Raw genomic sequence first — 58,708 nt, forward strand, 5'->3', positions numbered from 1 at the left:
GGGTGTGTGTGTGTGTGCGCGCGTTGTGTTTGGAGTGTGTGTGTGTGTGTCACGGTCGAACATATTTTACGTCCATTTTGAACATAAAAGAACTGAAGTGTTGCTTTTATCTTCTACTCTACCGAATGTCATGTGCGTCTTTTTACATTTGCCATTATTCTTCAATTTCTAAGGCTTTATTTCTATCTACACAACCCTTTTTCTCGTGCAGGTTGACACATTTTATGCTTATTTACAGGTGTGTGTGATTGTGTGTGTGTGTGTGCGTGTGTGTTTGGGGGGGGGTGTGTGTCACGGTCGAACATGTTTTACGTATATTTTGAACATAGAAGAAGTGAAGTTTTGCTTTTATCTTCTACTCCAACGAATGTCATTTGCGTCTTTTTACATTTGACATTAATCTTCAATTTCTAAGTCTTTACTTCTATCTACACTATCCTTTTTCTCGTGCAGGTTGCCACTTTAGTTTCGCCATATTTTATGCTTATTTACGGGTGTGTGTGTGTGTATTTGTGTGCGGGTGTGTGGGTGTGATTGTGTGTGTGTGTGTGTGCGTGTGTGTCACGGTAGAACATGTTTTACTTCCATTTTGTGTGGGTGTGTGTGTGTTTGTGTGCGTGTGTGTGGGGGTGTGTGTGTGTGTGTGTATATGTGTGTGTCACAGTAGAACATGTTTTACTTCCATTTTGAACATAGAAGAAGCGAGGTGTTGCTTTTATCTTCTGATCCAAGGAATGCCATCTGCGTCTTTTTGGATTTGCCATTATTCTTCAATTTCTAAGTCTTTATTTCTATCTACACAATCCTTTTTCTCGTGCAGGTTGTGACCTTAGTTTCGCCACATTTTATGCTTATTTACGAGTGTGTGTGTGTGTATGTGTATGTGCGTGTGTGCGTGTATGTGTGGCGTGTGTGTGTGTGTGTGTTTGGAGTGTGTGTGTGTCACGATCGAACATATTTTACGTCCATTTTGAACATAGAAGTAGTGAGGTGTTGCTTTTATCTTCTTCTCCAACGAATGTCATCTGCGTCTTTTTACATTTGCCATTATTCTTCAATTTCTAAGGCTTTATTTCTATCTACACAACCCTTTTTCTCATGCAGGTTGACATCTTAGTTTCGCCACATTTTATGCTTATTTATAGGTGTGTGTGATTGTGTGTGAGGGTGTTTGTGTGTGTGTGTATATGTGTGTGTCATAGTAGAACATGTTTTACTTCCATTTTGAACATAGAAGTAGTGAGGTGTTGCTTTTATCTTCTGATCCAAGGAATTCCATTTGCGTCTTTTTATATTTGCCATTATTCTTCAATTTCTAAGTCTTTATTTCTATTCACACAACCCTTTTTCTCATGCAGGTTGACATCTTAGTTTCGCCACATTTTATGCTTATTTACAGGTGTGTGTGTGTGTGTGTGTGTTTGTGTGCGTGTGCAGTGTGTGTGTGTGTGGGTGTATGTGTGTTTGTGTGCGTGTGTGTGGGTGTGTGTGTGTGTGTATTTTTGCATTTTACATTATTCTTCAATTTCTAAGTTTATATTTCTACCTACACAACCATTTTTCTCGTGCAAGTTGCCACTTTAGTTTCGCCATATTTTATGCATATTTACGGGTGTGTGTGTGTGTGTGTGTGTGTTTGTGTGCGTGAGTGGGGTGTGTGTGTGTGTGTGTGTGTTTGGAGTGTGTGTGTGTCACGGTCGAACATATTTAACGTCAATTTTGAACATAGAAGTAGTGAGGTGTTGCTTTTATCTTCTGCTCCAACGAATGTCATCTTCGTCTTTTTACATTTGCCATTATTCTTCAATTTCTGAGGCTTTATTTCTATCTACACAATTCTTTTTCTCGTGCTTGTTGACATCTTAGTTTCGCCACATTTTATGCTTATTTACTGGTGTGTGTGTGTGTGTGTTTGTGTGCGTGTGCAGTGTGTGTGTGTGTGGGTGTATGTGTGTTTGTGTGCGTGTGTGTGGGTGTGTGTGTGTGTGTATTTTTGCATTTGACATTATTCTTCAATTTCTAACTCTTTATTTCTATTTACACAACCATTTTTCTCGTGCAGGTTGCCACTTTAGTTTCGCCATATTTTATGCATATTTACGGGTGTGTGTGTGTGTGTGTGTGTTTGGAGTGTGTGTGTGTCACGGTCGAACATATTTTACGTCCATTTTGAACATAGAAGTAGTGAGGTGTTGCTTTTATCTTCTGCTCCAACGAATGTCGTCTGCGTCTTTTTATATTTGCCATTATTCTTCAATTTCTAAGGCTTTATTTCTATCTACACAACCCTTTTTCTCATGCAGGTTGACATCTTAGTTTCGCCACATTTTATGCTTATTTACAGGTGTGGGATGGTGTGTGTGTGCGCGTGCAGTGTGTGTGTGTGTGGGTGTGTGTGTGTATTTGTGTTTGTGTGCGTGTGTGTGGGTGTATGTGTGTGTATATTTTTGCATTTGACATTATTCTTCAATTTCTAAGTCTTTATTTCTATCTACACAACTCTTTTTCTCGTGCGGGTTGCCACTTTAGTTTTGCCATATTTTATTCTTATTTACGGGTGTGTGTGTGTGTGGGTGTGTGTGTGTGTGGGTGTGTGTGTGTTGGGTGTGTGTGTATGTGTATGTGTGTGTGTGTGTTCGGGATGTGTGTGTGTATGTGTATGTGTGTGTGTGTGTACGTGTATGTGTGGGGTGTGTGTGTGTGTGCGTGTGTGTTTGGTGTGTGTGTGTGTCACGGTCGAACAGATTTTACGTCCATTTTGAACATAGAAGAAGTGAGTTATTGCTTTTATCTTATGCTCCAACGACTGTCATCTGCGTCTTTTTACATTTGCCATTATTCTTCAATTTCGAAGGCTTTATTTCTATCTACACAACCCTTTTTCTCGTGCGTCTTTTTACATTTGACATCTAAGTTTCGCCACATTTTATGCTTATTTACAAGTGTGTGTGATTATGTGTGTGTGTGTTTTTTGTGCGTGTGCAGTGTGTGTGTGTGTGTGTGTGTTTGTGTGCGTGTGTGTGGGGGGGTGTGGGTGTGTGTCTGGGGTGTGTGTGTGTGTGTGTATGTGTGTGTCACGGTATAACATTTTTACTTCCATTTTGTGTGTGTGTGTGTGGGGGTGTGTGTGTGTGTGTGTGTGTGTGTATGTGTGTATGTCACGGTAGAACATGTTTTATTTTCATTTTGTGTGGGGGTGTGCGTGTGTATGTGTATGTGTATGTGTGGGGTGTGTGTGTTTGTGTGTGTGTGTGCGTGTGTGTTTAGAGTGTGTGTGTGTCACAGTCGAACATATTTTACGTCCATTTTGAACATAGAAATAGTGTGGTATTGCTTTTATCTTCTGCTCCAACGAATGTCATCTGCGTCTTTTTACATTTGCCATTATTCTTCAATTTCTAAGGCTTTATTTCTATCTACACAACCCTTTTTCTCGTGCAGGTTGACATCTTAGTTTTGCCACATTTTATGCTTATTTACAGGTGTGTGTGATTGTATGTGTGTGTGTTTGTGTGCGTGTGCAGTGTGTGTGTGTGTGTGTGCGTGTGTGTTTGGGGGGTGTGTGTGTTATGGTCGAACATGTTTTACCACTATTTTGAACATAGAAGAAGTGAAGTTTTGCTTTTATCTTCTGCTCCAACGAATGTCATCTGCGTCTTTTTACATTTGACATTATTCTTCAATTTCAAAGTCTTTATTTCTATTTACACAACCCTTTTTCTCATGCAGGTTGCCACTTTAGTTTCGCCATATTTTATGCTTATTTACGGGTGTGTGTGTGTGTGTTTGTGTGCGTGTGTGTGGGTGTGATTGTGTGTGTGTGTGTGTGTTTGTGTGTGATTGTGTGCGTGTGTGGGGGTGTGTGTGTGTGTGTGTGTGTGTGTGCGTGTGTGTCACGGTAGAACATGTTTTACTTCCGTTTTGTGTGGGTGTGTGTGTGTGTGTGTGTGTGTTTGTATGCGTGTGTGTGGGTGTGTGTGTGTGTGTGTATATGTGTGTGTCACAGTAGAACATGTTTTACTTCCATTTTGAACATAGAAGAAGTGAGGTGTTTTGCTTTTATCTTCTGATCCAAGGAATGCCATCTGCGTCTTTTTACATTTGCCATTATTCTTCAATTTCTAAGTCTTTATTTCTATTTACACAACCCTTTTTCTCATGCAGGTTGACATCTTAGTTTCGCCATATTTTATGCTTATTTACAGGTGTGTGTGTGTGTGTGTTTGTGTGCGTGTGCAGTGTGTGTGTATGGGTGTGTGGGTGTATGTGTGTTTGTGTGCGTGTGTGTGGGTGTGTGTGTGTGTGTGTATTTTTGCATTTGACATTATTCTTCAATTTCTAAGTCTTTATTTCTATCTACACAACCCTTTTTCTCGTGCAGGTTGTCACCTTAGTTTCGCCACATTTTATGCTTATTTACGGGTGTGTGTGTGTGTGTATGCGGTGTGTGTGTGTTGTGGTGTGTGTGTGTGCGCATGTTTGTGTGGGGGGGTGTGTGTGTGCGTTTGTGTTTGGGGTGTGTGTGTGTCACGGTCGAACATATTTTACGTCTATTTTGAACATAGAAGAAGTGAAGTGTTGCTTTTATCTTCTGCTCCAACGAATGTCATCTGCGTCTTTTTACATTTGACATTATTGTTCAATTTCTAAGTCTTTATTTCTATCTACACAACCCCTTTTTCTCGTGCAGGTTGCCACTTTAGTTTCGCCACATTTTATGCTTATTTATGGGTGTGTGTGTGTATGTAGGTTTGTGTGCGTGTGTGTGGGGTGTGTGTGTGTGTGTATGTGTGTGTGTCACGGTAGAACATGTTTTACTTCCATTTTGTGTGTGTGTGTGGGGTGTGTGTATGTGTACGTGTGTGTGTGCGTGTATGTGGGGTGTGTGTGCGTGTGTGCTTGGGGTGTGCGTGTGTCACGGTCGAACATATTTTACGTTCATTTTGAACATAGAAGAAGTGAGGTGTTGCTTTTATCTTCTGCTCCAATTAATGTCATCTGCGTCTTTTTACATTTGCTATTATTCTTCAATTTCTAAGGCTTTATTTCTATCTACACAACCCTTTTTCTCGTGCAGGTTGACACCTTAGTTTTGCCATATTTTATGCTTATTTACGGGTGTGTGTGATTGTGTGTGTGTGTGTGTGTTTGTGTGCGTGTGCGGTGTGTGTGTGTGGGTGTGTGTGTGTGTCACGGTAGAACATATTTTACTTCCATTTTGAACATAGAAGAAAGTGAGGTGTTGCTTTTATTTTTCCGCGCCAACGATTGACATCTGCGTCTTTTTACATTTGTCATTATCCTTTAATTTCTAAGTCTTCATTTCTGTCTACACAACCCTTTTTCTCGTACAGGATGTCACCTTAGTTTCGCAATATTTTATGCTCATTACGGGTATTGTGCGTCTTTATGGTATATTTATGTCCTTTATAATATTTTTGTGTACTTGAATAGATGTGTATTCTCATTTTTGTTTGGCTGATATGAAAGACTATTTATTGAAACGAAGAGCAATAACAGCATAGAAGAGAGTGCATTGCCCATCTTCTTTTTTCCTTACAATATATCTCGTTAGCAAGAGTCGTCTTGGATTCATTTAATTTACTAGAGGGGATATAGTGAGAGAAAATGAGTGGAGGATTGATAAAATCCGATAAATGACTTGGGTGATTATGATCTGCTAACCAATTCTTGAATTGGTTGCCAGCAACCACTACAAAATGTTGTAGTTTTGAACCCTGACTTTGGTGTGTTTAGCCATTTTGATTTCCTTCTTGCTAATAGTAGTTTTTATAATTTTCACCCTTGAATGACATGGTAGTTTCTGTACCAATACCTTGATTTTTGGGTACTCGCATGGAAGAGGGAGAATGACCCTTTTGCTCAGGAACAATTAATCAGTTATATATGTTGTAGTTGATGCTTGACTAATGCTTGTGCTTACATGAGGCTTACTGTTTATCAGGTAAAGAACTAATCATTCCGTTATTTTTCTGCCTTCAGGTACTTATGGGCAGTTTCATACATATTTGAGTTGTAACAGTTTCCTAGTAATGTGGTTTTGGTATTGCAGAAACCAGGATATTAGGCCTATAAGTTGTTGAATCTACGGTGTTGCTTGATACATGGCACAGCTGTTTCTGTGGCTCTTCTTTAGAAAGTGAATGATTCCTTTACTGGAAGGAGACACTAGCTTTAACTTTTTGGAAAAGAGGAAAGTTTCATGAAGCAATCAAAACCCATTACAAGTTTTTATGCTAACTTTGTTAAAGGTTGAGACGTCTTGTGTGATTTATGTTTCTTGTCGCTTGGGCTTTTGCTTAAATGCCTTAGTAAATACAAAGCCAAATCAATGCTAATTGCTTTCTGTTAATCATCCCATGTATTCATAGCATTTTGAATTTTGCTTTACTTTCTGATCTCATGTTGCTTTTGAGCAGTATGGGTAGTTGGATTATCTTGAAGGTACTTTTCTATTTCTCTTTTGTTTTTTTTTTTAAGAAATTGAAGGCACTTATCTGAATTAGGTAAATTGCAGGAATTGAAACGCAGGCGAAGAAAGAGGAAGTGTAGGAAGGAGAAGAGGAGGAGGAGGAGTCACCATCATTCAGATGATGATTCTTCTGATGATTCTGCTGATCGGCAGCATAAAAGGAGGAGCAGAAAAGCATATTCACACTCTGATTACGAGGTTAGTGCTTCAGATGATTCGCGAGTAATGGTTGGGTGTATGCTCATTGCTTCTCACTTTCTCATATCAAGTCAAAAAACTTTGGCTTTCTTTCTTTTGTTTTCTCTAAATATTAAATTATTCCATCAATTTATTAAGAAAATATATTTTTATTTTCGCACAATATTTTAGTATGAAAATAATTAATATTCAGGATTTTCTTTCAGAACGGATCGTACATACATAAAACAATTATAATTAATCTCTGGACTTATTAAAAAATTGAAAAAACATATCATCGATCGATGTTCCATTTTAATAATTTTTTTTGATGAATTTAATTTGTAACTAATTGTTGAGTGTGCGTGTTATTTATTTTGGCTTATAATAAATATAATATTTGATGTATAAATTGTAACATATTATTATATAGCATCAGACGATTTATAGACTCAAGTGGCCATTTTTATTTTTCTTTAAATAAAATGAAATATTTATGTTAAATTGTTCATTCAGTAACTCATAAACGTCCAATTAGTGAGATGTCTGAATTGAAATAATAATCTCATGAAGTTTAAAAGTAGCAAAAGGATGAAAATGGAAAGTATATGGAAAAAGTATTAAAAGGGAAAATAAGGCGAAAAAATTGAGAATGCAATTTAATATTTCTTATTTTTTAAATTAAACTTGAAAAAAAGCATTCGTCGATATCTTTATTTTTTACTTTATTTAAAATGTAAATAATACAGAACAATCACAAAAATCATGATCTGGTGTAGCAGGTTTCTGTTGTGATCATGATGTCAAGAAATATATTTTTATATGTTCTAATCAGCTACTTGTAATGATGTTAACCTCATTCCGTATATATATATATATATGTATATATTATATCTCTTTATAAGTACATATATATATATATGGGAATGTTAACTGAGGACAAAATCAAAATTTTGTGTAATTTTTCTTGCTCACATCAATTTTTTCCATCCAAACCCCAACGAAAAGAGGTTAGGTTTAAGGTGAGAATTTTCGGAGGGGATGTGAGCGTAATTTCAAATTTTTTTGGGAAAAAAGTGTAATTCAACATTTTCAGAAGGAGTCTAACTGTAACCAACCCTAATTCTAATTTTATAATGAAATCTTGAGCTTGTATTCTATAATATCAGTAAATCATTCTAACTTACTTTTAGATCATATTTGGATTAATAAATTTAGAATTATGAATTTCAAATCCCAAGCTATAAATTTTTTGAATTTGTGTGGATAATTTTAAATTCAAAGTGTTTTGCATTATTCACCTCTAAATTTGAATTATATTTATCGAATAATAATGAATTTCAAATTCTTCTTATATAGAGTTATTTTGAAATCCTTTTTCAAATCCTCCCCTAAAATTCAAATCCGTCAATCTAAATATAGCCACCGACACCTTTTAAAATTAAGTTTAATTATACAAACACTACTAATCATTTACAAAATTACAAGCACAACCTTTAAAATTGAGTTGCTATTACAAATACACCTCCCATGTCAAAATTTCCTCTCTTCAAGTTTTACATAGATTACAAGAACCTCTCCTAAGTTTTGAAATCAAGATTACATCCATGAATGCTTTCATTTAATTAGACCCCTTTTGGGTAATGTTTATCGCAATAAAATTGATACAAACTAAACATTTGAAGGTACTTTAGCAACAAATAAAGCTAAAAATCCAAGTCAAATTTAAGTTGTTAGAACTATTTTTAGACATAACTGTGAATTTGTGGCATGAGCTCCATGCGTACTCCCATCACATGTATGTTAGTCAACATCTCAAAATTGGTGCGACAATGTGCTCGGATCAAATCCTATTAATGACATGAAGAAATACAGTTTACAAGGTTTCCTTAGATCACAATTGCTGAAAAATGCACAAACCCGATAAATAGCAAGGAAAAGAGCACCCTGCTCGTGTAAGAATCTATCAATAACAATGTCATCGACCAGCTAGTCTACGTTTGTTAGTCGTTTTTCTGTTTCCAACCAAATCAAGAAAATCCTAATCTAGCCAAAAAGGAGCTTCAAACCCGAGAAAGTTGACCGAGAGAATGCTTGATGCAGACCCGAGTTCCCTCCTTGCAAAGAGAGCCTGATTCATGAGGAACACAGGAACTCGAGTGTACATTATTTCCCTCAGTGCATGGCTGAGGAACTGATGGGAACAACACAAACATTCACCTGAAATTGGACATCCTTCCAATGGCTAATCTCTGTAAGTGGTAACAGTTGACCTTCAGCTAAAATTGTGTGTGTGTAACCGTCCTTGCAATGTCCTTGAAGGTACTGTAGCCTGTTTAAACATAGTTAAAAATTCCAAGTGAAGAAAAGGAAAAGACATGTAATTGAGAAGTATTCAAGCAATACACGTGGATAAGTAAAAAGTTCATGTGAAGACCTCAAAGACAAGCTGAGATTACAGTAGTGCTGCACCATGCTTGAAAATAAAAGATGTAAAAGCTCACCAGAAAAAACTTCTGAGTTTCCAAATTTCTTTTTGTGCAACACAAAACAGAGTAATCAAATAGACAGCAAGAACCCAGTCACCGTACTATAAGGCTTTGATTTTCAGGGCAAGGAGAGAATTGTCATCTATCCTATGGCTTTTATGTGGTAATAGCATGTCATATTGTTGAAAACATGCAGAGACGCAATCAAATGTAACTTGGCATACCCAACTCCAGGTTTCCAAACAAGCTGTCGAAATGACTTCTAACCATTGACTGCACTGTTCCTTTTATAGGAAAAGTAGCTCACCCTCTCTAAATTGATATGCTGATGTGCTAGCATCAGGCCCAGTATTTGATGGGCCACCGCAAGGATGGAGTTGTTGATGACCTAAACCCCCACTAATCCCTGCATTGATCCCAGCAAACTGATTTTGTGACAGTCCAGCAAAAGAGTGATCACTGGACGTAGAAGCTTGATTCCGAAGTGCATCGCCCCTCAAACTGCTTAATCTGGGAGAAAAGACTTCCCTATTATACAATGATGGCATGTTATAGTCAGGTAATCTTTGCTGGAGATGGATATTATCTGGTGCAGTCCTTGCTGGCATAACTGTGGTTTGAGTTGCTGCCACCATATCCCTACCAATCAGTGAACCAAAAAGATTGATACCTGATGCTGGGGCCATACCATCACTCCTGTCAGATTGTCGACTCCTATTATTAAGAAGCTGATGTATCTGACGCTGTATGCGTCGTCTTTCAAAAAGAGTAAATGCCCCAGACCCTGAAGCAGGTGAAGTAGCTTGAACCCCAAGAGAAGGTCTAGGTGATTGAGAGTGCCCAGTCACTTGAGTTAATGGGGTGTCAGGTACATATACCTCATTGAGATCAAAAGTTTCGCGAACAGCAGCAACAGGTGATGAACCGACAGACGAATTATTAATTCCTCCATGATCAGAGGTAGCGTTTAGAGCTTGAGCATTTGAGGAAGCAAGAGCTGTTGGCCTGCAGCCATCACAGTACCAATTTCCCTCTGGTACTTCTCGTCCTAGACCAACACAATAAGTATGTGCAGGTGAATCACAGAGATCACACAGAAGCATAAATGCATCATCCCCACCTTGCTGACACTCAGTACAAAGAACATTCTCATATGGATCAAGGTAGCCCCTGAGCTCTTCCTCAGATGGCTGATAAACCTGCCAATATTAAGTAATAATGAGATAAGTTGAGGTTAACAGACAACTGAACAAGTAACAGTTTTTTCTTGCTTGCATAGACTTAAAAGATGGTTTTGTCCCATTACCTGATCACGTTCGGGAACTGGAAAAACAGCATCCTTTAGATCCTGCCCATCATCTGCTCGGGCAGTTCTACTTATGGTTGCAAACCTTTGCTTGCAGAGCGGGCAGCGAGATTCCACCTTTGACCACTCCATGATGCAAGCAAAACAAAAGTAATGACTGCAACAATTCAAAACTCCTCTGACTGTTCTCTTCCCTTCTTCGGATAGACAAATTCCACAAACCTGCTTCCCTACCTCAATCTTCATGTCTATCATCTTTTGCTTGCCCTTTTTTCCTGGGCGTTTTGTTTTTGAAGGCAATGTTTCTTCCTCTTTGATCATCTTCAAAGAACTTGAACTCCTCAAACTGGGGTTCAACCTGCTGCAAAATTCAGTAGCCTCTCTAATCTGTTCTCTCTCTTCTTCAGATATGGTGTATTCATAATCAGATGATCCCGAGCTTACAAAATCTGAATCAGAATTCACATTTGGCTTCCTCCTCCTCCCCCAACCCCATCCCGTGGTCATTTTCTTTTTCCGTGGATTATGGTTCTCATCTCTGAACTCCTTAAAAAGATTAGATCTATTTTTTTTCTTCAAAACTCGTCTCTTACCCAGCTTCCTTCTGGTTCTCTTCAAAACCTCACCTGGACTAAACTCCTCATCATCTTCGTCATCAGAATCATCAAACTCACTCTCTTCCCTTTCCTCTCGATATGAAACTTTATCTTTATCTCTAGGATTCTCTTTACAAGAATCCCCACATATCCCTGTTTTCGAAACCCGGGATTTCTTTCTCTGCTTTTCATTAACAAATTCATCTTCTTCTTGTCTGGAGAAAATCTCAATATAATCATCTTCCTCTTCTTTGTATGATACCTTATTTTTCTTTCGCCGCTTAGCACCAGAAAGATAGTCATCGTCGTAATCCTCTTCTTCTTCTTCACTGTAAGCTACCTTTTTACTTTTTGGCTTCACAAGCCCATTTTTCTTTCTCCCTTGAAAACCTTTTCCCCTTCGAGACTTTCCAACCTTCTTAGCCTTCTTTTCTACCCACTCCTCTTCCTCTTCTTCTTCCTCCTCTAATTCCCCTAGACTCTCCTCTGATTCATCCTCAGCAAGAGAAGAACAATAGTCATCCTCCGACTCATCAAATTCCTCATCTTCATCCACCTTATAATCTTCATCTGACTCATCTGAACCTTTTTTCTCCAATCGGACCTTGTTCCTGGTCTTGCGTTTATTTCCAATTTTGCCTCCCCTTGCCATCTGCTGATGCACCAAACAGTTAGAAGAAATGATTTGAAATTAAACCATATAACAGAAGATCCGTGGCAATATACAGGATGCTACAGAAATGAACTAAAATCAAGCTAATAAAGATCCAGAATCCAGTTCATTTATTTCTATAATAAGATCCCACATTTATATCCAGATTACTAAAAAGTATACTTGTTCTTATTTCACCTTCCTCGTGGCAAAACAAGCAATACCAACGAGACATCTTGACAGCTGATTTCTGTTTTCAACTACTAGAACAGTTATCTATACACCATGAGCTGGAAAGAAGGTAATCCACCACAAACGGAAACATCAGTATTTCCGTCAATAACTAGTGTCTGAATTCATGTCAAACCAGTAAATCAAATAATCAAGATTCTGAAATTAAGCTCAAATCAGATACGCAATTCAGAATAAAAACACAAACTAAGCCCCCGAAACGTCCATCCCCAAGCTCCTTCTCTGCCAAAAAGAAAATTTTCCCAAACTTACCAAATCGATCTGATTTATCCCCGAACGACAATCCCCAAAGAAACCCTAGATCGAAATCAACTCAGAGTACTACAATTCTCACCCTTCAGTGATTTATTCAAATTCCAACCAAAATACAACCAATACTCAAATAGCATAACCATTTCCTTTCCTAAAGAAACGTGAGTGATAACGCAATCCCATCTTCTGATATCGATTTCATCTTAACAGACAGAGAGGAGAATAATTACCACCAAATTCGCAAAAATTGGTAGATATATCTTTGACAAAGACACAAAAAATCACACAAATTAAACAAATCAAAAAATTAAAAAAAAAAAAAAAGAGGGAGAGAGAGAGAGAAAGAGAGAGAAGACCGAGAGGAAAATTCCGAGTTGTAGAGAGAGAAAGAGAAGGTACCAGCGTGGGGAGAGAATGCTGAATTAAGCAAACAACGAATTTCTACAGAGTTACTGTGTTTGTATCTCTGTCTCTCTCTCTATATATATATATAAAAAGACGTTAAAACTAAATGGAGGTAAAAGTTAAATTTTGGAAGCAAAGAATTTATTAGTTTTGTTCCATACTGCAAAACCACTTCTTGGTTTTCTGCTATAATAATGCACACACTTAAAAGCATGGGGCCCTCTACTGTATTTGTCTTTGTATTCGTATTCGTATTCGTATACCTACTTAATTATTAGAAACAAGAACAATTTTCATTTGTATTTGATACTTAAATATTTTTCTCTTCAAAACCCAACCCTCCATACTTTCAATTGCATGTTTGTAGGAGATTTCGCTATAAATAGTGTAAAATTATAATTATTTATTTTAAAATTTGATATAATTATAAATATTTTTTTAAATGAAAAATAATTGTGTAGTTCATAGTTAGTCAAAAGAAAATTACTACTTTATGTTTGCTTAAATTTTTTGCAAAAAAATATTTGAAAAATATATAAAGATTGAGAGTGGAAAAAGTGAATAATCTATAAAGCATATTAATTCATAAAAAATATTTTTAAAATATATAAAATTATAATTTATAATAAAAAAACATTATAATAAAAAAACATTTTAGACTACTTTAATTTTTTAAATAACAAAATTTTAAAAAAGATAGCAGTAATTTATCCTTATAAACATATCAAAATTTAAATTTTTAGCAATGTGGGACAAAAGTCAACTACTAATCATTCCCAACACCTCATATACGAGTTGTGCTTTTTTCCATATGAGAGGGTTTTTGTTTTTATGATTTCTGAGTATGAATTTCATTATCTTTCACATGGAAGATTTGGTTAAAGATGTTGAAAATTAATTTGGTAAACGTAGGTTTTTATGAATTTTGATAAATGTTTTAAATGGATTTTATTTTTATTTTTTTAAAAAACTTGAAAAATTGACGCAATTGTGTGAGACATTCATTGAGTTTACATACTGTGTTTAAATTTTATCGTGTGTAAAAATCTCTTGAACCAATGCAACCATAAACTAAGTCGGGATTATGTCGAACTTAATAAGTTTGGAGACATCTTGTGAGGCGGGGAAAAAAAAGAAAAGAAAAGTATATACAGTATTTTTATAAAAAATGATGAATATTTGAAGTAGGTTCCCTTGAAGAAGTATGAAGCTACTTCCGGGGAATATATTTTACACCAAAGTAAATGATATATAGTATATTTGATTTCTCAAAATGAATGGAATCAAAATTTCAATATACCACTTGTGGCTTAAGGCTCTAGCTGGGACTTTATTAAAGACTACATATATATTATTAGGGGAAATATCAATTAATACATTAATTTTTATTTTTGTACAAATCGAATCTTGAAAAATAGCATGTTTCAGTATGTAATATGTGGTATAAAGAGTGATGAGGCGCAATCATAATTCGATTGTGTCCATTTTTATCTTTATACAATCAAAATCTTAAAAAATTATAAATTTAAATTTGCGATACTTTATATAATAATTGATAATGCGCGATGATGATCGAATTATGTGCAGCCAATCAAATAAGTGTCCAAACACCAAAATGAGGTACCCATTTGAATGAAAAGGTGATTGTTAAGTCGGTGACAAGTTTTTAACTTTTATAAAAGATACCCTTATTCTCCATGTTATTCTTTCATGTCATATTCTTTAGAAAAATCCCATCGTTGTTCTTGAACGACACATTGCTAAAGTCCCAGAGCTGGACGATTCTGTTTTAGAGATAAAAGAGTTATTAAACTTTTGTGTCGATATATTCCCTGCAATTTTAAAGCAAACATATCGAGTTGTGTAATTGGAAATGGGAACGCCACCCATACCCACCTATCCCTATTACCAATACAAGGAGAGAAACCGGAGAAGCTCCCGGTACCAATTTCAGAATACACTATTAAAAGATGTTATGTTACTTTAGAATACTGAATTCCCATCAGATTCTCCGTTGCAAATCTTATTCTATCTCCTACTCTAAATAAAACTGATTTTCATATATTTTATTTTAAAAAAAATTATACATGAAACGTATATATATTGAATTGAGTAAAAGATGAGATACCAATATAAAATTAATTCTGGATATAAGTTGGAAATTCTTGTAAAAGTACACGGAACATAGTTTGAAGAATCCTATACAGAATATGGCATAATTCATCGAACCAAAATACATTATTTTCCTCAATTAAACAATTATGAAGGAAAACTCATACTCTTTAAAAGATGTTTACTGTAACTTTTGATCTTTGTTACTATGTCGAGCATTAAAACAGCAAAGTTATGAATGAACCATTTTCCAGCGAGCAAAGATGGTTCCATAACTAAGAGAAGGTCAGACGGAGTAAATAATATAACTATTTCAGTATATTATTTCAGACTGGAAAACGTAAATAATCCTCGGAAGCAGTTTGTAAATGGATTTCTCAAGACAGGAATGAAACAGAAAGGAGATTGCTCAAATAACCATAAATCTAATCCTACAGCAACTCTCAACATTTTCTTTGGTCATTTGATAAAAAGAAGTTATCATACTGAGATCCGTAAGTCTAATAATGCTATTACATTATTGCCGCTACTGAAAACAAAGACTTGTTATGTGGTAACACGGAACAATTAACTTACCCTCGCTCTTCTGATTGAACTTCAGATGGTACGACAACGTGAAACAGAAGTGAACTGGGAGCAAGAACCTCACAACAAGGGGTAAACGCCAGGAATAAGGATCCCTAGAATGGCACAGATGTGCTACGTGTTACCACAAGCATTAATAGCTGCACTTCCTCACTGATCCGCAGCAAAGGTAGATAGGATATTCTTCTTCAGTGTGAACTCATCAGCCTTTGCCGTGCTAATTGACTGCATCAATGAAAATAGCAAAATATGTTACAGTTTTTCTTGTAGACTTTAGTTCTTCGAGAACAACAATCATCTAGGTTCATATCTCGATCAAAAGACGTGGTTTTAGATACTAATCAGAAAACCATTGAGTACATCGAAAACGTTGATAAATTAATACTGATACTTGAAAGACATAGATCCATGTAGAAACGAATTGATATAACTCTCATATGACATGCTCGCGTTCTGCAGGGGAGTATATTAGCCAAATAATCTAAGAAATATATTGAAGCTAAAGGTTTCAATAAAGTACAAAGACTACAGGAAAATGTTTCTGTAGTTCACTTTTATTTACCAAGATTATTAACGACATATTAAGGGAGAGTGAACTAAATAAATGAAAATTTATCAGTTGTAGATGAGGGAGAAAATTGTATTTTGATTTCCGGAAGTAGCAAAAATTCAGAAGAGCCATTAAGTATTTACCTTGGCAAGAATGCGTTCCAACCGCAGAACTTCGTTCTTAGCATAATCAGAACCTTTATCCAAGCAGCTCTTAGCAGCTTTTACATAGATTTTCCCGTATCTAAAGCAAATGAAAATAAGAATCATGAGGAAGGCTGACTTAATGATTTTTACAATTTAATCAAGAGGGAAGTAATACTATAACATGATAATGAACATGGAAGTATGATAAGCCTTTTTACCTTGCAGCAGAACCCTCCAGCTTATTAGCTTCCTCCTCCAACTTCTTGAAAACAGCTTTTTTCTCCTCATTTGTTGCACTTAAAAATTCCTTAACTACGGTATCGAGGGCCTCAACAATACCAGCCTAGGGGAAGAAAAGGCATGAATTACAAACAAGTACTAGAGAAGAGGAACTCAGTTATTTGCTACAAACCTTGGAAGTCAATTGTCCCTTTGCATCCCTGCTAGTTCCACACTTCTCATTGATGAAGGTAACAAAGTCATCTAAATCTCTGCCGCCATCATAATCTTCACCAGCCTTATTGTTCTTTGGGAAGAATTTCAGTGTAGGAAAACCACTCACACCATACCTGCTCAGGAGAGACACTCATCAGGTAACCATGCCTTAATTTTCCTTTTCTAGTTTATAAAAAAGAATCGAAACCAATCTAGATTTGAACTGCTCAGTTAAAAGGACCAAACCAGGAGAATAGAATCAAAAGCTAATCCAGCATGAAATCTAGAGTCAGAATAAACTATTAAAGCACTTACTTCTCCCCAAGATCTCTGTACTTGTCAGCATCAACATTTGCAATGACCACATCTTCCTCCTGCTTGAATGCTGTGGCAACTTTTTCATAAGTCTACAAGTAGAAAGGAGATGAAGTTAGGTATTTTAAATCATTTCCCCAATAGTCATGATGAGCCAATAATGCAAACTTACAGGAGCAAGATTCTTGCAGTGACCACACCTGGATCAAATAAAGCATCAACACAAGACGCAAATAATATTTAGTGACACACTCCACAAAATAGCTACCATAGTAGACTGCATGAAGCTACTGTGAAAATCTAAAGTTTCATGATTACTTCATTCAAACTTGAATTATAGGAAGACTGAAATTTCTACATGTGCTCTTACCAGGGTGCGTAAAACTCAACCAGGACATCTTTTTTCTCATCAAGTGCAATCTCATCAAAGTTTTCGGGAGTCAGAACCACCACATTTGAAGGGATTGCAGCTATCTTCACATTTGTCCCTAAATAGAAAATAGCATTTGAGAGGGGTACAGCGTGAAAGCACCATTCAGATAGGGTTCTAAACAAAATCAAGAATTGAGACTAGAGAACACAGCAACAATAGACCAATGGCCATAGGCATGAAAGTTGCATTTCCCTTCACTAGCCAAGTGAACGTTTTTTTTTTTTTTTACTGAAAAAGAAAAGGGATCCAAATATGATAGGCATGCAGCTTCAACCATTTGACAAGTATCTCACTTAACTTCAACTGCATATTTGTAAAAGAATGTAAATTTTCTTTGCAGGTGAAAGAAAAAAAAATTGCAATAGTCCATGTAAATTCTTTTTCTCTTGATGCAGGAAAGACAACAGTAAACACTACTCAGAACAGTAACATATTCAAATGTCATTTAACAAGCAACCGGTTAACCATGAATGATAGAATATGCTGGAAAACAAAAAAGTTTTACCTCCTTCATTATTTACATATTCAGCAATGGCTTCTGCAGTTCGTGCACCTTCATACCTAATAAATGAATTTATGTGGATTATGCTTTTAGGAAGACTTTGCATGATTTGAATCAGGAAAAAACAATCTATTGGTATCTTAATCTTCAACTATTGATGCAGAAAAAGAGAAAGAAAGGGATGTTAGATGAGAATCATGAGATACAACTTCTATACATTAGTTCAACTTACTTCTTGGGCTCCAGAGACCCCTTGGGAAACCATTGGATGGTAGGATACCCAGAAACCCCATATTTGCTGCAGAGGCTTTTGTGCTCATCACAATCAACCTACAATTACAATAGAAAGGTTTATTAAACATGTGCACCTCTAGTTCATTATTCCGTTACCTAAAGTAAATAAAAAATTGCCTCATCATGCTGTTAGAGCATAAAATAAATCTCACTATTCCGTTACCTAAAGTAAATAAAAAACTGCCTCATCATGCTGTTAGAGCATACAATAAATCCACACGTTCAACATCACTACAAAATCAAAGGCATACGAAAACCTATATGGTGGCCTGTAACCTGATCCTCAAATGAGATTAATTCACAGTTCGAAAACTAAACTAAAATTCTGTGCAGCAACTTCTAAACGCATAACCAAAAGATGGATGGAGCGAAATAACAGGTCTAGATAGACCGGAAGGGAAGAAAGATAGAAAGCTCATCATTCAACTATGTTATATGTGAAGAAAATGATCATTGTGAGCCCACATCATTTTAAGTGGTGCAACAAGCAAAAAAACCATACAGCAATTATTATAACATTTTCACAAATAGGACATAACAAAACAGAGACCCTGTGTGCTTTATTAACACTAGACTTATAACAATGTAAAAACTGGCTTGTATAATAACAAAGCACTTGTTTTCTGAGGCCTCTTTGGTTTTTATTGTGTATTTTGGTTGACTAATTAAAATAGTTAACTAGCTGAATCGGATGAGTTCAAAGAAAATTCATCCACCAAAAAGCTTGTTAATGTAATCACATTTTGAAATTCTGACCTAAAAAATATGCATAGTCCAAATACATTAGCACACATAAAAATATTTGCTTTTCAGATCTGTTTCCACAATAAATTTCAGATGTGCAAGTATGAAAAATTTTCAGAACTACTTCAACCAAATAGCCAAACAGTTCTGAAATTTAAAGTGGAACTGAACAAGCAGGTCCAAAGACCACTATCCACTGACTTTAGAACAGAATCTTTCATTAGTCTGCATCAAGTAAAATATAAATGTTGTGCAATATCAAAATGCAGACAACAATCATATGAATTCATACGAAGTCCCAGTTAAAATTATTATCTTTGAACAGAATGTATCAAAATCTTAAGCAGCACTCAATTAATTTATGTCATTTTACCATGAGATGACCGATATATACATAAATAAGGTTTATACGTTAACAATGAATTCGACTATTTGTATTTAACTAGAGTAACATGTAAGCAATAGAACAGACTATATTTACGTAGAGAATTTTTTTGTCAACACTGTACATACATATAGGTATGCATATGTGATAGAATGCTATTGCAGGGCCAACTCACAGGTACCATGCATTTCCACAAATGAAGTTTACTATTTATTTACTTTCTCAGCAGAGAATACAAATGCTCCATATAGGATATTTAGTTTCAGTCGTTTGTAGAACAAGAAATTTTTTATGGACTGTGAACGTAATCACATATGGGAATTGAGTTTAAGATTGGTAATCAAGTTGCAGTAGCAGGCCCTAATCAAACATGTAAGAACATTCTTGGAATCGAAATAGGGCCAACCTTTCCAATCAAAACTGATTTTGCCTTCTTAAAACTCGCACCAAGCTTTTCATACTCTGGAGCAAGCTTTTTACAGTGCCCACACCTGTAAAACAACACCGCTTCTTAAACTAAAACCCAGAACACTTTCTCAAATCATACTGTATACAGATGACTTACTTCAAAACTCAAATCTCAACTCGCAATGACTTCACATAGTTCAGAAATTGCAGACAAAACCAAAAAGAAAAGTCGTCCACTTCTAATAAAGTAAAATCCAAATTACACTTCTTTAAGTAAGACCATTCCATCAATACTCTCAAAAACAGGTCAAACAAAAACTATAAACATCAAATTAGATCCAGATCAGTAAACTCCAGCTCCAAATTCACAGATCTACCACTATCATACACAAAAATAACCGCAAACATAAAAATAGGGATCGAAATGACTAAAAACTGATAATCGACTCAAAATATCCCATACCACGGAGCATAAAATTCAACGAGAGCTCCTCGATCTTGACCGACTTCTTTCTCGAAGTTGTCTTCGGTCAAAACCACGACGTCATCCGCAAAAGCCGACGCGAACAACAAAACCACCAAAGCGCCGAATACCAACCAGAAACTTTGCAATCTCGACATTTTCGCACTCCTAAAACCTCTGGTAATGAAATGCTATGTTACTACACAAGCTTGATATTTATATTGACAGGTCTTGGACTTCTTTTTTCGCTTTATTTGTTTTATTTTTTTGGTTACATTTTCTATGTCTTTGGTATGTTTTCGTAATCTGAAAGCAAAATGCCGCACCTGCCAAAGTCTCTTTTTGTATCTGCTACCCAACATCTCAAACTTTATGAATGTATCTGTCTATTTATTAAACATGACAATAGAATACTAATTCATTGCTTCTTTTGGTGTGAGGTTTTATTATTTTATAGATTTATTTTGAATTATTATGGACTGTGTTTTATCGATGATTCATTTTCCTACATTAGTAAGATGAAATATTTGATTGTAATTTTTAGGTCTATAAATATGTTACTTTATTTTGTATTGGGCTAAGACGAAATAAAATAAAACAGTTTTCACTCAATTCTAGTTTTTATATTGCTTTTATTTTTATAAGTTTGCAATATGATATAAGCACGAAAACTCTATAATTTCGAGACAAGCAATATCTAATCATAAGCTATTTTTTGTTGTAAAATTGGTTTTTGCAAATTTCATTTTGTGCCTCTCGACATTATGAGAAAGTATTAGATACTAGAGTATTTTGGAGACACAATCAAAGAACAAAACAAATCGTCCAACCAAAATATTGCTAGAATTATGATACTTAATTCATTATTCTACAAATAAATATAATTTAAAAAAATATATTTAAACTAAATAACATTTCAAATTTAGTTAATCATATAAAATTATAACCTATCATCAAATTACAAGCTCATATATATTTTTTTTCTTTTTGTGATAAAGTGTAATAGAGGCCAAAAAAAGGTATTTTTATCATCATATTCGCATAATTGGCGTATGTAATGAGTGTCATTTGTTATTTGCAACAACACAGGAGATTTTTTACCTATTTCAGCATGTAAAGGGAGCTTTGAATTAATTTTGCAGAGCACAAAGGTTTTACATCATTTGAGATTAAGACAGTAAATCCTTATAAATAATCAAATTCACATATTCAAGAAAATTGTAGAATTCCATTCGAGATTATTGCATGCAGTTTAACAAAGGACCAGTTACCAAATGATGTTGGAAATATTGAGTGAGGCTCATATATACATTAATGGGCTCCAAGCCCAATTGAGAGGTTGAGGGACAGTCCAATGGGCATGACCCGTCTGGCCTCATTGCCTGCAGAGAAGGTCGGATTAGAACTTAGAACTCCATCTGGACTATGGAATTAACAAGAATTTCAGAAATTCTTTGTACGCTATAATTATCCAAACAAGGTCCATGATTTTGTAACCAATAATTTTAAATCCATCATTCAAAATAATAATATGAAATTGTTTGGATAACATTATAATGCATATAATTCGTAGTCATACCAATTTCATTTAAATTATATTCTATGAAGTACTGATGAATTTTAAGTTCTCTTCATATAGAGTTATTTAAAATCCTTTTTTTCATACTCTTTGGTACGATTTAATCTATCCGGACATTATAGATTTTTTTTTTCTTTATGAACTAACATGTTATTATTATTATTTATTGGGTATACATTCTACAATTCTTTAGTTTTTTTTTAATGAATTTTGTTGTTATTAATCTATACCTTATTATTAAGGTAGTACCCTTTTGGTATCTTTTTTTAATTTGCTAATTTATATATATTTTAACATTTACTTTAGTTAATTAATTTATTAACTTCCCACTCTTTGAACTCCAATATGCCCACTCTTCTCGACTTCCATTAAATTTAATTTCTGATAATTTTTTTTTCTAATTTCAATATTTTTAACTTATTCAATTAAAATATACTTTAAAAATAAAATTAGTTTATTATAATTTTGATTTAATTATTCAGGCTAGTAAGAATAACTAAAGGGTGCTCCAAAATCAGCAAACATCAAACTTATGTAAGAGTATAATATTCAGATGAGCAATTTGTTAACGAAAATCCCTACTTTTCCATATAAATGTGAGTTAATAATAAAGAAAATATAAAAAATGGGGTGTTGCGAGAATCGAACTCGCGACCTCTCGCACCCGAAGCGAGAATCATACCACTAGACCAAACACCCGAATTGTGAGATGTTGTACTAATAAAAGAAATTAAGTCGGTTAATCACAAATACCTTTTCCCTAATTTTAGTCCTCTTACTAGTTTTTCGCAATAATTACAACCAAAATTGAGTGCGAAATTAACCAAAATGCTGAATCATTCCACCTCTCTCCGATATTCTCCACTAATAAATACACTTAATTAATTAATAATATATTAATCTATTAGTTAAAATTCAAATCCCACGAACGAATTCTAACTTCATGATTTTTTCAGAATTAATTTGTTCAGAAGGAAACAATATTAAGAACCTTGGTCATATGGTAACCCTGCGTACCTTTGCAAGATAACACACTATATGGGTTGCTGTGGTTTGTAAGATTTAATTTTGAGACCATGCTTACTTTGTTTGATTAGCCGCATAAACAAAATAGTATAAGATAATGTGGTATTTATTTGAAGTGATGGAAGCCCGTTCCCATGACACAAGCCCAAATTTATTTACTATAGAAGCTTCATAATTCAATCCTCCAAAGGTGGTGGGTTTGAGTGATCGGGCCCTTTATGTTAATCTCTCACTTGCAAGCAAACGAGGAACATTACTGTCATTTATGATTTAATATAAGTTTATTATATCAAGTAAACATCTTATTAATTTTTAATCGTAAAATATAGATAAATGATAATAATTAATCTCTATTTTTTTATTATTTATTTAATTAAAAATAATTTTATCACCCATCTCATCCAACACTAAAATTGACATGGCCTGAAGTGACTATGTCGGCTGGGCGGTTAAGTGGGGTTGGTCTCCTCAATCATCACTCGCCTTTTTCTTAGGACAACAAAGTCGAAAATCATCACTAACTGCAAACCTTCTCATGAACCCTCCAAAAATTGGATTACGACTCTTCTATGCATCTTTCTCATTCTCTGGCCCTCCACAACCTCATGCGTAATCTTTGCAAACTTGCGTGATCTTTTCAACTGTTCCATGTGTACTTTACTTCAATTAATTGTTCAAAGTTTATTTGAATGTCATTTGTTAAACATAATAAATATGTAAATTATATTTAACTCGTGACCACGTCCGACGAGACTTACGGGATTAAATCCACTTTTTTGTTAAAAATTCTGCACGTGATCTTTTCCATTAACGAAATCTGGTCAAATGACTAAAAGTAAAAATGTACTGACCCTAAATGGAACGGATAATGTAATTTTTTGTAATCTTAAAATTAAATTTTTTCCCAAATTTCTTTCAAACGAGATGTATTAATGTGAACATTTTATTTGATAATTTCATATTTAATTTGAGACCCGTAAATAATATTGATGTTGTTGCACGAGTGCGCAAACAAATAATTAACCTCGATATAAAATTTTTAAAAAGTGGATGCAATTTGATAACGTATAAAATCTAGAAGGATGACGAGTGATCAACTGCTCATAAGCACGCTTTAAGTTGATTTAGGACAAAAAGAGAAGATCTAAAGTGAGGTGATTAGGAGTGATTAAAATGATGGCAACTTGATTATGAGTTTGAATAAACATAGAAACAATTACAAGGTAAAGACAACCTTCATCCCCCCGAAAGTGGATCCTATCTGCAAGAATCTTATTCCTATTAATCCACTCTTTTTTGTATGCCTAAAATACCATATATTTGATGATAAATGAAGAGGCCCACTAAGATTTGATGAATGCATTCTTTCCTTAATCACTTGAAGATTTTTAGTTCTTCTTATCATATAAAATAATAATACATGCATGACCAGTTGCAATTTGATTATATATGTGGTGCTCTTGAAATGAGGGTTCTTTAGGAATGGTCCAGAATTAATAAAGTGATTTATGTGTGTGTTTAGTATTTATATTACTATAACTTCAACTAAATAGGGTAGATTATACCGTATTTCTTTATGTTTACCCTAATAACAAATACATCATTGTTGCAGTGTCTTCCAGAGATGAACATAAATACAAAAATTATCGTCAATTTTCTAACAAGAAAAATTGAATGGCTATCTTTATAAAAGACAAAGAAATTAAATTTTTAGTGAAAAATATCAAGAATTGACACTCTAACATAGACTATCAGGCTATCATTCTTGTTCCTTCATACATACATACTTTCTCTCTGTCTCTCTCTCACACGCACACACATGCACATACACACACGCATGCGCACAAACATTAGTTCACTCAGGTTTAGGCCAATATCATCATCGATCCGCAGTCTTAATGGTCATTTTCAATCTCTGCATCACCTCAATGTCGTCTATTCAGCTCACTTATGTCTCTTTCTTCTCTATTAGTTCAGTCTTATCTCTGCCGCTTTTTTATTAGACTATCATCGTCAAAGATCGTGTTAAACATGTATCTGATCACCAGTCAAAATCTAATTGAATAAAGTTACATGTGAGACATAATGAACCTCAAGTTAGGATAATTACAATTTTTACAACGATCAGAGTAAATTAACCACATTCGTTCATACCCAACTTAAAAATTATAACAAATGCATTTATTTAATATAAAAAATAATTTATTTTCTTGCAATAAAAGTGTAAACTATATATAGTTTCACAATGTAATGGTGTTTGTTTAATTAAAGAAAAAAGACATGTGAATCCTTTAATAATAGTATAAATAAAATGGTGGCTTTGATATAGCTAGGAGAGGTTCATGATTGCTTTAATGATGATGTGAGAAAGAATTTTTAGTGGAGGGAATCATCACCATCACCATGATCATCATCATCATCATGATTAAAAGTAAGAGGATCCATGTGAGATCAATTCCAGGTGATGACTAGATTTCCAATTATTACTATTATATTAGATTACAATTTATATATGTAAGGCACTGTGCATTTCTGACTTGCACTGGATAAAACTTGGGACTAAAACACCAGCCTTTCCGGGCCCCACAAAGATTGTGTGATTTACTATATTTGCTTGATCACAAATGACAATGATTTTTGAGAGATGGGAGCAACCCCACCCCAACTCCCCATTTTAGAGGTGTGAAAAACGCCTTATAGAGTATACACAAAAAGGTATATTTATATTTTAAATGAAACGTGGATATACTATTCACAATTTTTTGATAATTTTATTTTAATTCAAGTTAGTTTTGAATTGTTATAATTCTAGAGGCCGTCTCTAAATGGGAATAAATAACTTTGGTAACTTTATATTAATGTCAATTTCATTTTTTTTTTGGATAAATTTATTTTTTTTTCTTTTAATAAAATTTGAAGGCTCGAAAATAGTAAGAATCGAATTTATTCAAAATAAATTCTGACGTTGATGGTTTTCCCCCCTTAGAAATTAGTATGAGATGAACATACAATTACCGGCTAAATTCCACCGCAAAGTGATTCGAGATGATAATATATAAATCTTGCATATTTTGAGTGGCAAAGGGTAACAAAAAATAGGCTCCCATATATTTTATAAAATATTTTAAGAAGTTTATAGGCTCACCTAAACAATCAACTCGAACGAATCTAAAACCAAAGAATTTGCCCTGCACTTATGGCAACCGCATCGATCAGTTAAGAGGTCCCGATATCCAAACTTAAGTACATAAAAACGAACGGTTTCTAATCTAAATCAGGTCTCGTCGAACTTGAACCAATTACATAGTATGTGTAATATATTTACATTGTGATTGGTTTATAGTTTTAAAAAAAATAACTATTTACATAATATGTATGTTGCACTTGTTCAATAATTAATTTTTTTCGATTAAATTGAATTTGAGTAAAAAAAATTCCATTATGACATGTGTGAATTTTAAGAGTTTTGAAAATACTTGGGCGATAGGTTGGATAAGGTTGTTGATGAGAGGGAAACATGTCTGATGTTGGGTAAATGGATTATAATATATACATATTCTGACGTAATTAGGACATGGAAGGGGGGCCAGCATCCTTGTCACACTCGCACCAACCCGAAGGATGTAAGAATCAAGAACGCCTACCTTCTGAAACAATATATTCATTTCACAACCAATCATATGTATATCCCTATCACAATATTTCATCATTGGTCAAAGAAGATTGTGAGTTTTCATTGTTTGGATAATATGAACTACATCATCCCTATTATTCTATTTTAGAGTACATCATGCATTCCTTTTGCGCATGCAACCGCACACGCCCTTACCTTAGAGCCCAGTCTTTATCCCTTTCCCATTTCAAGATTTGGCATCCAATACCACTTTCTTTGGACATATATGGTCTCACGTGTTGCAATCTTTTTATGGTTTTATATATTTCTAGGTTTAGATATTGGGAAATTTATGTCCATCCCATAAAAATAAGTTTAGTTACATATATATATATATATATATTTTATAAAATTATAAGTATTTGTGTCAACACCCCATTAGAGGAGAGAAGGTACTTAATGTTATAAATACTCAAAATATTATAACATCTTAAGCGAAAATATAAAATCGTAACTTTGTTAATAATTTTTAGAGTAAATTATATTTTACCATTCGAACTGTACTCGTTTTTACACTTTGATATTAACTTTTTTTTATATCAACTTACCATATCAACTTTGTGAAATTTGCACTCTACCATATATGATTGTTATTTAGTTGAAAAAACATCACATGCTGTGCACATGTAAAAAAATATCACATCACATAAACCTTAAATATATATCATATGTGCATTGCATGTGATGTTTTTTCAACCAAAACTTGATTGAAAACAGTTATAAATGAAAAAATTTAATTTTGTAAAGTTGAGATGGTAAATAAATATAAAAAAAAGTTTAAATACCAAAATATAAAAACGACACGACGAATACAATTAAGCCTAATTCTTAAAAATAAAAAAATTAAGTATGAACAAGAAGAAAATTACTTCTTTCTTTTATAAAGTTGGTTAGTAACAACTCCAAGCCGCCTTTTTAAAAAAGAAAAATCAAAAAATTGAAATTCTTAGTAAAACTCAAGACTTGGCACTTGCGTATCTTTGCACAAGTTTCAGAAAAACATTATTTTTATAAATATTTTATAACATAAAAATAATGAAGCCCGTATTCCACAAGTCAAATATTGGTTTTCCTTCGGAATTAATTAATTGACATCATATTAATTATGAAAGTCGCACGCACGAGTGAAAAATAAATCATTAAATCATTGACTGTAATATATATATAATTGAATATACGAATGATATATCAGCAGAAAATGAAGAGGATGCTTGTGCTAATAACACAACCATGCAACAGCCGCCGCCGCCGGCCGCCACCTTAACACCGCTGTATATATATATTTTTAAAAAAAATAGTAATTACAATTTACATCAACATCTCAATAAATTAAATAATATATTAGGTCGATCAATATATGAATGTGGTTGTGAACAATAAATAAATTACAAACGCTCATATTTGGTGGAGATATAACCACACATTCGATAAGTCGAACTTATTCATGAAAACTCAACCTTAATTATTGAATTAAGACATCATTAATAAACTATTGCATATTCATAGATTTATAATTATGAAACATTGACCGTAATGTACTTGTATATATATATATATATGTAGGAATCTCTAATTATAAGACAAGAAATTCTTCAGTGCATATGAAGTTTGTCCAAGTCTAGAATTCTCTATTGTGGTATATATGAGAATAGGATAAATACCTTGATATCATATAAGGTTGAGTTTAATTACATAAATACTCTATATATTTTACAAATTTATTGCAAGTGCATCCCTTAAGGGAGCCGGGTCTACCCGTAAAATGATTTTACTGAGGGTAGGGAGTAGTTGTGTAATTAATTAAATATAACTTTAGGGTGTATTAGTATAATTTACGTTGTTATGACTATTATTGTTATTTTAAAAAGAAACCCCAAAATAATAGTTATATAGTTTAAAATCATGATAAATATTTTGATTATAGTTAAATATTATAATACATATTTTGATCGTTACTAAGACCGTGGTGAAGGAAATAAATAGACAAGAATTAAAGAAAAATACAATTGAAATTGTGGAAGGAAAAATAATAAATCCACGTCAACTAATGACAAAAATTGGAAGATCAGTGGAGATCCACAAAAAGCAACTAGAGATAAAAGTTTTCTTGTCTGTATCTCTGTGTGAATTTAAACTAAAATTTGTGGGGTTTAATTTAAGTTTTGGAATTTCAAATGTTGTGTAATTAATATGCAACAATAACCAGAAATTATCAACTTCAAATAGAAACAAGAAAATTTAAAAATGAAATGGCATCTTCAATAATTACTATAATTTACAACATACTTGAGAATTAATCACTTAAAATACGACATACTATAATATGTAAAATAAATGACATAATTTTAGTACTCGTGTCGACGTGAATATATTAAATAAAGTAAAAGATACAATAAAATTTGAAATAAAAAAATTGAATACAAACATTTCTTGTCATCTCCCTCACTCATTTACTCAAAAATCTCCAACATTTCAACTAAAAAATCCACATAATTTAAGGTGAGTTGTGAAGGAAAAAAACAATAAAAATTGCATTTATGACCACATAAACTCCATTTTGCCCATCTCAGTATTGGTACACAAAACATAAATTCCAGTTGAAGTTACATACACACTTACAACCTAAGTAAACAAAAAGAAATCCACCTTTCAAACATCTAAATCTGCATCTCTCATAGAAAAAAAAAAAAAAAACAAAAAACAAGCAGTTGTTTAAGATTCTTGTGATCGCGTCAGGTCAACCACACGCCCTTTATTCTCTGCTTTCTTGATTTCTCCTTCTCTGTTTTCTGCTTTCTTTCTACGTTTTTAATTTCTGCAAGGCCTCATTCACACCGTATATATATGCGAGGATGTGTTTGTGTTTGTGTATGCATTTGCGATGAGAGAGAGGGATATGTAGAGAGAAGCTGAAGGAAAGAGAGAGAAAGCCTAGAGAGATATCATCATGAGTGAGAGTGATGATGAAAGCGTGTTTTGGGGTGAGACAGAAGCGGCATGTTTCGGGTCTCAGGATTTTCGGAGCAATCACGGTTACGGCTCCAAGAAGATTAGATTTTCTCCCGAGTTTGATGATCACCTGCAGGTTCTTTCTTTCTCCTCATCCCTCCTCCAAAATTCTTGCTCGAATTAAGTTTGGTCGAACCAAATCAATCACAAGACAAATATATTATATTTGTCGCATGATTGATTCAAATTCGACCGAGTCGGGTCCGGGTCATCAGCGATCTTTTTGCATGCTTTGCATGTTGAATCTTTCTCAGAGTTTTGTGTTTGTTTTTTCAGTATTTTGAATTAGTCCTAGCTAGCTTCCATGGATGTTTGCTCATCGTCTCCCTCTTCTGGGAGTTGGCAGGGTTGATAAACCCTGCCATTTTCGTCTGTTAATGCTTATCATCTCATCTCGTCTCACTAGGAAAAAAGGACATGAGATAGGTCTAGATGAGGTGGAAATAATTTAAGAGAACGAGAAGTAATGATTATAGTTGACGAGACATATTTCTCTTTTGCAAAAGTGAAATGTGTTTCAAATATGTTTCGGGAATCTTCTGACAAACAAACATACATCTAGGCAAAAGTAATTTCACGAGACGAGATGAAATGAAAATTTTCTCACAAGCAAGCACGCGCCGTTTTTCTTGTCATAGAATTGTTCCCATGGGGGATGCATTTCATCAAAGTTAACTAAACTTTACTTCTTGATACCCTTTTCTTAATCAGTAGAGCAATTGATATCTTGTATGTGAATCAATTTCATCTGTGTCATTTGGACTTCATTCTCATCCAAGTATTAGAGTTTTGCAGGAAGGAGATGCGGATAGTTCTGCGCAGTCGAGCCCTCTTGGCTTGACACTCAGGAAAACACCATCTTTCCTCAACTTAGTGCAGAGGTGTTTGTCTAAGGGGAAACAGCCGGATTTCTCGTCCCGCAACAATCACGTCTCCCGCCATGATCATAAGCCTAGAAGAAAAACAGATGATTCGGGATCTCAACCTATGTCTGAGAAATTGAAGGCTTCCAATTTTCCTGCTACTTTCATAAAAATCGGAACTTGGCAGGTAAAAGAAAAATGGTTCTTCTCTTGCGACGAAGCTTGACTAGTTAGGATGAATCTGGAGTTAGAGAGAGATGTTGTTCCTAACTACCCTTATACTTGAAATGTGGGCAGAGGATGACAAGGCATGAAGGAGATTTGGTTGCAAAATTGTACTACGCCAAACGCAAACTGGTGTGGGAGGTCTTGGATGGAGCATTGAAGAGCAAGATCGAAATACAATGGTCTGATATTATTGCGATTAGGGCCGTCACACATGAGAATGAGACGGGAACGTTGGAGATTGAGGTTAGTTTCGTGAATTTCTCTTCACTTTCGCTTTAAACTATGGTAATTAGTCGTAACAAAAGATCATGTTTCCTCCAGTTTTTCTCAAAATGGATACCTGATTAGTACAATACATATTGTGCAGCTGAATCAACCACCATTGTTCTACCGAGAAACCAATCCTCAACCAAGAAAGCACACCCTCTGGCAACAGGCATCTGATTTCACAGGAGGCCAAGCTCCCATTTGGAGGTAATATTCTTGATCATTTCTTCTGTTTATTCTATACTTGTGTATGCCCTTGCTCTTTTCATTTGTTGCCATCTTCACCAGGAGACACTATGTGAGCTTCCCACCAGGAATCCTCGATAAACACTACGAGAAGCTTTTGCAATGCGACCAACGACTGTTTGCCTTGAGTCGGAAACCATTCCCAAGCCACGAGTCTCCTTATTTTGACCCAACTATGTTTGCAATTTCAGAACTCTCCCTTAGTTTCAATGGATATGGATCGGGATATCTGCCAGGGATTCAGTATCCCTACCAGACTTATCCCACAACGGCAAGGGGAGCTCCCGTCAGACCAACTCCAAATTCGACAATATCAGGTACTAGACCAATAAGTGTGGCAGTATCATAATTCATAACTTTTCATTCTGTGATTTGGATTAATTACGAAAAGATCCATTGATTGTAAAATATTACATCAGACACCGTCTATGGGGTGAAATGTAATTTTTCAAAATTCAGGGATTCAGTGCAATTATCCAATTTTAATTATTGTTGTGTGCCCGTGTCTTTCTTCAAATATTGTGTTACAGTTATGGACTTGCCTTATAGAAACGAGGGAGGAATCAACAATCAAAATTACCAAGGGCGATTGCATATCACCTCGACAATGCTAGGCAACCAAGTCCTCCGTCCCCACAATTATCCGCCAAGTGTGGGAGTGTTGAACGACATCGAGAACCATTTGTTGGGGGAATCTCAAGTTGTGTCCTCGGATGAGGGTGCATTCCATGCAAACGTGGAGACGATGTCTTCATTGCTGGAATCAACGGGGAATAACCCTATCTACAATGCCGGTCGTGGTGGTGGTGCTGATCCGACGATGCAGCCTGTCAACTGGCCGCCTCCTCAGGGCTCTAGTCACAGCATGCACACAATGGATAACTCAATGCCTCCATTCATGTTTCCCTGTAATCCAACCCATGGAGAATTTTTTAACCTCTGATGTAGACGTAGAAAATTGTGAACCTGAAATCCTGCATTAAGGATGAAACAAATGTGGGATTCGTGGCCGAGTTTTGTTTTTGAGGTAGTTGTGTTTGAAGGCGCGTTTTTTGTTTTAGGACAAAATATGCCTTTGCTTTGAGAAAAAAAAATACATTCTTCAATTAATTCTGTATATATGTCCAGTTATTCTTTTTTCCATTTTATTGCATTATCATCAACATTTCTTCACTGGAAAAATTACAATTTACCCAAACATGATATGAGAAATAAATAAAAAACATCTTGGAAAAATAAAATAGAAAATTATTTCTTGTGTTTTGAAAAATGAAGCAGACCCCTTTCTAAACCATTGATAGGGGGATAATTTGCTTTATTTTTTGAAATATATGGAGTAATTTGCTATGTTTTTTTTCACATGAAGAAATTTGCTCATTTCACGTATCACAAAAAAGTAAATTGCATTTAACCCTTTTTTCAGTGTAAGGGAAGGGGAGGGGAATTTTAATGAGAATTAGAGGGTGGGAGAAGAAAATATGATTTATATTTTCTCTAAAAAATGTTATAAAAAATAATTTATGTTTAAGTAATGTAATCACCCTAATTATTCATATCAGAATAATAAATTTGTATTGCCACACCCCTTTATTGACATAGTTGTTTTCTCAATGTATAAAATATATAATTATTACAAAAAACATATATATAAACTAATTGATTGTTCATATATTTATAAGTATATTGTAATTATTTATCATTACATAACATTATTTAATCAAATCATTGGAACTTAAAATTCAACCGTTAGATATAATCAAACTGACACTTATTTTGAAATTATAGATAAATTTGATTAATAAATTTATAGATAGGCAGCGTATTTGTGAAATTAGACTTGATTTTGCAAAAGAAATTACTAAAGAAATTTTTGAGAGTGTTGAAATTTTCCCTTCAAAATTAGGGTAAGTTTTGGTGGCTATTAGGATTATGCTTTTCTGATATATATATATATATATTTTTTTTTTTTAAATTTATTTCATCAATCTTTTGATATTTGCGGTGGATTTCTGACGGATGATTTAGTCGTAAAATTCATTGCAATGTATTGCTCATAAAAATATTTTAATTTTATTTAATATTTAAATATAATATTACCCAAACAAATATTTAAACAAAATGAATTTCAAATATATATTTCAACAACACATAACATTTAGAAAAGAAAGAAAGAAAGAATCACACAATATTTGAAAATAAATGATAAATTATAATCACACAATATTTGAAAATAAATGATCGATTATAGAGAATTCTTAAGGTAGCATTCACTTTTTGATAGATTATAGATAATATTTTTTTATCTAAATTATTTCTTTTGTCTCTTTTATCTTGAAATTTGATCCTTTTTTTGGCTTTTTTTTTATTATTGGGATAATTAGACTCTCATCTCCTAAGATTTGGTGTAATTATGTACAGACCTCCTGTAATTTAAAAAATTTTACATTTAACACTCTTGAGGTCTGCTCCGTTTAACAAATAAATATTTTGATTAGTCAAGATTAACTAAATTTGCTAATATTAACAAAAAGAACTGAAATTATCCTTAAATATTTGCATTCTTATAATTTTATTTCTTCACGATATTACAATGAAAAAATTATATTTCACTTTATATATATATATATTTTTTTATATACACATCACTAAAGTCAAATACATTCTTATTGCCTTTGCGTTTGGCGTTCATTCAAAATGACAAGAGTGCCCTTCGTTGGTTGTCACCGTCCTCTCCCCTTCAGGATCTCCATACCCGTCGAATTCTTTTCCATGGCTGCCGAAGCCCACATGAAATCTCCCCAAACCCAGTTGGGAAACACCCCCCAAAGCCTCCAAAATTACCCAGTCCCCCCCCCCCCGCCGCCGCCACTGATATCCAAGAATCTCGAGTTGAGTAGAGCATTAACAGCTTCTTCCAAGTCTGCACTGTTTTCTCTCTCCCGGGAAGATGTGCTGTTTGAAGATGAATGGCTGATTGCTGTCAATAAGCCTCAGGGAATTTACTGCGAAAGCATTTTATCTTCTGTGCACAATCTCCTGAATGCTGATCAAGGTATGCTGAATTTCAACATTTTCTCTTCTTTTTTGTGGTTAAATTTGTTTACAGTCACTTGTCTTTGATTGAATTATGGAGGAAACTTAGATGTTAATATGCTCTTATCTTTCATGCTTTTCGTTTGGTTTTGAGTTAATGCTTCTAGGGATTCTCATCAGATTGTATAGTAGTTATCTTAAGAGGGGTGTGATTTTTATCTGTTTTTTTCTATGTGATTGTATAACTGGAAAAAAATGAATTAGTGCAGAGAGGAAGAATCAGACCACTTTTTGTTCCGAGATTGATCTCTAAAAACTTGTTTGAGCTTATTCTTTGAACTTTACAAATCATTATTTGCACCAGCCTTTTTGTCGAATAATATTTGCAAAGTCAAGAAGAGAAAGGATGAATTATGTGAGCCATTCAGAGCTCGCTCAGACTCAACTTGACTAACAGTATGGTCAAGCTCAAATACAATTGTTAACTCGAAAAAAGTTGGCCATGAGCTTGAACTCGTATTCAGCTTGATTCGATTTGTTTATGCCCCAAGAAATGAATGACTTCATACAGTGATCCAGAATTTGATGCTTCCATGGTGTTTCGTAAAGCAGTTTGATGGATAATCAATTCACTTTAGGCAGAAATGAAGTGCTTTCATTTGTTAGTGTTTAGATTAGGGGTTGAAAGAATTCTTTGCTAAATGTTCAAGTTTGATTACTAGATAAAGGTACAGGAAGAACCGATTATCTCTGGGTCTGAGTGGCATCCCCTATAACCCAACTCATCTGCTGATTCTTCAAGATCAGTCAATTCGAACCTCCACTGTGTAGACTTTACAGCATGAGAACCATCTGTTTAGCACCACAGAGTTCAAGTGTTTTATGGATCATTAGTGCATTCGTCTATAAGAAGTAGTGATGAGCATTGCGAAAACTTTGATCTATTTATCACCAAGAGCTTTGTCATTGATATTTACTTGCTTGAGCATAAATAGATGGACATTCAATAACATCTTGAAATTAAAGTAACATATTTGGTGGTTGGGAAAGACATTCTTAATCCTCTAGAGATTTTTCTTTTTCAGAATCCAGTACTGGATTTCACTATCTTACATAGACTAAAATATTATGAAGTTATTGTTGTATTACTTTTCCTCCTTTGTTAAAATGGGCTGATTTCTGACATATCCACATTTAATAGTAAAAGTTTCTATATATCCCAGGGGAGCAAGTGAAATTGCAAGAGCTCCATCTATCCAATAGGCTGGATCGTGATACAAGTGGTGTTACAGTCATAACCAAGTCACACAAAGTAGCAGCTAAGCTTGTGAAAGCATTTACAGATCACATGGTCAAGAAGACTTATCTTGCTTTCTGCATTGGGACAGCACCAAAATGGGAAAATATAATCATACGATCCGGTCATGGTCGATCAAGGCATGGAGCCTGGCGTGTTTATGCTTTTTCAGATGTTGGTCGGACACTACCTGGTGGATCATTTATTCGGGACATGGAAACATTATTTGAAGTTTTGTCAGTAAATGGGAAAGGTTGCTTCCCAGCGTCATCTGGATCTGAAAGACATGGAGAAAAACTCATTGTTGTTGAGGAAAAATCTGAAATTACCTGTGATACAGACAAAACCGAGGTTCTAGTGAGAGCACATCCTAGAAGTGGAAGAACACACCAAATTCGTTTGCATTGCCAGTATCTTGGAATACCTATAAGAGGAGATGTGAAGTATGAAGGTGTCTGTGAGTGGAAGGATACAATATATGAAGGCCATGAACTTCATGCAGAAAGCTTGTCTTTTGAGCATCCTGTTACAGGCCAGTCTGTTTTGATTCAGGCACCTCTGCCTTTGTGGGCTAGCCAAGCACTAGCATAACTATCTTCCTAGGTTGGCTTCCATAAAAAATGAGGACGAAAATGTTATGAGGTATACAAAATGTCTTGAAACCAGATATTTTATCTCATGTTGTTATTATCTATAGAACTTATGGTAATGGATATAGCTTACATTTTCTAAAATTGACAAGATGCTGAAGCCATTCTTTGCCCTCTGAGTTTGTAAACTCATTCTAAGGTTAAGATCAGCTAGATGAATTTGTTCGCTTATAATACTATAAGTCTCTGTAGTACATCAGTTTCTTCCATCTTCATGCTGCATATTTATTATATCAATTCCACGGAATGTTTTATCTGGATCAGCACTCTGTTCTTTACTCAGTAATGTGTCAAATGAACCAAGCATCGGGATGAACTTATCACAAGCCTGCATCTTACAAAGTCGAATACACAAGTACGCTACAATATCCAACTACTCATGCAAGTTTTATTGTAGGTATTACAATTTACTGGTATTGTTCGTCTTGTAGTTCTTACTGTTGTTTTTCCTGTTCATCTGTTGTGTACTTCCAATTCTAAGTGGTAGTCTTTTTTTCTTTTCTTTTAGTTACTAGGACACCACTTGTACCTAGGTCGGGGATTTTGGCTGATTCTACTTGTTTATTAATGTCGGAGAATTTCAGAAGTACAAGTGATGTTAAAGACGCACGTCACGAAAATGAGGAATACTCATTTAAGTGGTCTTAAGTAGCACTTTTGTGATGATATATTCAGACTGTCTGCTTAAGTTGCAAGTTTTGCATGCTCGTAAGTGTTTGCTCAATTGTATCGAAATGTTAATTTGTAATTAAATCCAGGACTAATCCACTATTGTTCAATAAGCTGGTCCATACAAATCAACGGTTGAACCACTGTCAGAGACCTCCATGCAGACAAAAAAAATATGAAGTTTTAAGAAAATATACAAACCATGAAATCCAATTTTATTGACAATATGTTAGCGTAGTCATATACACTTCAGAATCTTATGAAGCCTTGAGGAACTTCCTAAAATCCAAAATAACCTTTGAAGGAACTGGTCAGAAATAAGTCGAACATGTTGCAAGAAATCATATTAATGTTGAAGAAGCTTCAAAACCTTTGTTGCTTGCAATGGTTTTACCAAATGATGATCCATCCTAGCCTCAATCATCCAACCAATTTCTTCTGTCGTTTCACAAGTAGTTAGTGCAATTATAGATGTGTGAATTCCATGTAATTTCTCCTCCTCCCTGATCAATCTTGTTGCTTCAAATCCATCCATTACAGGAATCTGCTTACCAAATTATAAATACTCAACAAATACAAAGATAACTAATGTTTTAGTCTCGTTTGTAGAATCAATAGTTGTTGACATTTTTGACATGACATAGTTAAAAAATGAAAAATTCCAATAGGCAACAACCATTGTATATATTATTATTATTTTATATAAAAAAAATATGAATAACACTTATTAATTTTAAATGATTCCCATGACAAATTATTAATGTATAATGAAATATCAGCTTTGTAATTCAAATTTTGGAATAGCTTATTTATGTTTCATACACGTCTGTAGAGTATATACATTCATATAGTATAATGCACTTAATCACAGGGTGAATAGGAAATAATATTATTTTACTAGTATTTGTTAAAAGCTAAAAATTAATATTCTCTTATTTGTTTCAAAATTATATTGGTCTTATCAATCTAATTTGTACTGTAACTTAAAAAAGATGTTGTCCATACCCAATTAAATATGTTAATCATATAACTTATCAATGATTATTCCATAAGTAATAAAAGAAAAATTATGATACAATAAATTAAATATGGCAATGAGAAATAATTTTGCAAAAACATTTGGAATTGAAGAAGAAAATATGCATGAAAAGCCAAATTCATATTAGAGAAGTAGGACATATTTTCGAAAAATATTTTATGCTCCTTAATCTTTTTATGAAAATTTTTGCAAAAACAATTTTAATTGAACAAAAAAATATGCATGAAAAGCCAAATTCATATTAGAGAAGTAGGACATATTTTCGAAAAATATTTTATGCTCCTTAATCTTTTTATGAAAATCAAAATTTTCTACATAATTATATTATCAAAGTATCAAACAAGTATGGTTAATTACTTTAGCAATCATCTAACACTTGGAAGAATTTGAATTCCACAAAGAATAAATCATTAATGATCTAATTTAAAGAGGTCTATATTGATTTAGAAGTTAATAGTAAAAGCACAATACAAAAAGCACTTAATGCAAGATGAATTTAAAAAAATAAAAAAAAATAGTATATTTTATATAAATATAGAAGTTGTGGATGGATGTTTTTGAAAATATAGAAGTTGAGAAAAATTTTAAGGAAGCTATATATATATATAAGCTTTTATAGTATTTAAAAATATTTGAAATTTTTTTTTGGAGCTTCTCACCGCTCCATTAAAATTAATCTTAACTGTCCATTTGAGGAGGCAAAATGTATAAATACTGGGTAAGAGTTTATTTTTAATAATGAAGTTTCATTATCAATATTTTTAATAAAGAAATTTCTCATTAGCATATTTACTTATTTTTTCCTTTTTAATTTCTTCAAATATATAAACATTAAAGAATTTATTGAATTGTTTTATAAAATTCTTTATAAATACTAGTGTGACACAACCAAATGTGTGTGCAATTAATTTTAAATATAAATAATATAATTCTTATTTTTAAAAAATATATCTTAGTTAAATAAATAAAAAATAAAATAGAAGTTTTCAGTAGTTATTTAGAGAAAGTGGGGGAAGTATGAAATTAGATTAAATTTGCTCAATAGGAGAAAACAAACAATGCGCAGAAGCATCTTCCAGAATGGCTTCATGACTATAAACCACGATTTTCTGTCGGAACGAATTCGTAATGCTGAGAAAAGAGAGAAGTAAGCTTAGAATGGAGCAAGAACGCCTGACGGGAAATTTGACTAAAGTGGAGAAAAGAAGCAGCTTTATAAATCGGTGTTTGGTCGGTTTGTTGAGAGATATGAGGGGAAAAGATACAGAAATCTATATAAAAATTGAATTTACTTGACTATGAAGCCTAGGTCGGGTATTTTGGCTGATTCTACTTGTTTATTAATGTCGGAGAATTTCAGAAGTAAAAGTGATGTTAAAGACACGCATCATGAAAATGAGGAATACTCATTTAAGTGGTCTTAAGTAGCACTTTTGTGATGATATATTCAACTGTCTGCTTAAGTTGCAAGTTTTGCATGCTCGTAAGTGTTTGCTCAGCTGTATCGAAATGTTAATTTGTAATTAAACCTAGGAGTAATCCACTGTTGTTCAATAGGCTGGTCCATACAAATCAATGGTTGAACCACTGTCAGAGACCTCCATGCAGACAAAAAAAATATTAAGTTTTAAGAAAATATACAAATCGTGAAATCCAATTTTATTGACACTATGTTAGCGTAGTCATATACACTACAAAATCTTATGAAGTCTTGAGAAACTTCCCAAAATAAGGAACCGGTAAGAAATAAGTCAGAACATGTTGCAAGAAATCATATTAATGTTGAAGAAGCTTCAAAACCTTTGTTGCTTGCAATGGTTTTACCAAATGATGATCCATCCCAGCCTCAATCGTCCAACCAATTTCTTCTGGCGTTTCACAAGCAGTTAGTGCAATTATAGGTGTGTGAATTCCATGTAGTTTCTCCTCCTCCCTGATCAATCTTGTTGCTTCAAATCCATTCATCACAGGCATCTGCTTATCAAAAAAGACAAATTATAAACACCACACAAATACAAAGATAACTAATATTTTAGTCTCATTTGTAGAATCAATTTGTTGACATTTTTGACATGGCATAGTTAAAAAATGAAAAATTCCAATAGGCAATAACCATTGTATCTATTATTATTATTATTTTATATAAGAAAAATATGAATAACACTTATTAATTTTAAATGATTCCCATGACAAATTATTAATGTATAATGAAATATCAGCTTTGTAATTCAAATTTTGGAATAGCTTATTTATTTTCATACACGTCTGTAGAGTATATACATTCGTATAGTATAATGCACTTAATCACAGGGATGTTTTGCAAGCAAAAGATCTGAATAGGAAATAATATTATTTTACTAGTATTTGTTAAAAGCTAAAAATAATATTCTCTTATTTGTTTCAAAATTATATTGATCTTATCATTTTTAAATTGTATGGTAACTTAAAAAGAGATGTTGTCCATACCCAATTAAATATGTTGATCAAATAACTTATCAATGTGTATTCCATAAGTAATAAAAAAAATTATAATACAATCAATTAAATATGGCAATGAGAAATAATTTTGCATAAAAATTTGGAACTGAACAAAAAAATATGCATGAAAAGCCAAATTCATATTAGAGAACGAGGACATATTTTCGACAAATGTTTTACGCTCCTTAATCTTTTTATGAAAATCAAAATTTTCTACATAAGATATTATCAAAGTATCAAACAAGTATGGTTAATTACTTTAGTAATCATCTAACACTTGGAAGAATTTGATTTCCACAAAGAATAAATCATTAACAAACCATTAATTAAAGTTATAATGATCTATTTTAAAGAGGTCTATATTGATTTAGAAAGTTAATAGTAAAAGCACAATACAAAAAGCACTTAATGCAAGATGAATTTAAAAAAATAAAAAAAAAGTTAGTATATTTTCTATAAAATATAGAAGTTGTGGATGGATGTTTTTGAAAAATATAGAAGTTGAGAAAAACTTTAAGAAAGCTATATATATAAATATAGAAGCTTTTATAGTATTTAAAAATATTTGAAAATTTTTTTTGGAGCTTCTCAACGCTCTATTAAAATTAATCTTAACTGTCCATTTGAGGAGGCAAAATGTATAAATTTAATAATGAAGTTTCATTATCAATATTTTTAATAAAGAAATTTCTCATTAGCATATTTTACTTATTTTTTCCTTTTCAATTTCCTCAAATATATAAACATTAAAGAATTTATTGATTTTTTTTATAGGATTCTTTATAAATACTAGTGTGTGACACAACCAAATGTGTGTGCAATTAATTTTAAATATAAATAATATAATTCTTATTTTTAAAAAATGTATTTCAGTTAAATAAATGAAAAAATAAAATAGAAGTTTTCGGTAGATATTTAGAGAGAGTGGGGGAAGAAAAAAAAAAGTGTAAGTAGTTTGAGTAATTCCAATTTCTTTCTGAAATGCAATAAAATAATTAGTTGCCAGAAATTGTACCTTACAGTCCATGAAGATGTAGTCGAAGCAAAGAGCACCTTCATTCTTATCTTTTAGAGTCTTGCAGACTAGATCATATGCATCTTTCCCATTCTCACAAACATGGGTTGTTGCTCCAAGTTTACAAAGCACTGTTGTTGACAATTTCAACTGAATCGCGTGATCATCGACCACCAAAACATTCTTCCCATTCAAGGGGAGTTGCTCGTTGATGCTTTCTTTATTAGTTTCACGAATCACAACTTGCTCAACTTCATTCTTCTGGATCGGCACGGTTATTATCGGATTCGGAATTCTAATCCCTTGTGAGAAATGGTGAACTTCTTGTATTATTGTAGTTGTACCTTCAGAAATAGTGGGTTGAAATGTGCCTCCAAATTCTGGGAGGAGTCCTAAAACACGATGTAGATGCGACCCATGGAAAGGTTTTGACAGGATATGATCGCAAGGTGGTGGTGTCTTGTCATCTTCAGACTCTGTTGAGTTGTTTCGGCCTAAGGGATTTTCCAGCCACACAAACTTGCAGTTCTGAACCTCTTTCCTAAAGTTGGCTAAGACGGGACGTAGTTCTGAGACCAACGTGGCTTTGGCATCTATCACAGTGAGAATCAAATCTCTCTTTTTCTTTATCCATTCAAGTACATATAGAAGCTCTTGGTTGTTTCTCACAACCAATACTTTGACACCAAAGCCCTGAATCAACCTTTTGGATATTCTTCTGCGCTCTTCGCCAGCAAGAAAGAGAATGACACGCGACCCATCTCGTGTAGGTGGCAACGATCGCCCAAAACGATGATGGATATCAGTTGCATATCCATATCCATCCGTATTCGTCGAAGTTCCTTGTTCCTCTATATCATATGTGATGTGGTGACATGCAGTGAGAAATACATTGAATCTGAAGCAAGTTCCTCTTTTATCGTGCTCTTTATCAAGAATCTTGATTTCGCCTCCCATTAGGCGAACCTGGAATTAGATGTCGATCTCTGAATCAAAAGTTCACAATTATTAAAACAAAAGGAAAACAAGAAAAGGTTAGTCACTTACTAGAGATTGAACAATTCCTAGTCCTAAACCAGTGCCTTCTGCTCCGATGTTTGTTTCCTCAACCTGAACAAAGTTTTCAAAAACCAAATCTCGTCTATCCTTGGGAATTCCTTTTCCTGTATCATCAACATCAAATATATACTCCATGCAGTTTGAATCTTGTTGAATTGTATGAAGGCCTTCCAAAGTGTTGAAACTTCCCTTGTTTTTGAAGCACAAGTTTGACAAACAGTTCAAGACGCTCTTATGATTGGAAGTAATTATCGCATTTTCTGTGATCGGTTTCCTAGCTATAGCTCGAACTGAGATATGCCCTTCCGATGTAAACTTGGTAGCATTGTTCAAGAGATTGCATAAAATCTGTTTGAACTTTGCCCTGTCCCCTCTAACAAGGTTAAACTTGAAGATTGAGCCATCACAGGAATCAAACACCATATCGACACCTTTCTTCATGCCAAGGAGATAGTACATATCGACAACATCCTCAAGAAGCTCAGCGATGTTAAATTCCTCTTCTTGAAGTTGCATTTTTCCAGCTTCAATTTTACTTGTATCAAGAACAGAATTTAATATGCCTGTAAAAGCAATATTGACTTGCAATAACACATATGACTGGTCAAAAATACTTAAGATAGACATTATAAAAATATGTGATATCTGGATAAAAGATAAAAAAAAGACAGACCTACGAGATCGACTGCACAAGTGTTCATCTGGGTTAGGTTGGCTGACAAATCCGAGTGGGGGTTGGCCTTTTCATGACAAAGATCTATTAAACCGGTAATGGCTGCCAAAGAAGAACGTATGTCGTGACTTGCATTGGCAAATGCAAGACTCTTATTCATGCTCTTCCGCTCTGCTTGTTGAGTTGATTTCATTTGCTTGATGAGAGCATCACACAGGAACATCTCTCTTCTGGCTGATTTCAAGATGATGATTATGAAAACATCAACCGAGATTACTATAATTGCAAGCATAAGCACAAGGAGAATCAGCGCTAGAATGCCATTCTTGTGGGCTAAACTCTGTAGGTCTGTTTTTGGGAAAGATAGCACATATACCTGAGAAATAACAAATGGAAGCTAATACAGAAAAAATGAACTCAATAATCACTAATATATTTATCAGTCATTTCTTGATATTTTGTATCATAGTCTTTCATTGCAAAATCTAAAGAAGTTGAAGGAGGAAGCTGCAATCTTATTTTCCCATATTACATGTACATATGATTAGCCTAAGCATTCAGGTGTACAGAATTGAGTTCAATGGATTTAAAACCTTGTTGCAGTATTAAAAGTAAAGAGAACAAAACTGTACCGATTCAAATCCTCCAACTTCAAGAGCTGAGCAATAAAAGATGTGCGTTTTCCCCTTGATCTTCATCTGAAAATGACTCAACTGTCCACCAGCTCCATCACCCATCGTGCAAGAATAGTAATCACTTTTGTCGTGAACATTCATATTTACTGTTTCCACCGAGACTGTGCCATTTCGCACATGTATGCGAGTGTCCCCGAGCTTGCTCTCCACAAGCACTTGCCCACTGCTCATTGCCAAATGAAAATCCCCTCCATAAAATTCAAGTCCATCAAAGTGATCAGAAACTACTTTGGCTGGATAACCAATGGTAATCAACCCTCTTCCATCCATTGCTGCACTGTAGAGAAACATCAGCTTTTTACCTTTACCCCGTTTTCTCCGCACCAAAGAAGAGGAGGACGAAACATTCGCAGATCGGTGAACTGAGGATATGTTCTGTGTAACATGTCCCGTATGCCAGCTAACTACTTGGCCTTCCAGTTTCCCAGTGTCGCGATCAACCGGTTGAGCATAACATCCCGAGGAGGACAAAGAAGAAGAAGAAGAATTTGAATAAAGCGCGTATGTCTCATCCTTGTCGTTCCTATGGTACACGAAGGATAGGCCATCCAATCCAGTGTAAGATACACGTGAAACATGTGGAATCGTCGATAGCGCCATGAATAAGTGCGGTGCAATCTGAGTAAAGCAAGAACTTAGTATCGAAACAAACAGCTCAAACTTTTTTCTTCATCTATTGTACTAGTTTCCGAAACATACCCTTGTCTTGATCGCGTGGAACGTTAACTCCGTCCCGTTCAAGGATAAAATCAGGGTCCTAGCCAAATTTGCCGCAGAGGAATCAAGAGGATCAAAAAGCTTTGCAACGTTTTCAATCTGTGAGAAAGAAGCATTGAGAAGCCGCTCTGATAGCACGACTACATTGCTTTCAGTTTTCTTAGTGATGCAACGTAAATTAAAGATCACGAAACTCGACACTCCCTGATGCCTTCACGTAAAATCTCATCAACACTGCGTAAAATTGTGAACGAAATACAAGTCGTGAAGATTACAAAAACATTGATTACCAGGAGTAGGAGAAAACAAACAATGCGCAGAAGCATCTTCCAGAATGGCTTCATGACTATAAACCACGACTTTCTGTGGGAACGAATTCGTAATGTTGAGAAAGAGAGAATTAAGCTTGAGAATGGAGGAAGAAGGCTGACGGGAATTTGACTAAAGCGGAGAAAAGAAACAGTTTTATAAACGGTATTTGTTCAGTTTGTTGAGAGATATGAGGGGAAAAGATACAGAAATCTCTGACCAATTTTGAAAATTTTCTTTATATAAAAATTGAATTTACTTGACTTCTAATGTATTATGTATATAGCTTTTATAATTATGTGATCAAGTATGATTCAAAAATAAATTTATTTATTTTTTATTAGTTCAAATGACTAACTAACTAATTTGTTTGAACTCGTCTTTTTAAACTTATCGAATCAAGTTGGACTAAATTTTTTAAGGTAAAAATTATATTTTTAATCATGTAATTATAGGTTGTTACTATTTTTTATTTTATAATTTTATATATATATATTTTTTTGTATAAATCTATCCTAAACATCTCACACCCAATCAATTTTTGAACAAATTTAATCTAATTGTTTTGCTATTTTTATTTTTAGTTTCCAACATTTTGAACAGGAAAAAAGGCTTTATTGACTCACATGAGAGAATTGATGGATGGTACCTTTTCAATCATAGGTTAATAGGTGCGGCAAATAGAAAGTGTTTGGATTTGGGCATTCTTTTTTTCCCATTTTTTTCACAAACCTTCTTCTCATTGACTTGGCAATCTGTCCAGAATCGTATCCTTTCCTGACCCATTTTTTTTTATTAGCTCGGATTTTTCTAACGACATATCGTAAATCGTGTTTTCTTACTAACTCGGCGCTCTTAGCCCATATCAGAGGAGTTTGTGTAAATTTTTACTATAAAAAATAAGAGTATATATAATTACAAGGGTTTTAATGTAATTTACCCATTGCAAATGAACAAATTACCCTTTATGAAAAAATAATAGCAATTTATCCCCCTATATCTTTTAAAATGAAGTGATTTACTTCCATATCTACAAAGGTAAATTGCTTAATTTTAAAAAATACAAGAGGATAAATTGCTGCATTTTAAAATATATAGAAAGATAAATTACTAATTTTTTTCGTAGAGGGATTTGCACATTTATAATATTATAGGGACTAAATTGCATTTTTCCCTAATTACAAGTACAATTTCAAAAAATATAATTATAATTTTGTAAAAGCCAATAAGGGTTCTTATGGTTCAAGTTAGAGGAAAAACACAATGGAAGGGGGAGGAAAAGTGAAAAGGGGATGGCGAATGAAAGAATAATACTTTTTCTTCAAGTTGTTTGGTATGATTGGAGTGAGACTAAATCTCAAATACTTCCCTTGTTTGCTATGAGAAAAATAAATTGAGAAAAAAAAACTAATTTTTGAAATTTTACTCAATAACCCTTCTCTTTATTTTATATTAAAAAATAAATAAATTAATATTATACTAATATAATTTTAATATAGAGAAATTTTAAGGTTTAATAGAAATATATTATCAAATATGAATTTATCAAAATGGTGTATTTCATTTATTTTTGGGATAATTATTTACACCATCTCACCTATTGTCTTTTATACAAACCACCTCTGACAGTTTTTAAAATTTAAAAATGTCCCTGTTGACTATGTCAATCTTTAAAATAAATTTTTAAGGAGAAAAATGCACTTAAGGGTGTTTCTATAATTATCAAACGATAGAAGAGATGTCAAAGTAGTTTTTTTTAAATGAGTAATATGATTCTATATATATTTTTTTATTATTTATACCAATTTTTAATTTAAATATAAATTATTATATTAACTTTTTAAATTAAATTTCTGTATAAAATTGCATGTTTTAATAATTCAAATATTAAATTATTTAATCAATATATAAAATTATCCCTTAATAAAATTATTAATCTCACCTCTTAATGTTTGTGTATTTATATAAATCTCACCTCTTAATGTGACTGAAAAAAACATTAAATGCAATGGGCACACCCTCATAAAATGCATAAGTAAAATAGAAATGGAAGCATGTAGAAGAAGTGAGAAATTACAGATTCACCAACCAACGGCCCAAACGGAAACCATGAAAACAGAAAACATAGATCAACCCAGCTATCAATCTGTACATTGTAAAAACTAAATTGAAATTAATGGTGAGCAGCAGCAGCAGCAGGAGGTTTTGGGTTCTTGACTATCAACACCGGACAAGTCACGTTCTGTGCGCAATGACTGCTCACACTCCCCAGAAATGCCCTCTTGATGAGACCATAGCCATGGCTACCCATCACCAGAAACTCAACCTTCAACCTCTCAGCAACCTCACAGATCACATCCCTTGGATCGCCGTTCTCCACCATCGTCTCCACCTTAACCTGCATACATGATCATCATTCACCACTGCATCTTTAGAAGACCATTTTAACCCCCAAATACACTAATTAATTACCTCATCGCTGAACTCTTTGCAGATCCTTGTAGCCTTGTCCATCACTCTCTCAGCCACCTCGTTCCCGTACCTCTCCATGCTCGCAATTATACTGGACGAAAATATGTAGCCTGGCAGATCAACACAAAGAATTAAATAGTTGGATTTTTGTACAGTATTCATAAAGAAGCAGTGAATATAGAGAGAGGGTGAAATTGGGGAAAAGTTACCTGTTGAATCCATAGCTGAGTAGACAGCGAGAGGCTTTTTGGCAAAGAGGAGGATAAGGGTATCTTTGGAATTACGGGGGGAAATGAAGTTGTTGAGACACCATGAGAGTGCGTAGGCGCTCTCCTCGCCTTCATCGACTGCAACCAGAATCTTGCGCCCTTTATTTTCCGCCATATGTTTTGTGTACGTAGCAGGGGAATGGTTTAATGCTATATGATGTTTATAATAGGGAAATCTTGCTCAGATGTGAAGCCCAATCGATGAATATCGGGCGGTGCTGTTGGCGGTTTTAATCCTCCTGGTTTCGTTCGGTGGTTTTGCAAATGGTGGGCTTTCTACGGTATTGTTTAAATTAAGTTTATCCTAAATTTTGGCTCTCTGACGCTGAAAAATTTTAGTACCATCAATTTAATCGAATTAAATCAAATTTCAGAATAAATATAAATATTCTTATTATACGATTATTTACCTTTTTTCTATATATCAATTATATAATAAAATTATAAAAGAAAATATAAATATTTTTTGGATAGGGATTAAACCAATAATAATAATTTAATATAAGCATGCAACTACTATACCCACATCAAACTCCTCAATCCTAATCACAGTAAAAACTCATACCCAAAACTGCAAACAGCCACCTGAATCAACTACTTTATATATGTTATGTATCCGTAGTTTCATATAACAACACGTCATCAGACAAATACAGTATCATCTTCTTGAATATTGAAGCGGTGTTGATTTGACAATTACACCCTTCTGCGGAGAAGAATTGGCACACTTGCACTAACAGTTGCCAAACCTTGGAAAAACAAGCAAACTTTTATGTATAATTTTTGTTATTAATAATTACATTTCGATAAAATCAAAATTATTGTCATAATTCGAAATTTTTATTGGTGACGTTATGTTGTATTGTAGGGGTTATGGTTGGATTATTAAACAATTAATTATTGTTGAAATGACAGGGCATTGATTGCAAGCATTGTGTACAGAATGTGAAGTGTCCAGTTCTGGCAGTGAAGAAGCCAAAATCAAATGATGCCCATCACTAATTAATTTTGTGTTTGATTTGGAATGTTTTTTTTTTTTTAAATAGAATAAGAGCGATCAAGTATTATTAATTGAAATAAATTGATTATAATTATTTATATTGAATAGTAATATCTACCAAAAATCATTAGAACGACACACTCTGATCAATAGTATTGAATAAATTAAATTTAACCAACACCTACTATTATAATAAAAACAACACCAATATAAAAATTTTGATTTTTACCACAATTAATTATTATTTGTCGTAATTTTAGTTTTGGACAAAACATTTACTACGCTCTTTAGTTATGATTAACATTTTGACCTCGTTTATTAAAACAACGATTAATAACTTTTTGTAATATTGATTAATTAGTATTCACTATAATTATACTAATTAACTATAGTAAGTCATATTTTTCTCAAGGAAGGAGTTGCAATAATTTAATTTAAATAATTAATAATTTGTATTAAAAAATTATATTTTTAATTGCAATATTAGCCTTCTGAAATATTTAAATTAAGTTTATGTAAATTAAAGAAAAAAAGGTATAAACAATCCCCAGTAACATTTGCAACTTATTAGTGCACGTATTTAGTTTTTCACCAACATATTAAAACTTCAATTTTTTTTTTCGCTTTTCACTTTAATTTTTAAAAATTCTTAATTTTTGTAGTAGTAAAATTTACAAGGTTACTTTATTTTTTTAATTTATTTCATAATTCATGTGGCAAAAGCTTTGCACTTAGACCGCTTTCCCTAAAAATAGTTTCATATACTTACATTTTCTTCAAAAATTTTCTATTTACAGTTGATTCATTTTGAGCGAAAATATCGATATAAAATTTTAATTTTACCACTCATTCAGCATTCCCTGATATAAGGAGATAAATATAATATATATATATATAATCAATGTTTATAATTTAAAATAGTATTTCATATTATTATATCCTTTTAATTATATATATTATATTTACTCTTTTATAAGTATAAAAATATTATTAGGAAAATATTGAATGATGAATAAATATAAAAAATTATATAATTATTTTGTCGATATTAATATTTTTGAAATATCTATAAATATGAAATTTCAAAATCTTTATAAAAAAAATATAATTTTATAGTTTTAAAGATAATGTAGTTGTAATTAACCCTATGAACAAAATAAAAATTGGTAGACAAAGAAGGGCTCTGGTCAACAGTGAAGAGGGAGCGGGGGCGCACACCAAACAAAGAAAAGGTTGCCCAGGCTGCTGAATCCAAAATGCAGTTGATTGATTGATTCTTGCCATCATGACAAAAAGAGCACTTGTCTACTTCTCTCTCTAGGGTTGTGTATTTATTTATGCCTACCCGCGCATAGACCGTTTTCTCACTCTAAGAAAAGGTGTCAAGGAGCCAAAAGGAGTATCAGCGGATGCGGGGAGGAGCTCGCTCTTGTTAGGGAGCCAATCGAGAGATTACGGAGGACCGTTTTCGTAGGTCGATCGGTTCATTTGGTAAGTTGGTTGGATCGGAGTGGATTAACTGCTCAATCAGTCGATCGGTTTATAGGTAGTTGGTAGAAGTAAACAGAAATGTTCTTGGTGGATTGGTTCTATGGAGTCCTCGCATCGCTGGGCCTGTGGCAGAAGGAGGCAAAAATTCTGTTTTTAGGGCTGGATAACGCTGGCAAGACCACTCTCCTTCATATGCTTAAAGACGAGGTCTCTACCTTTTTTCTGAATATCACTTTATTTGGTTGTTTTGCATTTACGTCTGTGATATCTGTTTATAGGTGTTCATATGTTGAGAATTGTAAATAATCTATGTAGTTCTGTTGGTCTTGTTTGCGTTTGCTGACTGATCAAATATGTGAAGTAATCAGATTAGGATCAAAAGTCTTGGTGATGATAATTTTATGAATAGGAGTATTCCAGAATATATTTAGCTCTGCAGTATTAGCAGTGTAACTTTGGGAGTGTGGTGTATGGTTTCGCACTGCTTTTGTTTCTGCTATATAATTTTCTGGATTTTGATGAGAATTGGCTTTTGCAGTGTTTATGAAGTCTTCAAATCAAGTAAGTTAATCGAGAAGAATTGCGATGTTTCATTGTTGTTGGTTTTCTGTTCGTCTTATTTTTGGATTTGCATCAATAAACATGCAAGCTGTTTCGTAGCATTATACTCCTATTTTTTTTTTAATGTTTACTTGTTGTGGACTGATAGGTATGACTAGTTCTATGATACCCTTTTTTGTGGGCTAGATTGATATACTCTTGCTTTCCTATAATACGTTATGTAATCTGATTTTTTAAAATTAAGTTTCCGTAAGATATTAATCAACTTGAGAAGTTGGAGTTTTCTGTGCCTGAATTTAGAAGAAATTCCATAAGAAGTTTAGTTAAGTTGAAAAATTGGAGTTTTTTTTTTATGTTCTGTGTGACTGAGTTCAGAGGAAGGTCCTTAAGGAATTTAATTACGTCAAGAAAATTTTCTTTTTATTCGGTGTGCCTGAGTTTATAAGGGAATTTAAGATTGTTAAGGTTTTGGAAATGAGCAGAGATTGGTACAACACCAGCCAACACAGTATCCAACTTCAGAGGAGTTGAGTATTGGGAAAATCAAGTTCAAGGCTTTTGATTTGGGAGGCCATCAGATTGCCCGTAGAGTTTGGAAAGATTACTATGCCAAGGTACGATTTTCTTAAAATTATGTTTTATGTCTATATTTGGTAATTACTCGTGGATTTTTGCTCCAATTTTGATTTTTCACACCTTGCATTAGTTATGGTTTCTTGTATCACCATATTTGGTTATCCGCTTCCCTTGTTTCCCCATGCTTAATGATTTTTAAGATCCATTGATCTCATTATTTTTGTTTATCATATCCACAGCATTATAAATGTATTCGCATTCAAGTTTGATGTTGCCAAGTTGGCTGTCAAATTTCTTGCTAAGGATTGTGCTTTTGCATAAACTGCTCTGGCAGCATACAAAGCATCTGTGATGTTTTGATGTTGAAGCTTTATACGTTCCTAATAATTGCCTTATTAATTGATATCTTTATTTTTGTTTACCTGTTTTCATTTGTTTTTTGCATGTTCAATTCTCTTGCTGTTCATTGTGTATTGCATAGAATCTTCTCATGACAAGAGCATTATCTTTGATGATGTATAAGTGATTGTACGGGTCTGTCTTTTTCATACAATGAGTTAGAAAAACCACATTTTATCTTTTCATGTTTGATTCATGTCATACTGCAAGTATTTTCTGGGAGCAAATTGTCTCTGGTAACTGTTTTTAAAGATATCTGCATAGTATATAGCAGTAGAGTTCTGATCAACTGCTCTGAATGATTTCTTTTCAGAAGTCTCTCTTATGTGATTATATGGCTAAAATGAGTCTTTTCTATCACAAAGAAAAGCACCTGCATAATCTTGGAACATTGGGTCCCTGTTTCTACCAGAAAAGAGAGTCCTATCGTTTAATCATTTGTCTTCATACATGATATGCCCCAAAAATTAGTATGTGAGGAAAGCCATCGTAATGTCAAATAAACTCGTGTATGTGTTTAATTGATTCACGGGAACCTGCCTGAATGCACAATGGGAGTTTGCTAATAGGACCTTCGTTCTTCTAGAGGGGTTTCATAGTAGCTCTCGAGACGCATAATCTATATGAATGAGGAAACCGGCATACAGTTTGATGAGGCAAGTTCTGAATGCTTTACCTTTCAGAGTAGAAAAAGTGCAAAACTGAAGACCCCATATTTTATAGCCGTGGTTGATTTGTGTATTTAATGCTAGCCATTGAGTTTAGTGTGATTTGGTTGTTGATACTTATTGTTTGATTAAATTCCTGAAATATTGTTTCTGGGTGCCGTTAATTCTGATTTGTAGTTTCTTCTTGGGTTGTATTTGCTGTAATAAACAACACATCACAAAAATTCCACTATATGAGCTTCAGTATGTATTTCTGATTTTTAAGTAATGTGCTATACCGATTTATTGGGTGTGAAGGTGGATGCAGTTGTTTACTTAGTGGATGCTTATGATAAGGAGAGGTTTGCAGAGTCGAAGAAGGAGCTCGATGCACTCCTCTCTGATGAGTCCTTGGCCAGTGTTCCATTCTTGATTTTGGGCAACAAGATTGATATCCCTTATGCCGCCTCTGAAGATGAGTTGCGTTACCACATGGGTTTGACGGGCATCACTACCGGCAAGGGAAAAGTAAACCTAGCAGATTCAAATGTCCGTCCAATTGAGGTATTTATGTGCAGCATTGTTCGCAAAATGGGTTACGGAGATGGCTTCAAGTGGGTTTCTCAATACATTAACTAAAATGCAATATGAAGATAATGCACTTTGATGTTTCTGGATCAGGTGTCTTTTCCCTCTTCTCATGTTTTGCTAGGTTGAATAGCAAATGTTGTCTGTTTGAATGCATTGTCAGGTAAACTTATCTTGTTGCCCAGTGGGATTGACGTACAGCCATATCTTTGTGCTGTTTAATGGAGTTTTGATTAATTGCTGATTCCGAGTGGATTACCAGATATCAGAATATAGGATGTGATGCTGTTAGAAAAGATAGTATTATGTTGTTCTTACTGTTTCTTGAACGCATTGAAGATCCTTTTGCTAGCATCTATACAGATAAAATCTCTTCAAATTCAACTATATCATGAATTCTTTCAGCTTTTCTATTTGCTTATATTATTAGACGCAAGTATGATAATGTGTAAATGAATCAAAGGTTCTACGGATTAGTCATCTAATCCATTACAGGATCAAGAAATAGTCACTATTTTCCTTGTGACTTCTTGTGGACACCGGGGTTAAGAAATGTATTTCTTTCTGCTTGCAATTTGGCTGAATTGGTGGTTGATTCTGTCCTGCTCTGCTACATGAGATAATAAATGAAAATATTAGACGCGAATGACGACATACATAATTCATACTTGAACCCATAACTTTATGGTCATGGATATCAAACTAAGCATCATTGCGGCTTTTCTTTTTACTTAAAGTTAGTAAGCAACTACACGTTTTCCAGATTATGGTTAACATTTTCAGTTTTATACTTTTTGCAAAGATGTTCCGAATAATTATGAAAATAATAAATAAAGTTTACAGTGATTTGATTAATAAACTTTCGTAAGCTCACACATGGCTAACTCAAAGAAAAGGTCAGTCGTATCTACATAAATTGAAATAACATAATGGCCGGAGGAAGTTGTTGATCTCTAGAGTAAAACATAATTATCTCGTTTTACTATATGCTTTTAGAAACATTAAAGGCAAACTTGCTTTTACAATTTTCTGGTTTTTTTCTTTCGTTTGCAATCCCGGAAGCAATAGCAAATGACAAGGGTTTCCACTACAATTTAATTCTAATAAGAATTGTCAAACAAAGGGGATGTAGCTCAGATGGTAGAGCGCTCGCTTAGCATGCGAGAGGTGCGGGGATAGATACCCCGCATCTCCAATTTTGCTGTATTTCTTTCACCCACTAACTACACTACCTTTTTTCCCTTTCCCCTTTCGCAGTGGTTGCAATGCTTCCTCAATTCTCCCTTTTCTACAAACAATTCTGAAATTGAATATTTGTTAACATGAAAATGTGGATGATCGTTGGCAACTATCATGGGGATTTTGCTATATGTGCCAAGAAACAGGATAGCATGGCATGCAGCATCATGATTTGTACTGATGATCAATTAGTACTAAGCCAGTCTGCATTGCATGCTCGCTCCAACTCCTCTACGCAGTACTACTCGCAAACATTCATGAACAAGAAGCTCCAGAGACTCGAAAATCCCTGCTCTGCCAGGGACCCAAATGCATGATGGTCGTGGTGGTGATGAGGGCGGGATGATTTGTTTTCTTGATTTTTTGATTAGTAATTGATTCTATATCTGCAGCTAATTGTTTCAAGAACAAGGGAAATATGGGGAGGGTTAGGTGAGTTTAATTGGTTTAGGCAAATGTCCCTATACATGCTTCATCTTTAAGGAGAATCACCATTGTTCGCAGTTCATTGCATCACGTCAACGGAACGAGCATTACTCAAGTGAAGCCAAACTGAGATAACATCTAGCCTCCGTAAGTCCGCAACTACTGAGTTGAACTCTGAACAAGCTTCTTACACCATACATATCTCAAAGGGATGGGGATACAAAATCTTTTATCTTGACCATGTTTGCCTCGGATTGCTAGCACATGTAATTGATCATTCTTTCTAAACCTTAGCCACAAATGTATTATATTTTCCGTATAATTGGTTGAAATTTAAATTTGGCCATACTCATCTTTGAATTAGAATTTCCCGATCAGGATATTGGTTACATTCGAAACAAACAATCACAATATGTGTTCTGTAATCATCTCCACAACATTCAGAAACAATGAATCTCCCATGGGCACAAGCGACACGCATAAACCATCAATCAAACTGAACAAGAAATTTTTCACTTACCGGTCCTATTTCTTTTACAAATTAATATTCAACACTCTGATCAGTAAGTAAGATGGACAGTGATCCTCAGCAATGTCTCAACACCATCAGCAACATGCTGACCAGCCGGAATGAGGGACCGAACCTCTGCGAACCCGCACGCATTCTTGAACTTTCCTGTCCCTCCGGTCACCGACAGGCGGGACATGGTGCTCCCGATCTTGTACACTCCAAAGAAATTGAGGCTGTCCCCAAACTCCCCTCCTTCCATCATGGCTGTGAACGCCATCATCTGTGTCGACCCGTCTGCAGAGCTCGCGACGTAAACACCCTGCGCCTTGCCCAACTGCTGAGATCCCAGCTCGGGAGCGGAGGTCAAGTAATCATCAATCACCGTGATTGTGCCAAAGCCGAGTCCAAGGCCGTCCGCCCCCAACTGCGTGGTGCTAATCGTTTTGCCATTGTTGTTGGAGCCGTTGGGGATACCGGCAAACGCTGTCCCTACTAAGCCGGTGCCTAGCGGGATGCCATTGGGATTGAGGGTTGGAATTGCGCCGTTGGCGTTTGGAATGGCTACACCGTCTTTGGGGGGAAGGAAGCCGAGAGGGCGGGCGAAGGGCACTTGGCCGCTGTATATGTTTCCTAGTAAGCCGGTTATCGGTCTAGCCGTGGGATTGCTGCCCCCTAGAATGTCGTGCATGTATAGCTCGAGCACGGCCGGTTCTCCGGCTGCTGCAACTGCAGGAGGATCTATTGCAGCAGTCATATTTGACAGGCTAATGGCTGCAAAGAGGCATGCAAGAAAGATGGAAGATGATGGTTGCTTGAACATTTTGGAGAGTGTAATGGGTGATGTTTGTTTCTGGGATGGTGCAGGAATCTCTAGTCTTTTATATATATTTGGGGGGAGAGAGATGGAGTTGTTGATGATGTTTTGGTGAAGTTGTTACGAGTATGTGATGATTGATTTCTGCTATTCTTTTCCTCAAGTGTGGAGGGTACAACAAAACCATATATATTATCCCATGTTTCTATTGTAAACAAGTACTATAACCTCTAAATCCAAAAAACGGAGTACTATAACCAATTCAGGCTGCCAACACTTGTGCAGAAGATACAGCATGATTTCTTTTATTTAAATTCATCAACTATTATTATTAATTGAATTAACTTGATTACAATAGTTTTTTTTATCAAATATTAGCAACAAAACAATTACATCACAACTTCTACTATGCAATAGAACAACATCTCACGCATATAACGGGGTTCGAACCATGACTTATAAAATTATAGGGTCTCAACTTTATCAATTTTTATCAATTGAATTACATGCCTCATTGAATGAGGTATGAATTGCTACTCTCACATCCTTTAAAATGTATTTATATAGATGCTTAATCATAGTCGCTCTTAAACAGATCTCTACACTAATACGACAATTATATCTTAATAGAAAATTTCAAATAGTCATGAAATGGATCAAAGGGCTGGAGAAATTATAGAAGCATGTGGAAAGGTGGAATTTACGTTTACAAAAGAACTTTCAATTTTCTTGTAGTAACAGAAATTTAGACAAATAAACATCAGGAATATATATATATATATATATATATATAGAGCGTTCATAGTTTTATAGATTTTTCAAAATAATTGATCAAAATTTACAAGTATTAACCCGAACATATAATTATATTTTAACAAAAATAAAAGAAAACCTATTTCCAAACATTTTAAGTAATTCCTATGAAATAAGATAAATTCAAATAAAGGTCAGAAATTTCTGAGTTCTATAGCCAACGTTGCACCACTATGTTTGTTGGTTAAGAATCTTGAAGATCCCATTTCCCTCCTCCACGCTTCAATTTTTTATTTTTTAGTTTCTTCACAGAGAGTAAATCTTCATAAATTGTCAACAATTCATAGCTGAATCATTAGGGTTTTGTTAAAAGAATTTGGAAAAGATTTGCAGTTAATTATCTCAAGAGTATGTCGGTTCTGCTGAAGAAAAGAGTTCAGCTTCTTCTCTTTATTGTTGGGGTCGTTGTTCTCAGCATCACTGGTAACTCAATTTTTGCTTTCTCCTTCTTTTACTGGGTTTATTGTTTGTGCACTTTGATTATTTCATGTGAACTGTCAAGTATGTTCGTTTGGCACCCCTCACTGTGTGTGTGTCTCTCTCTCTCTCTGTGTGTGTGTATAGTGAAGTAAATGAAGCTTTTGAATTGGGATTTTTTCTTTTTTTGGTGGGGTTGTTAAATTTTTCCTTCTTCTGTATACTGACTTTTTAGTTAATGTTTCGATTTTTGGCCGTAATTGTTAATTATGTAAGTGCTGATTTCTAGTTGTTTTTCTGATGATTAGCAGAGATTAGGAGTTAAACTGAAATAAAATACTCAGATCCTTTCTGTGTTTTATACAAGAGACGAGAATGTTGACACATTCTTTCTTTAGGTAATGAATGAGCATTCTGATCTTAAGATGATCCATTGATGTGGACTAAATGCAAGAAAGTGGATTGTTTCAATGATCCATCACCATAGTGAAGCTTAATTCGTTAGAAATTGAAGTTCATTGACTTGAGTTTAAGAAAATTGGTCATACCTGCCTCCTGATTTTAAGGGATAAAATTACTCTTTTTGCAAGAATTTTCAGTTAATAGTGACTGAAAAGCGTTTTATATGGACAAGTGTATGAAAAGATATCATAGTTGTGTGCATCCTGTAGCATATATCAGGAAGTTTATATGATCATATAGAAAGCTATAGATTTTAGGTACATTTGTTGTAAAAAGATTGAAGAATGATGAAAACATTATGTTGATCATTGTAGAAATTTGCAGTTCATAGATTTGTAGGTATATACTATATGTTTTTTAGATGTAATAAAATGACTGTCAACGTTTTGGAAACTATGACGGTCTTTGTTGTTCCTGTCGGGTATGTCATTTCCCATATATATGCTTTAGTAAAAATCTCGGCAATATGGCCACAGAGAGCATGGCTAATTGATTCTAGCAGATGGACTGGAGAAAGGTTATTGAATCACTCTACGTTGTCATTACTTATGGTGAAAATTTTATGGGGAGGTTTTGTGTTATAACCAGATATTCAATAGCAGGAACACATCAATAAACCTATGCATTTGAAAAAAGTAGTTACCTTCAAAATAATTATCCTGATTTTCAGCCAATAAATTTGGGAAAAGTTAGTAACTCCAGTAAAATGAATATTTGAGCTGAACTATTAATTTTGTTCCAGTTGAACTAAACTATTCTTAGCTATCATTTACCCAATTAGAAGCAGCTGAAATCTTGCTGGTCCATAGCCTTTGAAGTGTTTTACAAGTTTTAGGCTCATTTCTTTTCCTATCCAAACCAGCTAGAAATAGAGTTATTCTTCTTGATTGCTAATCCTTTACCTGGCCACTGGTACTTCAATATTGAAATACTTATAGGAGACCAATCGAACCAGCTTTGCCAATCAACGACCTCCCCTCCCTAAATAAGAGTTATTGTGATGCACAACGGGTCATAATGATTTTAAGGGTTTTTATATGTACAGTTTGTCATAATATTTGGCTCACTGAAACATCTTCAGTATCATAGTGTTCTGCACATTAGGAGAAGCTGTTAGATGGACTCTATACCTCTTTAGCTATGAACCATTATGAATCACTTTAAGAAGTGATAAGTCCACTTCTATACAAGAACAAGGGCAAAATGATTTTCCTCAACTATATTTATTATAGTTTAAAGCATCAAGCAGACTCCTCATGTAATGAATCCTGGCTTTTTATTCAGTATGTTTCTTCCGCAACAATATGCTCTTCCACTAATAGTGCAGTGACCTCAATTACTCGAGCTTCAGAATGTGACTGTTTTCTGTCCAAAAGATGGGGCACTTCCAATGGTTTTTTACTTATTGTTAGTATATTGCATTATCAGAAATTCTCCGGTCTTCATGGATGGACAATTATCCTGATTAAATTTTTAGTGGATGTATAATCACGACGAGACGAGA

The 58,708-nt window shown here is 34.1% G+C and overlaps 9 protein-coding genes and 2 non-coding genes across 20 annotated transcripts in view; 5 read left to right on the forward strand and 6 right to left on the reverse strand.

The window, feature by feature from the left end:
• LOC105168948 (chromodomain-helicase-DNA-binding protein 5-like) lies at positions 8,492-12,728 on the reverse strand. Of its 10 annotated transcripts, none has more exons than XR_002287601.1 (4): positions 12,617-12,711; positions 10,466-11,713; positions 9,384-10,358; positions 8,492-9,002 (listed from the first exon to the last, which is right to left on the reverse strand). XR_002287601.1 is itself a non-coding variant. In XM_020695966.1 (4 exons), the coding sequence occupies exons 2-4, from the start codon at positions 11,711-11,713 to the stop codon at positions 8,946-8,948; spliced, it is 2,196 nt and encodes a 731-aa protein (XP_020551625.1). In that variant the 5' UTR covers positions 11,714-11,716; positions 12,617-12,728; the 3' UTR covers positions 8,492-8,945. The 10 variants fall into 10 exon arrangements, 9 of the variants coding, with proteins under 9 accessions (XP_020551625.1, XP_011087472.1, XP_020551626.1 ...); XM_020695966.1 differs by having other exon boundaries at positions 8,492-9,001; positions 9,467-10,358; positions 10,466-11,716; positions 12,617-12,728; XM_011089170.2 differs by having other exon boundaries at positions 9,467-10,358; positions 12,617-12,710.
• Positions 15,124-20,299, reverse strand: LOC105168949 (protein disulfide-isomerase like 2-1-like). Its single transcript, XM_011089179.2, has 11 exons — positions 19,995-20,299; positions 19,530-19,614; positions 17,933-18,030; positions 17,704-17,759; positions 17,136-17,253; positions 16,938-16,965; positions 16,766-16,857; positions 16,428-16,584; positions 16,234-16,358; positions 16,013-16,112; positions 15,124-15,544 (listed from the first exon to the last, which is right to left on the reverse strand). Exons 1-11 carry the CDS (start codon positions 20,150-20,152, stop codon positions 15,470-15,472), a joined length of 1,092 nt encoding a protein of 363 aa, XP_011087481.1. The 5' UTR covers positions 20,153-20,299; the 3' UTR covers positions 15,124-15,469.
• On the reverse strand, positions 22,201-22,272 carry TRNAP-CGG. Its single transcript has one exon. It is a non-coding gene; the product is annotated as a tRNA-Pro (tRNA).
• LOC105168950 lies at positions 29,135-31,927 on the forward strand. The gene is made up of 6 exons (XM_011089180.2): positions 29,135-29,357; positions 30,077-30,331; positions 30,442-30,615; positions 30,740-30,846; positions 30,928-31,202; positions 31,416-31,927. The coding sequence occupies exons 1-6, from the start codon at positions 29,220-29,222 to the stop codon at positions 31,826-31,828; spliced, it is 1,362 nt and encodes a 453-aa protein (XP_011087482.1). The 5' UTR covers positions 29,135-29,219; the 3' UTR covers positions 31,829-31,927.
• LOC105168951 (RNA pseudouridine synthase 1) lies at positions 33,552-36,074 on the forward strand. Its single transcript, XM_011089182.2, has 2 exons — positions 33,552-33,937; positions 35,142-36,074. The coding sequence occupies exons 1-2, from the start codon at positions 33,580-33,582 to the stop codon at positions 35,804-35,806; spliced, it is 1,023 nt and encodes a 340-aa protein (XP_011087484.1). The 5' UTR covers positions 33,552-33,579; the 3' UTR covers positions 35,807-36,074.
• LOC105169402 (histidine kinase CKI1-like) lies at positions 39,325-45,305 on the reverse strand. The gene is made up of 7 exons (XM_011089795.2): positions 45,252-45,305; positions 44,193-44,309; positions 43,431-44,111; positions 42,799-43,174; positions 42,114-42,688; positions 41,067-42,032; positions 39,325-39,547 (listed from the first exon to the last, which is right to left on the reverse strand). Exons 1-7 carry the CDS (start codon positions 45,303-45,305, stop codon positions 39,350-39,352), a joined length of 2,967 nt encoding a protein of 988 aa, XP_011088097.1. The 3' UTR covers positions 39,325-39,349.
• Positions 46,540-47,464, reverse strand: LOC105168952 (universal stress protein A-like protein). The gene is made up of 3 exons (XM_011089183.2): positions 47,201-47,464; positions 46,992-47,101; positions 46,540-46,917 (listed from the first exon to the last, which is right to left on the reverse strand). Exons 1-3 carry the CDS (start codon positions 47,373-47,375, stop codon positions 46,693-46,695), a joined length of 510 nt encoding a protein of 169 aa, XP_011087485.1. The 5' UTR covers positions 47,376-47,464; the 3' UTR covers positions 46,540-46,692.
• LOC105168953 (GTP-binding protein SAR1A) lies at positions 49,494-52,909 on the forward strand. The gene is made up of 3 exons (XM_011089184.2): positions 49,494-49,958; positions 50,795-50,926; positions 52,253-52,909. The coding sequence occupies exons 1-3, from the start codon at positions 49,830-49,832 to the stop codon at positions 52,571-52,573; spliced, it is 582 nt and encodes a 193-aa protein (XP_011087486.1). The 5' UTR covers positions 49,494-49,829; the 3' UTR covers positions 52,574-52,909.
• On the forward strand, positions 53,645-53,717 carry TRNAA-AGC. Its single transcript has one exon. It is a non-coding gene; the product is annotated as a tRNA-Ala (tRNA).
• On the reverse strand, positions 54,542-55,618 carry LOC105169403 (dirigent protein 18-like). The gene has a single exon (XM_011089796.2). The coding sequence runs from the start codon at positions 55,516-55,518 to the stop codon at positions 54,748-54,750; it is 771 nt and encodes a 256-aa protein (XP_011088098.1). The 5' UTR covers positions 55,519-55,618; the 3' UTR covers positions 54,542-54,747.
• The window catches only part of LOC105168954, a 5,709-nt gene continuing 3,389 nt past the window's right edge, over positions 56,389-58,708 (forward strand). The window contains exon 1 of the mRNA XM_011089185.2: positions 56,389-56,748. Coding sequence (XP_011087487.1) covers positions 56,676-56,748 — 73 coding nt within the window. The 5' untranslated portion in view covers positions 56,389-56,675. The remainder of the gene's footprint in view (positions 56,749-58,708) is intronic.

Source organism: Sesamum indicum, linkage group LG8 (genome assembly GCF_000512975.1).
Source record: "Sesamum indicum cultivar Zhongzhi No. 13 linkage group LG8, S_indicum_v1.0, whole genome shotgun sequence".
NCBI classification, from domain to species: domain Eukaryota; kingdom Viridiplantae; phylum Streptophyta; class Magnoliopsida; order Lamiales; family Pedaliaceae; genus Sesamum; species Sesamum indicum.

Coding starts and splice junctions, on each gene's coding strand:
- LOC105168948 (XM_020695966.1), bottom strand. CDS start 11,713: ATGGCAAGGGGAGGCAAAATTGGAAATAAACGCAAGACCAGGAACAAG. Junction 10,359..10,465: donor CAGTTCCCGAACGTGATCAG/GTAATGGGACAA, acceptor TAATATTGGCAG/GTTTATCAGCCATCTGAGGA. Junction 9,002..9,466: donor AGCATATCAATTTAGAGAGG/GTGAGCTACTTT, acceptor TGTTTAAACAGG/CTACAGTACCTTCAAGGACA.
- LOC105168949 (XM_011089179.2), bottom strand. CDS start 20,152: ATGTCGAGATTGCAAAGTTTCTGGTTGGTATTCGGCGCTTTGGTGGTT. Junction 16,858..16,937: donor ACTGCAAGAATCTTGCTCCT/GTAAGTTTGCAT, acceptor TTCTACTTGTAG/ACTTATGAAAAAGTTGCCAC. Junction 16,113..16,233: donor CTGGAGGGTTCTGCTGCAAG/GTAAAAAGGCTT, acceptor CATTTGCTTTAG/ATACGGGAAAATCTATGTAA.
- LOC105168950 (XM_011089180.2), top strand. CDS start 29,220: ATGAGTGAGAGTGATGATGAAAGCGTGTTTTGGGGTGAGACAGAAGCG. Junction 30,847..30,927: donor GGCCAAGCTCCCATTTGGAG/GTAATATTCTTG, acceptor CATCTTCACCAG/GAGACACTATGTGAGCTTCC. Junction 31,203..31,415: donor TCCAAATTCGACAATATCAG/GTACTAGACCAA, acceptor ATTGTGTTACAG/TTATGGACTTGCCTTATAGA.
- LOC105168951 (XM_011089182.2), top strand. CDS start 33,580: ATGACAAGAGTGCCCTTCGTTGGTTGTCACCGTCCTCTCCCCTTCAGG. Junction 33,938..35,141: donor TCTCCTGAATGCTGATCAAG/GTATGCTGAATT, acceptor TATATATCCCAG/GGGAGCAAGTGAAATTGCAA.
- LOC105169402 (XM_011089795.2), bottom strand. CDS start 45,305: ATGGGTCAGGAAAGGATACGATTCTGGACAGATTGCCAAGTCAATGAG. Junction 43,175..43,430: donor AAGTTGGAGGATTTGAATCG/GTACAGTTTTGT, acceptor GTTATTTCTCAG/GTATATGTGCTATCTTTCCC. Junction 42,033..42,113: donor TAGGAATTGTTCAATCTCTA/GTAAGTGACTAA, acceptor ATCTAATTCCAG/GTTCGCCTAATGGGAGGCGA.
- LOC105168952 (XM_011089183.2), bottom strand. CDS start 47,375: ATGGCGGAAAATAAAGGGCGCAAGATTCTGGTTGCAGTCGATGAAGGC. Junction 47,102..47,200: donor CTCAGCTATGGATTCAACAG/GTAACTTTTCCC, acceptor TTGATCTGCCAG/GCTACATATTTTCGTCCAGT. Junction 46,918..46,991: donor GCAAAGAGTTCAGCGATGAG/GTAATTAATTAG, acceptor TCATGTATGCAG/GTTAAGGTGGAGACGATGGT.
- LOC105168953 (XM_011089184.2), top strand. CDS start 49,830: ATGTTCTTGGTGGATTGGTTCTATGGAGTCCTCGCATCGCTGGGCCTG. Junction 49,959..50,794: donor TTCATATGCTTAAAGACGAG/GTCTCTACCTTT, acceptor GGAAATGAGCAG/AGATTGGTACAACACCAGCC. Junction 50,927..52,252: donor GGAAAGATTACTATGCCAAG/GTACGATTTTCT, acceptor TTGGGTGTGAAG/GTGGATGCAGTTGTTTACTT.
- LOC105169403 (XM_011089796.2), bottom strand. CDS start 55,518: ATGTTCAAGCAACCATCATCTTCCATCTTTCTTGCATGCCTCTTTGCA.